We start from the raw sequence: 51,708 nt of genomic DNA on the forward strand, positions 1-51,708 counted from the left end.
TGTCAGCTGTGGGAGTAAAAGGTTTGATCCTGCAAACTCCAAATGGAAGCTCTTGTGTTGGCAGAATCAGTGCTGTGACTAGCATTGTATCATTGTAGAAACCATCTGTTTCATGAACTGTCAGTTTTTTCTTTATCTTTTAAAAAATGTCAAATTGAAAATGTTTAATAGACATATAAATACTGCAAACTGAAAACTGAACTAACAGTACCGTAAAGCAGCATTAATCTCATACAACATGTTTGGCATCTTTCCATACCACACTGCCATTTGGTGGCTACCACAATCTATTAAAATAATCCTAAAGAGCTCCTTGAAGACTGAACTAGCTCGTTTTACAAGTACATGAATTTACTCAAAAAAGAGAATATAACAAGCACACTAAGATAGCAAAGTACTTCTTAAAGAGGAGGATACAAAGCTTTCCTTATTAAACTTTTTATTAAAATGGAGCTATTTTTACATATTTAAAATACTTTATATCCAAATAATGCAATATTTATGAAAACAATTGTATGCAAAGACTTGCATAAAAATATGTAAAATCACAGCTAAGGAATATAAAGCAATATATAGCATGTTCCAAAATGTATTTCAGGACTAGAAAACCTGAGTTTTTAATAAGCTGGTTTCCTGCATTTCACTGATTTTCAACAGTTAAATTTAATAATGTATTTGATGTCATATAAAGCACTTCTTTGGTTGGGAAAAACTTCATGGAAAAGGCAGAGATTGAGCAGATATTACTCAAGGCCTATCTTCAGAATCTTCTTCCACATGAAGATCCAGTGTTTGAGATGCTAGGAAGGACTCCCATGTAGCAAGGCACTTAAAAAAAACACAGAACAGACACATATGAATATAGCAGATAGATTTCTGTAAAACTGGCAGCTAAGGAGAAAAAGAAGGAGAAAAAAACACAACACAACAAAAACCAGAACACATACCATTATCACAAGCTGCTTTTGTGGGAATATGGTATGAGCAAAATATGGTTTCCTAGGCAGCGCAGTGATATGCACAGTGTTGGCCAACATGCTGAGTGAGCTGTAAAGGTCACTTTTACATAATGACAAGCACACAGTGTGAGCATCCTAATTGTATGTGTTAGCATGGAAGATGCTAACATTAATTATGCTCTTCTTTAATCTCTCCCTTTAGTTACAGGGAACGATCTCTTCCAAATAGAAAGCACACTGTCAGGCACAGTGTGCCCTTGTAATCTCTGTGGATTCCTATTGAATACCCAATTTTCTTTCCAAGTTAAATTAAAACGGTTTTTTTCTAAACACACAGAGAATTTATTTTTCCCCAGAGTAACAAGGAAGAAATGGGACAAGAAAGGCAGGGGGTGGGGAAATTGTCATCCTTACAACAAGTGGCATTTCTCTTCTCATGGAAAAATGTATTTATAATGTACAAACTGTTGTTTTTTTATTTGAAGCACCAAGACGGTAGGCAGTAAAATGAAAAAATTCCCAAATGACTTTGGTTTCATTTGGCTTAAAAGAGTGCTGGCAGCTTGGAAAACCATTATAAATCATAGATGACTGTTGAGAGTCATGGCAAGGCAATAACTAGGTAACCCATGGTGTGGTTGTTATCCAAAGTACCAGGTTTCTACTGTTTTGAGTTTGTCATTAAAACAGGGTGGACAAATTAATGCAATAATGTTATTGTTTTGATGGTATTAAAAAAACACCTTTGAAATGAAAATTTTTACTTATACACTCATACCTATTGCTCTTGACAATGCAGCTTATTTACTACTTACTGTACAGGTTTTTTTCATCAAGAATCTGAAATATTCACAAGAAATAAAGTCTTCTGAAATTTCTCAGGAAATATCTTCTTTTCTACTAAAACCTGGACAGCATACTCAGCGTATCTGAACTTTGCATTAAATCAGTACCCTGAAAACAGCATCAGTTCTTAAGTGAAAAGTTTTGTCATAAGCTGTTGAAGCCACAGTAATTTGCTGTACCCAGCTACAGTGAAATATCTAACATCTGTCATTGCTTAGGAGACATGCAAAATACACTCACATTCATGCTGCTTGAACTTGCAGCTGTCTTACTGTCTTATGAATGACTTTGAAACTCTGCCTTTAAATATGTAGGTTCAATGATACTACATTAAGGAGCCTATGTGCTGGTATTAATTGCATATCTGTGCAAGCAGACAAGTGGGAGGATCTGAAAGTCACAAATTATGTTAAAGTATAAGCTCAACCAGCAAAATGCAGAAGACATGCAGGATAACCAAAGTTGGGAGAATTCATGATGACACAAGGACACAAAACCAGAGATACTCATAAATCTAGAGGTGACAAAAGTAACAAGAAAAAGCAAAAAAAGTCAGCAGAGATTGTGTCTCTGAAGACCTAAGGAGTAGAAGGCATGGTTCTGCAAGATAATGTGAGAAGTCAAAACAGCTGACTGATCTAAGAGATCCCAAAGAAGAAAGTATGCAGGAGCTTATTTCTGAATTGGCTTTGGTCGTTATGAGGCATGTTAGAAACTTTTCCTGTTATTCATACACTGTCCTTTACCCTATGGAAACCATGAATCTACTTCCCCAATGTTTCTTTTCTGATCTTGCTGACAAAATCTCCAACTATCTTCTGCTTTTGCACACAACAACAACATGCTGCTGTTCAGAGCACTTCTAAGGTTTGAAATACTGTGGAAAGAGAGGAATAACATGGTAAGATTCATGTGGAAATGTTGCTAAAATCAGGGAAAAACAGTGAAAACAGTGCTTCAAGTGTTGCAAACTGATTTCTGACTTAAAGGGTCTTTTTGACATTTTGTATAAAGCCTCTAAGATTTTATTATTAGATTCTCCCCCACTTCATGTGTCACTGTGGTGGCTGAGTCTATCTTAGATGCTTGAGCTGGAAGGTGGCATCTTGGTTTTAAAATGTCAGTGAGGCAGTTGCTATCAATTTGTCTTCACTGTGGCACTCAGACTCAGATTTCTGTTTGCTAGAGCAACAGTTTGCTTGGATCACAGTCCTAGAAAGCTGCAAGGCTTTTTCTAGGTGTGGGACAAAAAATGGTCACCTTTTCTTGAAGAGTCTTTTGTTGGCAATGACTGACTGTTTTTTTTTACTTTTTTTTTTTTTTTTTTGAACCACAGTGTAATTTATACCATGTAACTCCATGTTTTGTAATTCTGTAATTTCAGTAATTTGAATTAAAATACATACATCAGCACTGCCTGGAACGTAAAAATGGCTTGCTGTTATCTTTGCAACTCTGAGCCAAACTGCATGTTAAAATGCAATCACAAGATGTTGCTTAACCAGACAGATACAATCATAGAATCATAGAATGGTTTCAGTTGGAAGGGACCTTAAAGATCATCTAGTTCCAACTTCCCTGCTACAAATCGACTGAAGTCTTTCCAGACAAAGAGGCAAAACATTTTTTTCAGTTACACATGCTATTCAGTTTTTAATTTACCCTCATTTATATAACAAAAACACATTTTCCAAAATGTAAGAGCAATGGTGGCTCCTTTCACTGTCAGACATCACAGTGCTGCTACAGCTCACAGGTTTTATAATTAACCATACCAAAGCAAAACTAGGTCTCTGTGCCTTAGGCTCAAGCTTTTTGTATTGTGAAGCATGAACTGCATAAATGACATTTCGTTAGTGGTGTATACTTCAACATTATTACAGAATTATTTTACTTCATTCTCCTGGGATGTTGAAAATGGAGATCTAAATAGAGGATCAGCCAGCTTTCACAAAAGAGGCAGAAAGGAAAAAGAAGAAAAAACAAACCCAGGAAATTAAATGTGCATACACAGGATTGAAATTCATAATCCAATTTCTTGTAAAAGCCTGGCAGAAGGCATAAAAAAGCTTAAATACACAAAATGAAACGGCAAGAGCTTAAATAAGGCTACTTTACTTAAGATATTCTGATTACTACCACCTTGAAAGGCATTTTGTTTGGTCTTATGTGGGGGGAGAGAAGATGGACTGTTCCCTACAGTCACACATCTGTTGTTCAACATAATTAAACAAAACAAAACAAAACAGAAAAAAAAACCACAAAAGAGGTTTTCATGTAATACAATTGTACATCTAAATAAAAAGGAAATACAGAAATAGAACATGTAGTAGGGATTTTAACAGGAGTGTGTTACATGCTATGTGTGTTTTGGTTCTAGTTCTCCAGTTTCCATGGCTGATACATTAAAAATACCATTTATTATGGCATTTTCTAGAGCAAAACAGAAAATGAAGTCTTGTGTGTGTCTGTGAGAGGCGTAAAATAATTTCACAGTTTCTAGTTGCAAGGAAAAAAAACTAGACTGCACAGAACCAGTGATTCCCACCATTCTTCCTAAAAGTATTTAGAAGAAATTTTTATGGTTGAAGTGAATGAGGGTTCAAAGATGGATCCTGGCTTTGAAGCAATACACTGGCTCAGCCATGTGGGAGCATTTGAAAATCACATGAAGTTTGTTAGCTAAATTTCCAGGCATTGCTAAGGTAGAATGTGATCAACATGCATGAGCAGCTAACTTTTTGCTACATAACCAAATGACTAGTTAAATGCATCATTACAAAGGCCTCTAGGGCAAACAACAAATCTCATCTATTTTTCTACAGCTTTTACTACAGAGGGGTTTGGAGTTAGAAGGCAGTTGCTGAAATGGGGAAGGAGTAATATTTTGCCCTAATGAATCTTTTAGATAAATTTATGCCCGCAGAACAATGTAGGTCACAGAAATAAACTAAATTATGCTTGAAATAGTTGAGAAAATCAGGAAATTACTTATATTTTTGGAAAAGGGTAAGCTGTGGCAATACCAACAACGCTCTTACTATAATAAAGATAACTAGCTTTTTTATCTAATTAAGCTGCAAAGGTTTAACATGATTAGTTTGACATGAGACAAATAAAATTAGAGGCTGGGCTTTAAAACAAAGCATGCACAAGAAAAATCATGTTCTTCCAATGCCAAAGCTAATTACATATCATCCCAGACTCTGGAAAAGCCCAGTCTTCATGCACTTCCTAGAGTTCCTCATCATCAGTGGAAAACGAAACTCTTTTATATTTACTGGGTTTATAATGTCTAAATAGTCTTTGGAATGGGCTGCAAAATCTAGCCACTTATTCCAATGCTTTTTTCTGAATATAATAGTTTAACAAAGTTCTTTGCTGAGAAGATAAAAGTGTTTCTTTGATGCTGTAAATATTCTAGAGACTATAGAAAACATATGAGAAAAACAAAGGAGAAATTAGTAAATGTTTAATTGCTATTGCTGTTTGAAGCCAGAGCCAAGCCAACATTGCCTGGTTTGGTTTTGCTAATTTGTACTAGGAGCACTTCAGACATACTAGCTAAGTAGTAATACCACAACTTTCTCCACTAACGTTGTATCTTGATTTGGTTTTAGTAATGCTGCATCTTCAAGGCTCTGCAGAGTATCTATACCTAACCTAATGAAAATCCTGGTAAAATCAGCTTTCTCAGCTGTAAGCTCCACCCTGTGGACAGTTTGTGATTTCAGCTGTTTGGCAGATGCCTCTTCTGGACTAAGACGTGCTATTTCAGACAGCAGTGTCATACCTAAGGCATGCAGAAAAGGAATGAAATAAATGGTGTGGTGTTAAATCAGGCTTCATTGAAGCACTCTTCTCTACAAGGCAAACAAATCAATGCTATTTACTTCAGAAATAGGAGTAAAGGTCTGAATTTTTAAAAATTAAAGCCTTCTCATATTGTTTCAGAAAATTCTCCCTATTTTAGCAATGCAATTACAGTCATTATTAATTCAGTATATTACTGGCTTTAAGCCTTTGTGGAACACAGAGTGACTTAAGCATATCTTCAACTCTTTTCCAGAAGCAAAGAAAAGGAAGTAGAGAACTCTATGAACTCTTGAGACCATCTACAGGAATACCAAATGATTGGTCAGTGATGGTAATTCTTGGCTACTAAATGACAGTATATTTCAATGTATTATAACATAGCTTGTCCCTTATCACAATTAAGATTCATTCTCATAGGCTTGAACAGCAGCACCCTGTAAATCTGCAACACTGAGCTTTAATTAGTGTCTTTGTTACCAAAGGCATTGACAGACACAAAGAGACTGGCGATTTCACAGCTGTAGAAACAAAGGAACACTTCGTACTCAAGTATATTAAATTAAGATAGTCAATAAATTGGAAAGCTACTTGTTTTGAATTAGTAAATCTGGGAAAATATAATTACAGGTAACACTTTAAAGTAGCACTTCATGTAACATAAACATTAATTCAGCTTAAGGGAGACATACTCTTTATGGTAGCTAATTGATGCTTGACAAGTTGACAGCAGAATCCTTAGGCAACTGCAATTAAGGAAGAATCCAAACAAATGTAAGGTCATTCTCTTCCCTCATATTGTGACAAAGAGGAAATAACTTTTGCACATTCTAGTGTACTTTGACACTCTGCTATGTGGTACTTGATCACACTGGCTTCAGTTTTGTACAGTCTTGAAGAACTGGATTGTCTACTGCAAAATCCACCAGACAATATGAGACGTCTGTCTCTTGATATTCTGTAGTTCTCAGAAATTTAAGGGATGCACAGAATGGCCACTAAGAGAAATGACTCCTGTTTAGGTTGTGCACCTGGGAAATGAAGTCGGCAAGACTGGGAATATTGAGGAGCACAGTGAAATGCTTCTGGAGAGAAAGGAATGGGACACTGCTTGTGTCCCATGGTCCCATGGGAGTTGAACTAGGGTGAGGGGGCAAGCTGTGGAAAGGAGGAGAAGCAGATAGTAACTTAAGTTAGAAAGCAGGAAATGATTCCTCATCGGAGATGGACAGAAGAACTGGGCAACTGAATCATATCCATGGCACACGGTGACACAAGCCTAAAGTGATGCACAGAGCATGCTTTAGGAAAAATAATAAAAGACAAGAAGTATGATGAGGAATGCTACAGAAAGGAAAGGCCTCCTAAACATCAACCGGTGCATCAAAAGTATGAACAAGCAACTTAACTTTGGGCATGTGAGAGAATGTCAGTGATGCAAGTAATGACTGAATAAGTGAAAAACATGGTCATGGGCACTGTGTTTGTGCATGAGTTTAATGAGTGAGACTCTGTTTAGGTAGGATTTTGTTTTCAACTGAAAGCATAAAAATCATATTCTAATTCTCACGTTTCTGAGATCTCTTTGTCCCTTCCTGAGGTTTCACTTCTGAACAGTGAAAGCAGATGCCAAGGCTTTATTTTCTGCTGTTTTCAGGAGTACGTTACACACCTGTAATTTGTAACATAAGGGCTTCTGACAGTAACCACTTCTCCAGTAATTAACCATCAGTATTAATCACAGGTCTCAAATAAACGTGTATTTTAGATCAAAACTCCCAATCTAATATTAATTTTAGCAAATTCTCTTGAATGTCAGGATTAAGGTAATGATTTTCTGATGAAACATAAAAAATTGGTTAAGCCCTCACTTTGCAAACAAGGAGTGACACAGTTAGCACAATGTTTTCTATTGCAATCGCTGCAATAAGAGAAGGCATTGTTCTCTAAAATCTAGATCTACTGAGATGTAACAGTAAAAAACATTTTAAGCAGATTTCAATATTCAGGAAAAGCACCAACAAAGAATAATGTTTTAGTACAAACCAATTTGTCCAGTATTTCAGAGGCTATTTAAGAAAAACTACTGGCAGTTAGAGATAGCTGAACCATTTTCTGCAGTTTGTGACTTAATGATAGTAATTTCATGTACAGCACCAAGATCTGGCATTCTGAATTGAAATTCTAATTCAACAAAAAGCATTTATAGACAGGAAAGAGAAGAAGATAATTATTTTTGTTTTTTAGTTTAGCTAACCATTCATTAACAAAATATTCCAATATATTTAGCACCATTTTAAAACACGTACTGCTGATACAGAAGTCAGACATCATCAATAACTGAAGAAAATGTAAGAGGATGCCAAAAGACTGCTGCCTGATTTCAGAAAATATTTTGATCTTAATATGTAACAACAGATTGTCAATGTCCGTTCATCTCACAGACCATATGCTAATTAATTAGACTTGATGATCAAGAGCTCTGTCTTTTCAATAACGTTTTAACAAGATGATTTGTAAAATCAGGACACTGTCATTGGCTAATGGGCAATCCATAAAAAGTTCAAAATGCAGGATTGGAAGCTTCAGATGTCAAGATAGATCTGTGAAAATTACTAACTTATGATCAATAGATGGCTTAGTGTATTGCAGTTTTTTCCCAAATTAAGGGGAAATTCTTTTTAAAAATTCAAGACATCTGGGACATTTTCAAAATGCACACTTCAACCAACAACGTGTTCCCCATGAAGAACCTTCACAGAATGCTTCACATTTTTTGTTACATGTTTTCACATTCTCTTTCTTCATATATATTTTTGTAAAAGGGAATTCTTACCGAGAATATTAGCCATGGCATTTGAGTTGAAAATAAAGATCTAATTTCAAACACTTTTCTTTATTTCTGATGTAGTAATTTCAATTATAAAAATATTTAATTTATTAATTGTGGACACTTGCAGCATTTGTATTTAAAAAAGAAAAAAAAGTGCAATAAGCTTTCATATTGATGTCTCAAAATTATATTGTTCTTCTTTATCCTTGCAATGTCTGATTATTTCAAAGACAATTCCTTAGAGGAATAACAATGAGAACATCTGAATGTGGTGTCTGAAATGGTATCACATTTAAAGGTTTTCCTCATACAAGATCATTTACACAAGTTGAAGCTTTCCAGAGGGCTTCTTCATGCAGTTAAAAGCAAAAGGTTTCCAAAGTGGAATATAGCAGCTGACATTGAACCAAAAAATACGTGCATATTGTTGTGGTTAGTAAAACAAGACTGCCCTCTGTCGATGAGGAACTCAGGATTAACCGCTTGGGCACAAATAAAATATGTTTTGCTTTAAACATGTCAAATTAAGGATAACTGTCTCCCTCTTCCCACAAAAACTGATTCTGAAGTTAATGCAGGTTTGAGCTAAAATGCAAAAAATTTCTCTTTACAGACAAGCCATGGCCTTCTCCACTAAAATAATACATTAAAAAATAATATTGCTATGAGAAAGTGTTTTACCTCTTCATAGTAACGGAGATTATTCTCAGCCACATTAGTGAATGTTGATCTCATATCACACTGCATGTTTTGCTTCCACCTGTCCCAATCTGCTTTCAAAGCATTATTGGCACATTCAACTTTGTCTTCAAGTTTCCCAATTTCTTCTGAGAACTAAACACAAATTGTAAACATAAAAAATATTAGTAAAATCATAATTTCAAAAGTGATTGAAATCAAGTGATTGTAGTGCAGACAAACAGAACTGCTGAACCAAGGCTGTTATTTAGCTTAGCACAGAAAGTCATTCTCCAGGGATAAATTTAATGTTCTTGTTCATTAATAACTTGGTACCATTTATGAAATATTAATAACAACAATTCTAGACCAGAATTAAATTGCTGCTGAGGATATTTTTATCGACTGAGAAGTTACAGACTCCAGTACCTCGTCACTAGCACTTGACTATAAAGCATCTGAAAAAGAAAATACAGAGGGCTTTCCTGAAGCAGAATCAACTATGCAAATTAGATTTGGCCTGAAAAACTGAGAAAACCCTGAGAGAACCTTTAATAACCTCAGGAGAAACCAGACTCAGGAGGAGACAGCAGAAATCAAAAGCACAAACATTCTGATTTGTCGCCTGTCACCTTGCCATCTTTTCTTGTGAAACTAACATCTATGTGATCATGTGAGGCAGAGAGAAATACAGAAGCAGAGAAAGAAAATTAACCAAAGGACTTCTGCAGAGAATAAACTTTTTCACAGCGATCCAGGACCAAAACCTTATACTGATACTATTTTCTTCTAATTACTGTAGATGCACAAAGTAACTTCCGCTAATGGGAATGAGTAAGTGGACAGAGGCCCTCTCTTTAATGAGTCTTCTAGTCTTCTTGATAATTTCATTACCTATTGTAATTTGCTAATCAGCTGTGTCAGTTTGGGCTGGCACCCAGTCAGAGAAGGAGGTACAGCTGCTGCTGCTACAGTGCAAATTCATCTGCTGGGACCATACACAGTGACTATTTGCAGCAGGAAGGAGGTCAGGCAGAAACACCACCAGTGAGGAACATCAAGCAGGAAAAATTTATCTCCTTGTGTTGCTTCCATTGCAACTCAGGTCCCATACACCCTTCTCTTCTTCCTTGTATTCTGCTGTCAGGCAAATTCTTTTTTCCTCATACAATGCCCCTGTAAAGTTGGATAGCCTCTTGTGCTCTCTGCAGGGCTGGTGCTTTCATTGATACAAATTTCAGGATTCCAGGATTAACTTCCAGGATTTTCAAGGAATGCTTACGCTGTTGGTAGAATGCAGAAACGTCAAAATTCAGAGGGGGACTGGCAAGTCTCGGTGTGCAGCCTCCAGCCTGGGCCACATCAGGAGGAAGCAGTGCTGGCAGCATCAGACACAAACTCAAGAGCACTGCCTGAAATGGTCCCACAACCTGAGCTCAGTGCTTAAGTCACACCTCGGATCTCCATGCAGTTTGATACACAAGAATCCTTCATCTCTTAAAGCAGCCAATAACTACTTGACTGGTAAAACGGAAGATTTCATCTGAATGGATTTTCTCCATATTCCATGATACGTAGATGAATAAACATTTTTCATAAGACTTGTTTTCTACACAGATTTTCCTTCTAGGTTAATCAAATACCAGTTATTAATCAAGAACAAAATGCAAAATATTATTTATACTTTACTGAAACCCTAAGTTCAATTATTTAGCCAGACCAGTAATCAAACTATGGACAGGGGTAATTTCAACTATGAACACTGTAGCTGATCTAAAGTTTATATGTGGGGAAATTACCTTTAAAAGAATTACAGGCAGCTGGATTTGGTATCTTGGCCATGTCCCAAGTTAATTGCCATTCCTTCAAATACCAAAAATGAATGCACACAAAACAGAGAAAACAGTATTTTTAGATTACTTAGAGTAGAAAAGGCAGTAGAATCCATTTTCTATTTTTGCAAGAAAAATCCCCTATATGGGAATGAGCTGCACATGTAAAGAAGTTCTCTGACTTAGAAGTCCTGGCTGCAGCAGCTTCCCCTTATCTCTTTCTTCATATCTTTAAGACTTTTATTTTACAGTTTATTTTTGTCTTGCATTTTCTAGGAAGTATTAATTCCTTCCAGGCTGTAGTCACAACATGATGGGGACAGGCAGACTGTTCTAACACCCCTACCTGGATGTGCGGTCTGATCATCCTCTAGAGCCCAAAAGAAACTGTGTTGTTGCAAGGCAAGGGTTGGACTCAAGGCCTAAAGACAACATGATGCCACACTTAGTCATCTCAGGTAGAGAGATTTACGATCTACTTTTTCAGAACTGAAAAAGAAATATGAATGCCACCCTCTTCTGCTGCCATGACAGCAGAAATCAAAGAATGGCTTGGTATCAACAAAACCCTCTACCTAGTGTGTTATTCATTTACAAGATGTAAATTGTTACAATTTATCTGGCAAATTAAATATGATTCTGAATCAATTTTCTTAATTGATCTCACTGAGGCAGCTAGTGTGATAAATTAAATCTTACATCATTGATCGCCTAAGAAGGACAGCACAAGTGCTAATCAGACACCGGACCACAGGACAGGAAGGTGGGAACTAGGGCAGAGCTCAACCAGATGTGAACTGTGGGACCTGTAGCCGAAGAGACTTCACCCAACAGCCAAATCACCTGGTAAGTGACACAGCATTTTATATTATCTAACTATGCAAAATATCTTGAATTTCTATCTGCTACATGAATTAATCCTGCAGCCTGGTGATACTAACCCATTTTAGCCTGGAGTTAAGATATATTCACAATGTGGCAGATTAAGCATTTAATCTCTTCACTACTCAGTTTCAAGCCTGAACACTAGAATTCTTAAGTTAGCATTTAATACTTAATCTGGTTCTGTCAGAGCACATTATGCCAACTTTTTGTCAGAATTACTATTAGCACTAGTGGCAGTATCAAAACTGTTAAAAATTCCCAAACCACAGAGGGATGCACTAGCATTGCTGGATATGCCTTCAGAATGGAGCATGGGAGCAACAGAGCCACAGACTTCAACATCTTTAAAGCCAGAACTCTGGAGGTAAGAAAGGCCTACATAAGCAGGGGGACACCAAAGTCCTCCCAAACATCTGTCAGAGCATGCATACAAAATCACAATCCTCAAACCTTCCATACCCTGAACAATTGCTTTCTTTGTGAACTAAACTTTGGAGTGGGAGACAAGTGTTGGGTTTTTAGAGGAACCACAAGTAGTTTTCCAAAATCCCAGTGGCAGAAGCACAGCTGAAGAAAACGTTTGTTTTTTTTCCCAGCCAATGAGCCTGGCACCTCTTAAGGTTTGATTTGTGATTACAGCCTTTTCAGCTGCACTGACCTTGGGGATGCTGTGTATTCTCCTGCTGCATAATGTTAAATCATTTAATGTTTGTCATGACCAATGCTAAAGATCTCACAGCCTTTTATCAGCTCTAATGATACTGAGATTCCTTATCTATGGTGGAAATGTACTTCAAATGAGATTAGAGTTCATGCCACTCATTGTCAGCAGAATTTCTGGCTACTAGATTGCACTGACAAGTTCAATCTGACATCTATGAGATCATAGAAGTTACATGAGTTCTGTTTAGGAATAGAAACTTGCAAATAGAGCCAAACTCAGTGTTTGACACTAGTTCCAGTAACAGTACCTGTGTTATGACCACCTTTTATTCTGAAATCAGTCTATTTAGAAATGTCAGCAAAATATTTCAACACATAATAACAATTAAAACATAGTAAACAGGTTAAGAAAACATTTAAAAGTTACCCAAATGGTTAAAAATAGCAATTCACCGTTCTCTGTGGCCAAACTATCAATAGAAAAAGCCTTCAACTTCTAATTAAGAAAAAAATTCTTCAGGATACAGCTGCCACTCAATTAGAGAACACAGGATTTTGTTACCAGATTAGACTAACAGACATCTATTTAACTGCTCTCGTAATACTGCTAGGAGAATCAGGCTCTCAGAAACAGCATTTTTTGCAATAAGTAAGAAATGGAGGGGTTGGAAAGATAAAGCAAAGATCTGAACACCTGGGTAATCACACTGTCCAAAAGCTTTCACCAAAACAGTAAACACAGGTTTGGAAACACAGAAACAGTGAAAAAGACCAGATTGCACAAAACTGATCTCAATGTTGTACTCAAAGCAAGTACAGACATCTTGCTATGGAGTAAACCACTGTCAATATCAAATCAACATGGTATGATCAATGCTATGCTAAAGGAAGAATACTCCTTTTTATCTGTAGCAGTTGAGGAAAAGAGAGTGCATGAACCTTGTACGAGGACTCCCTCAGATAATAACAGAAATACATTCTGAAATATGTTCTGCCAGGCAATGCTCCCTTTCCTATGGTGAGCAGCAGTAAGACGTGCTGCTAAACAAGCTACACGGCAATGCAATTCATTGCTGAATTGCTCTGTGCAAATGCAAGTGTTTTTAGCAGGTTGCCAACAAACCATATAAATGAGAAGTACTCATGAAAATGGATGCCAGTGTTAAAACGTTAATATAATTAGCTGCATACAATAACTTACATAATAACATATAACACTCCTTTCTGCCAGAATAAATTCTTGAAATAATAGAATATCTCAGGTAGGAAGGGACTCATAAGGATCATTCTTAATATATATGCTGTGTTTTTACATGCACTGCAACTAACACATGCTAGCAGCAGGTGGGGCAGCCCTGGTGTGGGGTGCTGGGGACAGAGGCAGGCTATGAGAGGAGCCCACAGCAGCTCTGCCAGTGCCTTCACATGGGAATACAGTGGCCTGCAGCCAGCAGAAGATGAGGACCTGCCATTGCTACCCCAACTCCCGGCCTAGAGGTGTTCTCCAACTTACCATTCTCTGCATTTTACAAGAGCTTAAAACTCTATGCATGAAGTAAGGACAAACAACAGGAAAAGCAGCAGACAAAGTAGAGAAACAAAAACAGATCAGAGAACACAAAGGCAATAAAATGAGATGACAATATAAGATATAAGTAAACAGAATTTCTACTTCAGGAAAAACCAAAACCATAGGTATTTACTTAGTGTACCACTGCAGTACGCAGAGGCAAATGGTTACAAAATACACTACAGCCATCACAGATACCAGACAGTGGTAATACACTCCTACTCAGCTCAGTGACAAGAAATCAAAATATGCATTTAAAGTGCCAAAAACGATTCAAACAGCTCATCTTTATATGAAAGCTAATTATGACAACCCTAATAAAGAGTATCTGAAATGTCAAGGATGTTCTCCTTTGATGTACTAAAAAGTTATTATTTAGTTATTTTTATACATTATTTACTCTGCATAACACTTTGTCATAACATTGTGCTAAAGGGACATTATTTAGTCTGGAGAGTTAAACAATCAACAATTTAAAAAATACCAATTCCCATCCCAGAAGTTCCTTTTAATTGGCCTGCTGAGCCTTGCTGGTGCTTTTGGGGATACCTGCCCTCATGGGCTACCAGTTACAGTCTGACTTCACTAGAATGAATGACGGTGTCCTACTGGAAGTAAAAAAATAGCCCTGGGCCCAAGCAGGTAAGACAGAAACCTGAAAGAACAGAATCCAGAACTTTTTTTCTGAGGTGCATTTAATGAACAGCTTTGCTCATTCTAACCACCTCCTTTCTCTCTCCTACATCAATGAAGCAGCAGCTACAAGAGCACTGCAGCAAGTCTTACTTAAACTCCCAGTGTGGAAGTAAACAGAAATGCTAAAAATAAGCTGTGGTACAGTCTGTGTTGACAAAACACAGTGGTCGCCCACTATTACCAGTCCTTTGCTCCAGCAGCCTGTCTACTGAAGCTTTGCATCTTTCTCATGGGTTGCCTTTGCCTGGCAAACACAGCTACAGAGACCAAACATTTTCAGAGTTGAGTATGAGAATTACAGAGACACCATCCAGTTACAGAGCATGGCATCAGGGGATGCACTTTCTTCAGGGGATTGTCTTTTGCAGTTAGAATAAGGAAGGCCCAGAAGATTTCAGCTTTCTGTACATACTCACCAGATCCTTTTCTGTCTTTTTATTGGCTAAAGCATCAACTTTGGAGTCAAGCTCGCCTTGAATTTGGTCTCTCCTTTTCAAAACACCCTTAAGATAGAAGAAAAAAAAAAAAAGTAAACAGCACCCAATTTTTGCCATCTACTTAGAAAATCATCAAACAATAAGGCAATTTAACTAATTTATCAAGATCACAGAATGATGCCATTTAATAATTTTGACATGATAGATGGACTTTCCTCAAAAAAATCCTAAAATCATAAAGACTTATTTTTCAATACCTGTATTTTATCTTACATGTCTTTCAAGAATCTTAATAAATCTAAAATCAGTGCCACAGGAATGTGACATACACAGCATCATTGCTAGTTGTATGAGAAAAACTGCAACAGCAGTTTACTTGGTATCAGCTCAACTTACTCTATATTGACGTTTTAAAACAGTAACATGAGATTGCCAAATCTCATGAACAAAAGTATCTTATTGGAATAAAAACTACAATATAAAGTAGAATAAATTACCAAAACCAGTAAACCAGGCATTATTGAAATTGTGACTTTAAGCATCAATATTATTTTGTAAGTGCCAAATGTCATTCAGTAAAACCAGATGAACTCATAATAAAAATGACAGATGTTCTGATGTTGATACATGTGCTTATTTACAGCATATGTAATTATTACCTCCTTTAAAACTGTCTTATCATGTATGGGATTTTTAGCATTATGTCAAAAAATAATTAGGAAGGAGAAGGAAAATTACTTGTTAGACTACATGACAGGAATGGTATCAGATTAAATTTCCTTTTCCAACGCTTATTTGCTCTGTGACCTCACTGCAGCCTTATAAATTTCTCTCTGCATTAGTTGCCTCATCTGTAAAAGCACACTTAGGTGTTCTTATCTGGCAGAAACCTTGCAAGGCTTTAGTCCTTTTAAATAAATATCAGAAGCAGGACATATATAATTACAAATCTCAAAACCTTCTTTGACATTACCTTGCCACAACTGGTTTTACTGCTTCTTCTGCATATACTAAAGAGGTTTTCAGTATTCACCTCTAGCATAGGGCATGTTGAAACAGCACTGGGCACAAGCAGCTCTACCTTCTCTAGCTGTCTTATTTGATTGAGTTCTCTTTGAAATCTTGTAACAAACACAATAGAATAATTTAGGAGGTTAATTTTAAAATAATGTTAATTGTTTCTTTTTGAACAGGTATTCACTAGAAAATATTGGTAAACCTGACTTAGGACAATTCTGAGTAATAGATTAGCAATACATACTAATGCTCAGAAATCTTTTGATTACATAAATACAGAAAGTGTTTTGTGCACACATAAAGCAAAACAAATATGTCTGGAGCAGTTCTCCTTTGTATCACAAATGCTTTCTCTTTTTTACTATTTCTGTTGCCTCTTTTAAAACGGAGTTAATGAGTGTTTGGCAACTTTTATCACAAATGCTCCTTAAATTACAAGATAAACCAAATTATTTTAATATTAATGTGTTACAGCTATATACAAGTGCTGACTTCTAATGGCAAACTAAGGGACTGTGTTTTTAAAACACATTATTATACTTCTGTGATTGTTTTGTGCAATGTTTGGTGGCACCCTGCCACTAAACCCTCAAATTATTGTATGTGGACCCATAACAAATTTATGGCTGCAGTTTTTACCATGGGGCACAGCAGTTCTCTGCAAACCCCAGATCTGTACTGTGAGTCAGTTAGGAAGGAGCCAGTCCATATGTAAATATTTTAGCTGTGAACTAATCTCTTCCTCCAGTTTAAGGCTGAACTCCCAAGACTGGAAAATACAAGGATTGGATTGTATTGACCACACCTTCTTCTGCACATTTGTGCCTGATCTTGACAGCAGCGCACAAAGGTCTCTCTGATGAGGGGTTCAAAACACCTCTGAAAGCAGGTTTTACTAGTGTGTGCCTTCCCCTTTTGTATTTTTGTCATGACTAGTAGTTCCCTCTCCAAACTGAGAAGTGAAAGTAAGCTGTAGGAAAAATAAAAATCCATGGCAAATGAAAAGAACAGTTGTAGAACAAGAATGAGCTAGTGGAGGAAGAATTTCCTCTGGCTAGGACCTCATGGCAGCCTAATCCTGTGTTGCAAGTGCTGAATCAAGAACACTGCAAGCAAAAAAACCCCAAACATACGCAATGGGCAACAGCTAGTTGTAACGTGTGCGTGGAGAGCCAGGTAGTCACTCTGGGATTTGTCAGTGGTTTGTTTGTCTCTGTGCTCTGGACAAAAGCCAACACCTGAGAAAGGGTGAGCCAGGCTGCAGACTAGTGCAACGTGCAGGTGGCATCACTTCAATAGCAGAAAGGCTGGGATGGCTCATGGGTAACAGACTTAGACATTCTGAAAAATAAGTTTAGAAGTGGGGGAGAGGAAGACCTGCAATTGCTAGGATGGTAATCTCAAATCTTCCTCAGATCTTTAAGCAAAGCAGTACCTACCCCCATCTACCTGCATGTATATGTAAATAATGAGACCTGTGACATTCTGTATGGCCACTCTTTCAGTGAAGCCTGTTTTAAAGTCAGCAGTCATTGCAGCAGTAATTCTGAACCTCTCGGTAGCTAAGCCTTACTGAAAAACTGGCAATGCTCTGCATAGTGCCAGCAAAGGCTGAGTTAACTTGAGTCTTGCTCTACTCATGGCCTCTAACAGTGTGTTAGAGAAATCATTGCAGTAGGAGCTGTGTTCCCAGCAGCAAGGCAAGAACGGAGACTGCAGCTTGCATTGCTCAAAACCTAGACAGAGAGGTTTGTACCTATTTTCTGCTTTCTGGAGGCAGCAGAGTGGGAATTATGACTTGCTGGATTCAGTTACTTATTTATGTTGATTATCCATTAGGACTGAGTTTAACAACTCCATAGTCAGATATTTTTACATTCTCTCCAAGTGCAAGAAAAATATGTACATAAAGGGAACTGAGAGCATCAGCTAATGGCAGACTAACACGTGCTTATATAATGGTACAGGGACTGGAAGTTCCCTGCTGTTCTGCAGAGAGAAAACATAGTTTAGAAACATCTCCTAGGAAGGGAAAAACCTCTCCACTCCTTTTCCCCCACACAATCTGCTACTCGATGAGTTCACGTTTCAGCAGTGCCAAAGGAGGCCTTTCTCAGCTGCTGTTCCCCAGACCTTTCCATGTTCCCGCCTCTCTGCTACAATGCAGAGCTCTCTGAAGGTGGCAAAACCAGGCACTTCAGCACAGCTACCAAGAGCTGCCTGCCATGCAAAACTACCAAGCTCTTCTCATTAGGAAGGGGTGCTTCATGCCCGATTAGCAAGAGAAACAGGACTGACCAGATTCCCTGCTAAGGGACAGCTATCCTATGCCGCATGTTTAGTAACAACAGTAAACAGAGGGACTGCAAAGTAATTTTCATCAGTTACAAATTCTCTTCTAGAGTTCATTGCGGGACTAAACCGACCTTGATATACAACCGTAAGCAATCCTTAAGGAAACCTTACCATCAGAATTTCACTGTAGAGAACATACTCATGTAAAATGGGCAGCAGGTTTTCCGAGAGCCCTGCCATTCGCTTCTCCGTAGCCTTGCAACACTTGTCGATGCAGGTGGCAACACCCTTGAGGGAGTCTGCTATATCTTCTTCTGATGCTGACCACAGTGTATGGATGGGGCCATATTCCTTCATTTCATTAAAATACTCTTAACAGGAACATACACACATATTACTCTTTTGTTCATTAATAGACGTCTAAGTGATACTAGTTACAACCCATATTTATTGTGAACAAAGCAAGAGATTGAGGCTAATGTTTAAATTTGTTAAAATGGCCAAGATAAGTACACTGCAGTTCATTGCTTCTGAAAAACCTGATCAATTATTGTATTGTAATGAAGTAGTTCCTATAAATCTATCAGCAAAAATGCCCCAGTCATTTTGAAAGGACACACATACTCAAACAGATCTGAAGAGCTGTATTCAGATCACCCAGTGACCTCAGTTACTTCATGTGGCCTTCATACAGAGGGACAGGAGCCATAGCAGCCCACAAGAGCCATCGATCCGACTTGCTTCTACTGCCCTGAATTCCTCAGTATGGTAATATTCCAAAACCCTTCTCAGTTATTAGAAACTAGTAGCCTTGGTATGTCCCAAAAGCTTCAGAAGACACACTCCAGTTCTGCAGGTTTTCTCTCCTTTAGTAGTCTTTATTAAGCTAAATATAAGGATATCCTACAAATTATTTCTCTTATGTCTCTAGGCCAACTGTTAATCTGTAAGCAGAAAGAAAGTCCAGAATTCACTGTGCTATTTGGTAGGGCTAAACTTGGGCAAGGCTGGATATGACCTGGAAGCTCCTGTTCACAGGAGTATACTGTGAATGCATTGGTCATGTATTGAAAACACAATTTTCACCACAATTGAATTTAAAATGGAGAAATGGCCAAGAAAAGACACAAAGCAGATGTTTGCCATGAAGAGTATAATTTTTTTTTATGTTAATTGGAAAAAAAAATGTAATTACATGTAAGATGTAATTCATAATGCTACGGTAAACTACTGTAAGAAGGAATGTTCTCTGAAGAACAGGTTATCAACAGTTCATATCCACAGTAGTGCAACTTGCACATGCATGTTCTGCCAAGTGCTATTTGGAAAATCTAAAAAGAAGATATAACCTACAGCATTTGGGAGCATGTCAAAAATGATAAGGTTTTCCAATAAATATTTTGGCACTGTTGCCTTGAACCTATGGACCTCAGCCAGCTATTTTCACCCAAATGTACAATATCAAAAAGAACTCTTTTCACCAAGATGTATTTTCCTTTATAAGACCCCTCCAATTTAGTGAGGACGTGCTGAGATTTGGTACTTCACAATAAAGCACAAGGGCTCATATTAAAGAACACAGTGCAGGTCTTCAAATTATATTACATTGACAATAAAATCCCTCAAGTGCTGACCAGTAGAAATTCCACTGAACAGGCCTGACATCAGCATCAATCTCAGAAAATCAGTAATTTAGTGTTCCAAGAAGGTGTGCAAACTGCTGTTACTTAAGGAAAAAAATGAGATTAAGGCAACCTTCTTAAGAAAACTCTTAACAGGCACAGTTTGCCATGACAGAAATTATGGTCAACAGGAAAGCTATTAAAAATAAATCCGCTTGATTAGCACTGAAAAAAGGTGTGGAATGAAAAAAAAAAAAAAAAAAGAGATCTGGCATCTAGACAGTGTTTTGGCAGGAGACAGCACAGAAAACTTTTACGATTTACATACATTCCACTGAAAGTACAAAACAAAAGGTCATGCAGCTTTCCAAGAAGCACAAGTAACAAGATAGCCATACTTGCTACATTTTCTTCTTTCTAATTTCCTGATCAAGTAGTTCAAACACATGTTAAAACTCTTCCTATTAACAAGCTATTCAAATTAACTTGAAGGTCTCCTAAAACAATGACCATTACAAAAAGCACAGTATAAACACAAACCTTCCTTTCCTCTGCTTGCTGGAAAGAGTATTTTGCCTAGCACAATGAAAAGTTTTTCCAATACATTAATTTCTTAAATCAATAACAGTGATACTTTTTTCTACTTACCCTTTTCTTCCTTGTAAATTCTATGAGCTATTTTGTCTAGTACATTTATTTTCTGACTAAATGTTTCCATGTAATCATTCATGTCTGTAAACATTTCAGGACGGTTTTTAACTCCTCCCCTTACTGAGGATGCTACAGCTCTGACAGTCTGTCCCATCCTGCTCAGCAAACCCGGACCCTGCTTCTTGTGTGAGGAGAGTTCCTATGAAAAGAACAAGCCATGTTTACTTCCATGTACTTTTTGGTTTTGTTTCATTTTTTTATACAAAACTACATACATAAGCCTCTGTATGTATTTTTGTGCATATATCTTACTTTAAAATTACTAGGCCAGTGTCAGAACTGTACATGTCGTGCATGTATTAGTGCAGCCTTTCTGGGCAAACACAAGGATGCTGTGTATCACGCCCTCACAAGAATGATTAAAGATGGTCAAGAACCTTTGCCCTTTCAATCCTTTGGGGGAATTAGCTAGTTGGCAGTTTAGGCTTTGGAACAGGAAAGCAGAAGCAATGATTGCAGAAATAAGTCATTGAGAAAAGCAAACAATGTTCCAACTGGAAGAAGTAATCCATCTATTTTTTTGCAACTCTTTTTATATGTTGCTAGAATAATCTTTGCTGAAGTTCAGAGGCAAGCTTTTCTGAGTACAAACTCCAATTTTCAACTTGCAAAAATACAACAGGAAATTCAAAAGCTGCATTTTTCTTTTATGAGAATAGCATAACTTTTTTTTTTTTTTTTTTTTTTAAGCAGATGAAAAAGACAGTACCATGTCAAAACAGATGACATTCATATAATCTTAGAAGCTTATATGGATACTGAAAAGCATGCAGAGTTGAAATACTGTGAATTTGCCACCAAAATTAAAAATGCAGCAACAGAAACTGCTTTGGAAGGTAGAGCAATATTTATGGCCCCATGCATGATTACCAAAAGCACATAAGACAATGTTATCTCAGGGGGTGAATATCCCATAACCCCCCTGCCTTCTTCTGACACTGCTGTACAAACCATGGAATGACACTACTCAGTACTGAACTTGGGAGACTCCTGATATACTGTACTAATCAAAGACATGGGTTCACAGAACTGTAAATAAAAATAAAGTCATTTTACCCAGGCCTGTGCTGTAAGAAAAATTTTGAAGTCTTCATTAAAAGTTAAAGTTGGATGATCAGCAATACGGTTCAAAAATTTATGCAAAGCTCTCCTTCGAGTCTCAATGAATTCATCGCTAAATCGTTCCACCATTCCTTTCATTATGAATTTTTCAGGCAATGGCTAAAGGAAAAAGAAAAAAAATGTTCTATAATTTACATAATCTTAAAGGTATTATAATACTTCTACTTAATAAAACCACAGGTATACCCTGTAGAACCCACCATGCAAATACCAAATTGTTACAAAGTTACCACATTCAACAGGGGCATTAACAGAAGAATGCCAGTACAACCAAGGAGGAAGGACAAATTAATGCACATGGCACAATTACAAATGTAAGAAATACCTGTATGGGATTTTTAATTATCACATACGTATAAAGCTAATCAAACTAGGTTGGTTTAATGTTTGTGAGATTTCACAAACTGAAGAAGGACCTCAAACATCTGTTTAAAACTGTAGCCATCATATAAACAAATAAAAATAACTTAAGTTTTAGCAAACGAACAGGAATTATCAGTGTTGGATGTGCTTCTTCAAGTTTGCTCTTCAACCAAAGGAAATCCTGGTATCTTCTTCGAACTTCATATTCACTGGAGTCAAATGCACCACGGGTTGTCTAAAAACCAGAGGCAAGAAAAACAGGCCCAGGTCAGAATAGCAGAAAAAAAAGAACACAATAGTTTTTACATTTTGGAAAAAAACTGAGTACTTGAAGGGAGTGCACAGATTCTATTTTGCCCTTGTTATTTGCTTGCTGTTTAATTTTAAATTGCAACGATCAACTACTCAAAGAGACACATCCCCTTTTAGCAAGAAATCAAAGTTCTATTGTAAAAAAAAAAAAAAGAAAAAGCAAGCACTAAACTGGACACAGAATGACTAATAAGGCTTATCATTGTGGACAAGCTCAGAAAGTGTGAATTAGAAGAGCAGACAGTGACATGGATCGAGAACTGGCTAAACAATAGAGCCCAGAGGGTTGTGATCCATGGTGCAGTGTCCGGTTGGAGACTTGTGAAAAGTGGTATTCCTCAGGAGTCAACACTGGACCCAGTCTTATTCAACATCTTCATCAATGACCTGAATGAGGGGACAGAGTGTATTCTCAGCAAGTCTGCTGATGACACAAAGCTGGGAGGATTGGCTGATACACCTGAAGGCTGTGTTGACACATTCAGAGCCTGAAAACTTAAGCATATCATAGCAGTAACACTTCCTGTGCTGCTTAATGGATTCTGTGTCCCATCATCAATTCCAGTTCCGTAGCTCTTCGTTAGAACTTGCCAACAAACCTTTAATGCCTAGAAAAATGCTTATTACAGTGTTGCAAAATTGTCAGACCAGAAGATTTCGTTTATCACTGCTCTATCTTCTAGAATCAAGCACAAAGAGCTGTGTTTTCATTAAAGTAATGCATGCTGTTTAGCATTCATTGTTGCACAGAGATTTATAGTGCAATGCAAGTAAATTCTAAAAACCTCTAAACAAGCTTTTGCAATCTAAACATTTTTGATGGTTGAATAAACATTTTTCAAGGTACATGGAAGGAATGCTATTACTTTATCATCAACCAGCACTCTACATTCAATATGATAAGAAAGGATAGAATAGATAAAAAAGCAAAACCAATCCACTTTACAGCCCTTCTATACTTGCCAGAAGAAAAAATGTTCTTTTGTCTACAAAAACATGCATAAAGTGAAAATTATTGCTTGCAGCCTAACAAAGATAGCTCTCTTCCTACTCCTTAAATATTTTATTAATAACTGATATCTCCTTTTATTTAAGGGTGAATAATTCCCATTTGAAAATTTGGTTTTAAATTAATCTTTTAAAAAGAACTCAAAGTAAAATAAATTAACGGTGCAATTCTCAAAATGCAGTCTGCAGAGTACTTACTGGTAATCCCAGAAGACCTGACTAGTCTCACAAGCCTGACTTCTTTATTTCCAGTAAATATTTTTTATTCAGGACAGCCAAAAATACATTTAGTTGTTTCCTAATATTACTTTTTCATGGGAGAATTGTGGCAGTTTCCGCAGAAATCATAGGCAACTGTAAATGGGAAACCAATGCACATGTGATAAGGGACACTGTCATGACAAAAAAAATGGAATTGAAAGACTTCGTAGCAGGTAACATTTATGCAAGACAGAAGACTGCTAGCTTGCAAGTGATCCAGAAGTCATCAATAATTGTGCTAATACAGTGTCTTAGAACTGAATCAGCCTTTCTGCTGTTTTGTATTCCTGCTGAGGTTCACAACAGAAAATTTTATTCTCAAACAGGACTCATTTGGCTGCTGAATGTATAAGCTGCTTTCTCAGCATAAAAACCCTGAAGTACCTATGTATGTAGACTTACACTCCATTTTTTTTTCAGAATGTACTGCACAGTTTCATACGCTTTTAGTGGTCCATAACTCATGGCAAAATCAGTAAATTTAGTAATATCCCAGAGACTGGTAAGCAAGAAGAGTGAAAATACTACTACAGTTATCAATGTAATGGTAAGATATAACATGTAATATTATAGGCATGAGGCTTACCTTTGTTACTACTCTGTAGGTAATAAATGTTTCAATGGCTGTAATGTGGCTTTCAGGATCATCAACTGTAATGAACAGATCTCTTAATTCTGGTTCATCTTCAAATTTATACTGGTTTATCATTGATAAGGGAGATATTGGCATTGAAGGGCTGAATGAGTTTACCTCAGTCAGTGATGTATCCTACAGATAAAACATGAGAATATATCTTTATATACAAACACACATGCAAACACATAAGTCTCAGATGCTAAAATGGCAATCTTTTAAATACTCTGGTAAAACAGATAAAACATAGAGCAAATGAAAGAATTATACAGTATGTGGGAAATCTGTTATGCTTTTCAGTATTTGCTTCAGTTAGAATGTAAGAAACAAGAATGGGACGTGTTCTAAGACTCATGAAAGAGCAAAATGCTACTGTGTGACAGTAATGATATGCATAGAATCATAGAATACCAGCTAGAAAGGGAACCTGCCAAAGACTGTTAAAGTTAGGTATGAATCCAAGCATCCACTAATTGTGTAGGATAATTTACCAGGTTTATTAAAATTATTGGAAGCCAGTTACTCCAGAATTATGAAGTTTGAGTTATCTCTAATAACCTGAACAGACTGGATAAAAACCAATGAGTTTTAAAGAAAAAATCCAAATGAGATTTTTTTTTTTTTTTAATTTGATATTTCAGTTTCGATACATTTTAAAATAGAGATTGAAATAGAAAACAATTACAGAGACATAACTTTAAACTTTGAAAAAAAGAAAACCAGTAAGTAAGGATGCTTTACAAATTCGTTGCTTAATCTTTCTAAAAAAAAAAAAAAAAAGGAAAAAAAAAAAAAGAAGAGTCAAACCACTGTTTTGCTGAAGTGGAAAACCACTTTTTGATACCATCAACCACTTTCACCACAGCTCTCTATGAATATGCTCCTACAACAGCTGCTTGTGCTCACTACATTCAATGGTGATCACTCAAATGCTCAGAAACTGAGTGGAAATTAGAAATGGATTAAAAAAAAAAAAACACACCTCATTTTCTTTCTTAGATTCAAGTCTGGATGAGATCTACTAATCTAAAGTCTTGAAGGATATAGTGACTAGGAAACAAAAGTCAATTCACTAACACCATAAAAGAGCAAAATAAATGAATTATCACCAAAAAAATTAAATTTGGCTAGTTAAAACAATCACTATGTTTTAAATTGTATAGATTTATAGATTGTATAGATTTTTTTCTAATAAATCCAATGTAGTGAAGTATTTCTGTAAGAAACTTTAAAGTTAATCTGTTTTCTAGAAGTTTTCTGAAAGTGTAGTTAAGCCACACTAACTACCAAGTGGCAAAGCATTGCCCTTTCTGGTGCCTCACCAACTATGGAGCAAGGAGAATAGGGATATTGCTGAAGAGAAAACGGCTCAAGTGGCAGGAGTGGAAATGTAGGAGGCCACAGAAACTACAGACACAGCATCATCCCAAGGCTGACCTCACAGGGATGAGGAGCACACCATGGCAGTGCTGCTGAGCTCAGCAAGACCTGTTTTTTTTCCTTCAAATTCAACTGGATCTAAACTTTTTCTGGAACACATTCTCCTCTCCTGTTCTCCTACCTTAAACCTCACTGCCTACTGCCATCCCTCTCCTCTGGATTTATCAATGTACACTGACATATATGGAGTAGAAATTTATATTGAGAATTATGCACAGAAAGAACTGATGTACCAGTTGTCTTCCCTTATTTTGATACAGTTCTTTGAAGAGAGAGACAAAAGTAGAACAGAGGACTAAAGGCAATGCTTTGAAGATTATATAGCTGCTCACCTGTACACCTGTAAGTAATTTTATTTTCACTCAGTCTGTTCCTATACATAGTTTCTATCCAGGCAGCACTCTCCTGAGTGGTGGAGGATAAATAGAGAAGCTGTTTTCACTGCCACTAGCACTAGCTGGCCATGCACTACGTGAAGAATGAGGACTGCTAGTTCAGAGCAGCCCATGCGCTTCAAAGCGCTGAGACAAAGGAAAATTTCCAGGGAATGAAAAATGCATGTGAGCATGTAAAGGACTTAAACAGCCATGCAACTTGAGGAATAATGACTCTGGAAGGCTCAAATTGGATCAAGGCAAATGTGTTTCATATTTTCTCATTTTCCATGGGTCATTAATACCTTAACATTTTGTTCCTCCTTCTAGGTTGCTACTAAAAATTGCTCTATACAGGCAGGCTTCTGAAGGTGTATTTTTATATGGAAGGGCTTAGGAATATGTGAAACACAACATGGGTAATAAAAATCCATACAATATGCAGGTCTTCAGTTCTGTTGTAATACAGCTCTAGTGGTCACCCACATATGAATGAATGCCTGTGAGTTTTAAACAAGCATCTGTTTCTCTTTCTTTATCCTCATGATACTTCAGGTTTAGTTCCAGCAGTTCTTGAAGTCTGTGTGACATAAGTCTGATGTCATCCCAAAGAAAAAAGGTAAAAAAAAATATAATTTTCTATTTTATATACAGCTGTAATTTTGTGGTTGGAACTCTGCTTTTGTGTGCATACAGTTGGGGGCAGAAGGAGTTTTGTGGCACAGGAAAAACAATTATGTTTCTTGGGTTGTATAACTTAAAAAAAAAAAAAAAAGCAGCTTTTTTCCTCTTCATCCATGCAAAGAGAATGAAGATCCTGTCCCAGATACTCATGTCCTTTCCCACACCTCCCCCAGCTCCACCTACCTGCTGTACCCCTTCTCCCTTCCAAGTCCTTTCCCTGCTGACAGCAGTCAGCAGACTGTGTGTACCCATCAACAAATAATTTAATGCATTTTGATTTACTGGCCAGAAGACCAAATACATAGAAAATCTACAAGCTCTTGGCAGCATGAGGGCCTTGTTCTGGGTCTCCTTCCTCTAATAATTGCAGTCACCCCATCTTACTCTCATATTTGGCTACAATGGGTCAGTAAGACTGTAAAAGAAGTAAGGGAAGGAAAACACTCATACAGCAGGAGTGGCTCAAAGAACGCTGAGCACACAACTGAGCCTGCAGCTCTCTAGAGGAGACATTAAGCCCTGGGGTTTGCCTCAACACCACTCCTGTCCAGAGGAGGATCCTTGGACTTGGTGTGGCCTCACCTATCCCTCCCTCCCAGCAAGAATCCAGAGCTTGCAATCTTTTGAGACCAGGGATCCAAAGTAGGTTTGGACATAAAGGACGTGGTGGCAAAGTTTGTCTTGTAAGAGAATAGCTTAATTGTTGGAGTGTTCTTCAAAGAAGCAAAAATATTTAGGAAGACCAAATAGTTCCTTGGCCAAAAAAAAAATCACATATAAATCAGTCTCAAATCCTTTATCAACCTGTTACAATAGAAAATTTAGCCTCTTAGCAAGTCTGAAGTGCCATATACATCTTTTCCAGAAATAACATTAATTAAGTTTTATGTAATTATGAAGTGTGACAAACACTGTAAAACAGTTTGAAACAGCTGCTAAAGATTTTAAGCATTAACTAAAGTGCTGACAGCTTTGTCAATGCTAGGTGACGTCCCAGGTCCCAGACCGTATCAGTTAACAAGGAAGGCAAAGATTAACTGAGTGGGTGTAGTGATACATGGGGTACTCCCTACTTCAAAACAAATGGAAGAAAGCAGGTTGAACACCCTGCATTTGTGTGACTCTTCAATCAGCCCCCAGAGGTTCCATCTCTTAAAAAGACCCCAGAACTTTTTCCATGGTAATGGAAACTAGGATAAAGTGAAATGCGCGTCACATCATTAAATGCTTTATCAGAGTTGCCAAAGAAGATGCTAGTCTGTAACATTTGAGATATGTCACGGGATACCAGGTCAATCGTTTATGACACTATCAGTTTAAATGTCTATGAATTTTCATAAAAGAAAAGCCCTGTATTTACATCTTGAGTAATAACTTAGGGTATTGATGTTGACAATTTTTAAGAATCTCATTTTTCACCATTTTGGTAGCTGGTACATTTCATTGACTAAACTGAGACAAATGAAGTGGATGTCAGCGTCAGGCACTGAACACTACACTGTCTCTGCAGTCCTGCCTGGCCTGCAAATGCTGCACCACTGCCCTAAAGACACTGGCCTCTGAAACTCCATTGAGATACAGTGTAAAACAAAGTGGTCCTGAAACAGTACATTATGGAAAAATCATTTTTACAAAACTTAGTCCGAAGCAACATGTAGCTTGTCAGTTTCTCTTGAATATATGGAACATGAAAAAATGGGATGTAATCCCCAGTCGGCCTCAGAACTGCATCTGAAAGCGAACTGTGAATTTCTGGTCTATGTATAACCGCTAAACGCAGATGTACAGGCTTTGGAAACAATGCTGTATTTTCACATAATATGACAAATGTTCTTGTTTGCAGAAATAAGTTATCATGTGGCATGCATTAATAGTAGTTAAGATTTAAATAAGAAATATTTGGTATTAATCCAAGTAGCAGAAATCTAAAGATACAGACATTTGCTATATAGCAGCATTAATTCCTATCAGCTGCACTGGTTTGGGTATTTTTTATTCCCAAGGAGCACGGCTTTCGGCAAGCAAGCAGCATAACTGTTGATATGCTGTGTTGACAGGCAGATACCTCATGCAGAACTGCCTGAGCTTACCTAGTAAAAGCAAAAGGATTAAAAATCTGAAACAAACAACTACAATTATATTTTAGCACTGCTTTTGCATGCAAGTTCAGTGAATCATCTTGCTGTGTCAGACCTAGACCTGTACTCTTCGAGAAAATAAAATTTCGCTAGACCCTAGTTACGATTCAGACAAACTCAGATAACTTGGTAAAATTTATCCTGACCTTTTGCATATTACAGACCATTACATGACTAAATATCCCCTTTCTGGTTTTAAAATCCATGAATTGCAAGAATTTCACTACATTCAAAGTTTAAATACATAGCTCCTAAGAATGAAGCTCTTATTCAAATGCTTTTTTTCATGCATACCAAAAAACATATAGTATACAGAAAATTAAGAAATGTCAATGTAAATTCATATGACAATCAGTCCTACTGCAAATACATTCAGTGTCACATTTTCAAAAAGGAAACATATCTACTTTTTCTCTCCAGTGCCACACATCCTATCATACCGCAGTTTAGAAGTCTCAGAAGGTGAGAATGGCCTTAGCCCCCTAGATACATTTTTTCTCCACTGTAGCAATCTGTATGTCCTTATGTTATATTTTAGATGCTACCTTGGTAATGTCAATAGATCCATGACATGCTCTCTTCTTTAATGGCTAAGAAGGCAAGAGGTAAGTCTTGTCTTATCCAAATCAATAAAAAATGAGAAACAATAAATGCGGTAGCCATACTGCCCTTCATTGCTTTAACTAAAATCTGCAACACTGTAAAGACTGTACCTAGATTAGCACCGAGCTAACTGTGTGCTTTGAGAACATGGACCCTACCATATCGTCAGTTACATTCAGTTTCTTCCCTTCATCAAATGACAGATGTTACCTCCCTAACCTCCTATGTGAAGGTCTAGACTTTATCTTTTAAAAGAAAATTCAAACTGAAACTTGAAAATATTTATTTATATTTAAGTCCAACTGAAATTACTAAATACAACTGTTTATTTAATTTACAGATACATATATGGTACATGACCAATGCGATAAGGTTACAGCGAGTCCAGATTACTTTGCAGATTTAAGGTAGGAGCAGTTATGACTTGCACAGCTCGTCTGAAGTAGCAACCCCCCCTTTTCCTGCGCTGCAGCTGCCTGGGGCCGCCTGGGGCCCCCGGCCCCGGGTGACTTCTGCGCAGGGAGCGGAGCCCGCCCGCCCGAGCGCGGGGCTGCCGGGCAGAGGCCGCGATCCCCACCCGGGGCGGGGCCGTCCCGTCCCGTCCCGTCCCGTTCCCCCGGGCGCACGGCGGGGCAAAGTGCCGCCGAGCGAGCGGGAGGCCGGTCAGCAGCCCGCCCGGCCCCGGCGCAGCGCGGCCCGGCCGCTGCCGTACCTTGCTGAACACCTCCAGGTCGTCCTCCTCATCGTCCAACGCCAGCACCTCGGCGGCGGCAAGCAGCGGCCCGCGGGCCGCGCCGGGGGCATCCGCGGGGCAGTCGGCCTCGGCCACGGCGCTGGCCCCTCCCCCGCCGGCGGGGGAAGGTAGGGGGAGCGGCGGCCCCGGCACCCGGCCCTCTGCCTCCATCCTTCCTTCCTTCCAGCGCGGGCGCTGGCACCGCCGGAGCCTCTCCCCGGGGGCCGCAATTGGCCGCCCGCCGCTCCCCCGCCCCCGGCCCGGCCCGCCCCGGGGGCGCGCCCAGTGCGCAGGAGTAAAAGCAGCGGCGGGAGGGCGGCCCTGCCAGGCTGGGAGGAAGCGGGAAGCGGAGCCGGGCCGGGCCGGGTCGGGTGGTGCCTCCCGGCTGCGGGCCGGCCCCTCAGGGCGGCGGGGCTTCGGCTGTGGGGGCCGGTCGCGAGGCGAGGCGGCAGCTGCTCCGCACGGTGCCCACGGGTGGTTTTGTGGGGGCGTCGGGGCGTTCATGTGTCACTGGCTTCAGCCCGGGCCGCCTCCGGAGTTCCTGAGGGGCTGGGCGTGCCGGGGGCTGGGGTCAGCCGCCCGTGGTTTGCCCCCCGCGGGGGATGGCTCGGGGGGTGCTGCTGGAAGCAGTGTGTGCCGTGCCTCGGGACGGAGGGTTTGGCAGAGCCCAAGAGCCGTCATGTTGTGTCCTCGGGAGTGCCGGGCGGTGACCAGCGTACCCAGGCTTTCCTTCTGACTCTGGGTCGGTCTCTTTCTTGCTGGGCCAGCAGGGCAGCAGCCGGGCTGTCTGCCTTGGAGGTGGAGGCTTAGCCCTCCCTTCTTCGTGGGGCCTCGTGTGCCTTCTGATGCGAAGCCAGAGGTTACTGTGGGTTCAGAGTAGCTTGTGAGAACAAATCTACACAGTTACATCTGAAAAGGACTGAGGAACCAAACATTTCAGCTTCTGGGCTGGACACCGGAGCTCCTCTGGTGCTGGGCAAGGCACCTGAGTCTATGTGTGCACAGTGTAGGCTGAGGCACTTGGTTTTAACAGGCTGCATCTGAAGTGTCTGGAGTCAAGGGGAATTTTGTTGTTAATCTGAGCTTCAGGAGTCCTGGGTGGGTACTGAAAAAGGCAGATAACACCATAATCTCTATGACCCTTGACTCCTTTGCTGTCAAATTAGAAAAGGCAAACCCTGTAATCAAACAAAAGTATTTTGAAAAGTCTTCATTCTCTAAGCACGTCTGGCAGTGGATGAGGAAATTAATTTGATGTTTCATGCTTTTTAGTGAATCTTGAGCCACAACTTGACAGGAGAAAAACCTTGAAAAGCAAACAAAAAAAACCCCAACCCAAAACCCATTCTAAAAGTGAGAGGGAGCTGTATGGGCTGGGGAACAGCAGACCTTTGCACAGCAGTGATTGCAGATTTTAGCTGACAAGGATTGCTGTAGTAGGTCGGTCTCTTCCAGGGACCAGCCACCAGAGGGAGATGGGATGCGCCTTTCTGGCTGCTCGGATGGTCGCTGACGGCGAGAGTGTGTTTCAGTAAGTTAGAACAGGCACTTTGTAGTTTTAAAATAACGACTGGCCCCGCACGAGATCCTCAGATGTCTTTTCCTTCTGACTCTGTGTAAACTGTCTCTGCCCTGCTGCTGTTTGCTGTGGCCCAGCTCTGTTCCTCTGAGGAGGCTTGGATTTCTCTGGTGTGCTGCCTTCCGTGCTGGCTGCCTCAGGCCTCTGGCTGGGTCTGCTCACTTCCAGGCTCTGCAAGATACAGGCTGGAGTTGTATGTGGTGCAGGTGCTTCTCATCCAGTGTCAAATTAAAGCTCTTTCCACCTCTGCATCTTTTACAGTTCCTTTCCAATGTTCTCACTGCTTCTGTATCCTCTCTTTACCTTTGGGTACCAGCTACTGATGAAAAGTGAGTATCAGAATATAAATTTTCTACTGTTTCTACTCTGTTCTTTGTACATCAATGATAAGAAAAGTGTAGCTAGTTTGTTTTCTGACTTTATATAGGTAATGGATTATTTTTTTCCTTTGATTTTTGCCTTTATTTATTCCTAAGTCCCACACATTGTGCCAGAGGCCTATAGCTTTTCTGGACAGAGTAAGCACCTACAACCTGCCTGAGTTTATAATGTGTCTGTGTTTAAATTCAGATGGTATGTTCAGATGGTATGTGAGGCAATAACAAAATAAAAGAAAGCTCATTGACGATCAGAATTCCAAACAGCACACATCAGAGATGATAAATAAGGGCCAGCAGTCAAAGAAGGTGTACTGTAGGCTTGAATACTAAGGCTGTCATCTGGATCATGCTGATTTTTCAAAGTTTTACCATTCTCTTGGGTTCTTTATTTCTGTTTGAGAGAAATCTCACTACATGCTTTAATTAGATTTTTCTCATAGCTTTTTATTAGATCATTAATCAAGCTTAACAAGACATATTTTTAGATTCCTTAGTGGCAGTGCTTATCTTTTTGTTCTTCATATTTGAACTACCAATATGTGATGAAAAGGTATTAATTGTCCTTAGCACTAGGAAAATATGCATTGCATTTAACAATTTATTTGAATTTCTATTCGTTGCCAACAGGCCCCATGTTTTCTGAGCTCCTTGGATTTATGCATTTAACCACTGATATCCTTCCCTGAACCTGTAACTCTTGGCAAGAATTAAGGGTCAGTATACTGGATGTTGTTATGCCATGAATGTTATTGCCACACTTTTTTTTTTAAATCTATTTCACTGAGATGATACTGGACAATATTTTGCTAAATACATTTTAACATTTTGTAAAATATGGTGTTTTCAAAATACCTGTGCAATCTGCATTAAATATTCAACCTTCCCATCCTCTCCTACTTGGGAACACTGGGTGGAGTGTTCACATATGCCAGGACTGAGCTGCAATGGTCTCCAACTTTTATTTATTCACTTAAGCCCAAAAAGCTATTTTGTGTTACAAAAAATGTCAATATTATTCCTACTTGCATTTTCCTTTTTTCTTTGGTAAAAGTGTTGATCGTAGCTAGTAATCCCTTCCAGAACTGCTTTTTCTTGAACAAATTAAATTTACAAACACTGAAGCAGAACCAAGCTATTCCATCGCTCTCATGTGCAGGCTGCATGTGATCCCTTTATGCCATGATGCCACTTTGAATACTTAATGTTGACTTGTTGAGTTTCACCAACTGCACAGTGATATGGACAGGATTAAATCTTGTTTTATTTGATCAGCTCTCTAGTCAGGCAGTAGTGTGGTATGAAAGGCTCATGGTGTTTTACTCTGTTCCACCACTGCAGTGCAAATAATAAGCATATTAGTGAATCTGCTGACATTCGGCACCTTGACACAAATGAGAACGTTTTTCTAGGTCTGAAATGCATTTCAAGTAGCATTCTTGTCAGGGTTGTCTAGTGTATGAGCAGAAGTCGTGATGTTTACACCCAGAAAATATTTTGATGGTGAATGAAGGACTGGCCTTCATATAATACCATTTATTAGAGCAAGCTTTATAGTAAGCTCCATATAATGGCACAAAATAAGGTTAACTATTTGTGTTCCATGCCTAAACTGGCAATGGATTCTGAGCATTAAAAATCTAAGGTAAATTGTGAGCTGCTAGGCTTTTCAGCTGCCTGTTGTGTTTTGGTTGAAAGGTAACTGTTATCTCTTCTGTTATTTTTGTTATTATATTAAGTTTGGAAGGTGCTTTAATTGGAATATTGCAAAATTTATCTCTCAGACAGTGGATATCCTCCAAGCTTATTTTTTTTCAGAGACTGTTGGACTGTCTTTGCTTTCTGACTGGCCAAAGGAAATTGCAATGTAGTGTACTCATAATCATGTTATCTCTTTCATGGCTGCAGATCATTTTTATGACATTGTAGATGTACAAAGCCCTGATGAATATCTAGAGGCTTGCTATCCTTTTAAGTTATGTGACTCTGCCAAGTTTTAGATGTGAAAGTATTCCAGGTGAAGTGTTACTGGTTTTCATAATCTTCATAATATCTAAAAATAGTTGCCAAGCTTCATTGGATATGAAACCATTGATTTTTTTTTTTTTAAATACTTTGCACTGTTGTTAGAGTCCATCTCTTCTAATCTAGCATTTTGTCTTCTGCTGAAGGAATGTTTTCATGTTTCCAAATAATTGCTGCTGTACTTCATGGCATGAAATATTAGAGTATCTCCTGGTCCAGAGTTATGCTGTGAATGCCTTAATATTTTTCATACCTTTAAAGGTTTATTGAATTAATTTTATAGATGAATCTAAGTTTTTTTTCTATTTTTATTTTTCTTATGTCTAGTTTGGGAACTTTGAACTTCAGGTAAAAGGAAACAGATTGATGCTGTGCCTCAGTTAACCTGTTTATCAGTGACCATGTGTAGTTCTGTTTGCTAAATAACAAAAGAAATTGCAGTGACTGATATGAATGTTACTAATTTACAGATCTCTGCTTATAGCCTATTTATGTTGAAGAATTCTTTATTTCAGCTGTTGCAGTGTAATGCACAGGCTCTGAAAATACTGTGCACGCCTGTGATCATTGTTTGACCTCTTAGGCACAGGGCTTGCCATTGTTTTGAGGATTATTCGCCTTTCCAGGATTTCTTTAAAAGGATTTAGCAATCTTTAATTGTTCATTTTCAATGACTCTAAAAAAAACTTTACCAAAGAGAGCTGGCAGGTAGGTGAGCCTAGTCAAATCAATCCAGGAGGCACAGTGTCATTGAATTAACTCTCCATATTAATGATGTTTTAATTATTATTATTTTTTTTAGATGAAAATTTTGTGCCCCTTTTGTCTTAGTATATTACTACCAGGATAACTATTAAGAAAGTTTTTATGTGAAAGGTTTTTTTTGGTCCTCAAATTCACATCTGAACTGTTGACATAAAACCAGGATCAACGTGCAACCAAATTAACACTTTAATAATTATTGATATAAAATATGTACATAGTAATTCATAAAACATGTGGAAGATTCATTCTATAGCCACACTACCACAGAATCTTTCACTTTTATCTTGTATCACTGACCTCTTCCATAAAACTCTGTACAATATTAACTGTAAATGATAGTGGTTCAAGGTCGTTCTTGCTAAAAACTACCCCTTTTGTTCTACAGAGATCAGAAAATGTAAAAATACCCCAACAGCCCATTATCATAGTGCAGAAACAAAAGTGTGGTCATGGACAGTAGATTATGACCCAGAGGAAAGAATGTGAACATGGCTGCAGAGGGAAATATCAAGTGATGTATGTGAAACTGCCAAAGTGAGAACTGCAGCTGAAGGAAGCAAGCCAGCAGTCTAACTACGATCAATATCCAGGTTAAGCAAACAATTACAGTCTGCTGGACTTGGAAGGAAATCCACACTGCCTGACAGGGTAACTACAGCATCTTCATGTTTAAATTCTGAATTTACTTCATAGATACCTTTATTGATATTTACACAGAGTGTAACTGATCTAGTTGGGGTTTTTTGCAACCTGTCAGGCAAAGGCTGCTCACAGTTTTTGAGGAGCTGGTGTTAAGTGCTTGCAAACAAATTATGCATATCAATTAATAGTGGAGGTTGTTTTAAAAATCTGGAAACTGGTGAGACTTGGAAGTCACAAAAAGAGCAATGTATATGATCAGACAATAAGACTAGACAGGAAAGCAGGCTTATGAAAAAATAAAAAATACAAAGGATTAGGGTACTTTGTCAGCACTGAGCTTGCCCAACATAGAAGGCATCAACCCTAGAATGGGAACAGCTGTGTTTACAACATTTTAGGATATTTCCCTTATTAAATATTAATATGTGGAAAAGCTCTTGTGTGAAAACTTGGCAATTGGTCCAACACAATATCCTTTTTTTCTTTGCAATATTTGCTATAAAATTGCTAATAGCTCAGGATAGTTTCAACACCATTTAAAAAAAAAAAAAAGCCTAAGCCCAAAAAAAGAGCTGAGATAGATCTATAGATAAAATAATATTTTTTTACATTTTGGCTTGATCTTATACTCCCTACTGGGGCAAAACTTCTTGGGAAGCCTCAGAGTTTTCCTAGCAACTTGCATGCATATGAAACTATTAGTATACTAGACAGCTGATCTACTATTATTCCATTACTTTATATTTAACCCCAAATAATATCTTTATATGTTAAAAATAGCAGTTGAAGAATATTAGTTGCCCTTTACTCAGGGCAAATGAAATACAATGCACCAGCTACTGCATGTTCTCTTACTGTTACATGTCTGGTTTAGGATTAGCTAAGGCAGGTAATGTATCTGGTGGGAATGCTACACAGTGAGCATGTGAGTGGGGTGTGACTTTATTAATTTTGTAGCCCAAAGAAGCAGTTCTGGGTTTTTTCATTCTATTTCCTCTTAGCCTTGGTGTGTTTGCACTGTGTACAATTTTGGAACCTCTGTCTTCAAAATTGGTATTTGTCTCCAAATATTGGGAAGAACCATTGCCAAATTCTAGAAAACAACAGGAAACAATTCAAATGTCAAGACTTTATGCCAAGACCTAGTCCAAGACAGAGTGACTTTGCACAGGGTGGTCAGACTGCATCTGCAAGAGCTCTGGATCAGTCTGTGAAGCAAGTATTCCAACAGATGTGACTTACAGTAGCTGCACAAGTTAAAACATGAGAAAGACCAGATTGGTCTGTATCTTAGAGGGGAAACAATGGATAAATTGTGTCCCTATTTTATTCAGCTGATTTTGCACTTAGGAGTGATGTGATAGCAGAGCACTTAAGACATTGATCCAATGTAGTTGCAAGAGAACTTGTGTGTGAAATTAATTTTGTGGATGGTCAGTGGCATTGAAAGACTGTATTCTGGTGACTTACGGTGAATTATGTAGTTAGACAGCACTGGCACTTGTTTTCCACTGAGAAAGAGGAAAGTTGTTAGGTAAGATGAAATTGCAGGGGAAAATAGGTTTACCCCCCCCCCCTGCTCCCAGGAATTAAATCCCTATCACATTAGATGGAAGCTTAAATACATAAAACTTCTTTATTCATCTTTCTGATAAACGATTGCTAGAAGGATGCTATAGACTTAAAAAAAATGGAAATTAGTATAGGAGAACTTGAGATGTGTGTAGTACAATATTTACACTTAACCTGATCCATAGTGTGAAAAAGTCTGGAAATTGGAAAGGTCAGTTGCTTCTGCTTTAGGTGTATAACTGTACTTTTCTTATCTGCAAAGCAAAGCTGCATACTATTTTTTACTTTACTGAACTTCTGAAGCCTTAACAGAATAATATGTTGGGTTTTTTTTCCGTGGCATTATCACTTAAGACAGGAAGTGACTATATGCAAGATTCCTTTTTGCCACCTGTGACCAGGTATGCTGCAGTAGTTGATGTTCTGTAAGAATTTCTCTTTAAATTTTCTTAATTATTTATTCTACCGAATTGTTCATATTTCTAAACTGTTTATGAAACAGTCGAGCATTTTAGACTGGTGTCCGCTGGCCAGAGAGGTTGTGGAGTCTCCTTTGCTGGAGACATTCAAAATCCACCTGGACACGTTCCTGTGTGATGTGCTCTAGGTGATCCTGCTCTGGCAGGGGGTTTGGACTAGATGATCTTTTGAGGTCCCTTCCAACCCCTCAGATTCTGTGATTCTCTGTAACTTTATCCTTAATTTTACATGCATACCTAAATGTAAATAATGTGCCTGATACGGAGTGAGGAAAGGAGGCTAAGGGAAACAGTGAAAGGAATCATGATAGCTATGGACTTAAACCCAGAAGGAAAGATTTAAATAATCCTCTGGTTACATAACATATTTAGAAGTATGAGCTAGTTAATTAAGCATTTTTTCTCATTATTATTTTTTTAGTACAAAAAAGCAAATAACCTACAAATCTATACAGGAGCTAAAGGACTGAGTCTCCAGTAAAAGTATGGCCTGGAATACTGATGGCTTTAGAACAAAATTATACCTATTTACACATGAATAAGTCAATTTTTAGGTAACCAAAATGCAGAGTGAAATGGATACAAATGGTCAAAAAGTAAATGACATGTACTCCTGCATGGTGAGGAAGCTGAAAATAAGGAAATAGCATTGGTACTCTGCCTCTGCAAACTGAGATTGGCATAATTGGTAAAATGAGTCTGAAACTAAGAAGCTGAGGGGTAAGGCTGAGAGATTTTGGGATTGTCCAGCCTATCTCCTGTAAACATAGGCACTGAGTTCAGGTATCTTCCAATGATGATGGAGTTAGCAGCAAGCAGAAACACGGGCAGCAAGGAGGGAAAATAATAATCTGCGTAACAACAGTCAGACCAGTCTGGTCCAGCTTCTTCTGCAGTGTGAGGGATGGATTCCTTCTTTGGACTTGTTCTGTCAGCCCTGTGCTGATGGGTGCACCCCTGAAAGTGACACATGGTGCCACTGCCACCTGCCTGTCCTCTGTGGCTGTGCGGGGGCGGCTGCTGGTGCGGCTGGGGGGAAAGAGTTGGACATTTGGCAAGGAAAGTGAAGCTGACCCTGCTGGAGGGAAAAGCAATAGGCCAGAGCAGTTCTTCAGTTAGATGCTATAATCAGCAGAAGGATTTTGATTAATCTGGATGAAAATTAATGGTCAGAGTAATTAAAGTGTTTGTATGCAAATACATATACATACAATTAAGGATGTTGGAAGGATTACAAGAATGTAGTGGATAAATGGGTGTGGAATGGGATATGGTAATCAAAACCAATATAATCACACATTAATTTGTAAGGTAGATTAAAGAAAGAAGTAGCAATAGTGTAGCTTTATCATTTGAATCAAAAAAGCACTTCAAAATCAGGGAATGATAGAAAAAATCCTTTAATTTTGTGAGACTGTAGGATTGAATTTGGTTACTAAAAGAGATCTTGTTAAAGCATTTTATGTTTTAACATTTTGTGCATGGTTAAAGCTGTAAGTACTACCAGGAGTTGTGACCATATGGATGGGCAGCCCTACATATGGAAGTACTTAACTTCTTCAGTATAGCTTGGAGAACAAATGCTAATAATACTGTTTATTCCTGCTGGTAATAGCTGGCACTTTTTTCACTTCATTGGTAAGAGGCCAACTTTAAGGTTTCATTTAAGTAATGAGGATATAGATGAGCTGACTGAAGAATGTATGGTGTATGATTCAGATAAAATTAAATGACAAGAATAGAACAAATAGGTATGTAACTGAGGAGTTTAAAGCTTGATACTCTACAGATATGAGTAATTAAATCAATCTACCAAAGCTCAGGAACTAAAATGTGGAGGAGGTCTGGAACTTTCTTACTCAAAAGTTTGAAAACTATCTGGAATTAATAACCAGAACAAAGGAAACATTGTAGAAAGAGTCTAAGTGGATCAATAGCCATATAATTAAAAATAACTTACAAGAATGAAAAAAAGATTGCAGAAAGGACTGACAGGCAAAGAAATCTATGCAAAAGTAAAGAAGCATAAGGTGAATTGAACAAAAGTCAAGCAGAGCTAGACCTTGCACTGGATATTAAACATGCAATTACCTCAGCCTTAGCAAGCAGTTTCAGAAACAAACCACTAAGAAAAACATGGGGTCACTGTTCAGGTTAAATGTATGACCCTAAAAATAAGAAAATCCATTATTGTCTCTGTGATGCTGCTGATGGTGGTGGGAAATTGAGATTGTTTAGTAGGAATGAGTCCACAGGCTTTCAAATAAAAAATATTGCAACTGTGACACAAGCAGAGCAGCAGTTTGACTTAGTGAAGGATGGTGATCAACAGACCACGAGACCAGCTTATAAACTCTCATACCTGTTACTGTATGATAGCAAATATGTCGTGACTAGGGAGAAGTAAAAATGATACAGATGGTTAGAGATGCATTAGTCCAACCTGGAGGCTTTAGAAGAGAAGTTGAAAGGAATCCTTCCTGCACCTGCCAGTGCTTGACTGATACCACCTTTAGTTCTAAGCACTGGGCCATCTCAGGATCGCTGCAGTCAGCAGCATGCTTAACTCTCATCAATGACCAGGGCTTATTAGGGGCCAGTTTACCTCACCTGCAGGCTGAACACAACTTCTGAACAAACTGTACCTTTAGGTAACATGACATTTTTTTGTGTGTTTGAGCATGGGTCAGTCTAGCATTTTTTCTTAATTCTGTACCTGTAACTTAATTTTGGCACAATGTGCACATCAAGATTTGCACAAACATGGACTTCAGTTGTAGGCTGCAACTTTCTAATGCAAAGTACCAAAACTTAATAAAGGTGCAGAACACAGATTGTGGAATTTCTGTAAGACTGTCCTTCAACTGACTTACAAATGCAGCTAACTTTGTGAAGTAATCTTAACTTTATTCTTGAGGAGGAGAGAGATTGTCAAGAACACACTTGAGTCTGCAGAGGTTTTTCCCATAAGAATGAAGTCCACTAGATGAATTTCAAGTTTTGTCCTGGAAAGTAAGTGCTTTAGACCTCTTACTAGTACTAAGTATAAAATTAAGTTTAAATTACAAACCATTTAGAAAAGATTAAATTGTATTTAAGTACTGATATTGTGAATGAGGTGAAAAACCACAACAGGCTTTACCAATAGGTTCCCTAATAAAGGAATTTTCTTCCTGACCACCAGAACCAGTCAAGAAGTGTCCTAAATACCGCATTTTCTGTACTATATCTATGGCGACTGCAAGAAAAATAGGCTCAACCCAAATATCAGAGGGCAAGTCACATTTGGTGATCTGTGCCCTTCCCCACCCTTTGGGATTGTCTATTGGACTGGGGTTTGAGCAGTTCTTCCCAGAACTGAGATGAAGAGGTGACAGGCATTTTTACAACACAGGTCATTTTAGTATGAAAATTAGTGCTTAGAGTACTTATACTGTTAAAAATAGTACTGGAAAATATCAAATTATTGGTAATGCCTGGCATCATTGTAGGAATGTAGTTCAGAAATGCTCATCAAAAGAGCTCATATGATTAGAGGGGTGCTTGTGTCATCTCCAGTAGAATTATTTCACACCATTGGTATTTCTTGGCAGACTGACATGTTTTCACTTGACATTGCTTTAACCCCTGGGAAGAAAGCGAGTCCTACCTTTCTGTGAATAATTCATTAGTGAGCCATCACACTGAAGTATTCTGAAGAAGTATTCCCTTCTTTTGGGGGAGGAGGGAAGGGTTATCGCAGCTACTTTTTTTATATTATTTATTTATTTTAATGGTACCCTGCAGTCTTACCATTTCCTAAGCATTCTTCCGTAGCAAGCTTCTCTCCCAGCAAAGAACTAACTCTGAGCTATGATTTTTTGGTCTGTAAATTAACTCATGTTATTTTTCCAAAGGGTTCTGGCACAGAGAAGTGGAAAGCTGCTCACACAGGGTGGCCTGAATTGTGTTGAACTGGACAAGCATTCTGGGAAGTCAAGGTCTCTCTCAGAAATTAGCCAAGAAGCATGGCTGCCTGTTTAGTAAAATGTGCTAAAATAAGCTTTCAAATGACTGGGTAGACTGACATTGTTAGCAGTGGACATGGAGACCACATACTAAACATGTGGCTGTTCTAGGATTTTTCAAGCCCCTCTTTCTGGGAAAATGTCTTTCATGTTTGGTTAGAGAATGAAGGACTCAGCATTCACAGGCATATTTATAAAGCAGTGGTGAAAATGTTCACACTTAGTCTCTTTGTCTTATTTTTTTGAAGTGTAAAAAAACCTGGATTTTCCATTTACCTGAATAAACATTCTTATTACTAGTAATGAGTTTAAAGAACTTAAGTTGAAACAGAAAACCCTGTATGGCACATTTTTCTTATTTTAGGCAAGCATTTCTTAGGTGTCCTGGCTGAAGGCTCTACAACTGATGTGGGATTTTTTTCTAAAGTAGTATCAATAGCAGATGTTCACTTTATTCTCCACTTCTTCACTTCTAACATGTATTTTTTTTCATGTCTGCTGGAAAGGCTTGGCTATCAGTTTAAAGCATGTTCTTGAAAACAGGGAGGCAAGGGCTGGATGAGCAGTTCTTTTATTCTTATGTGCAATACCTTAGGTATTCGAAGGGCTCTTTAGTGATCCCTTCCTCTAAGAAGCTCAAATAATTCCTGGTATTTTATTAATCTGTCAGAGCAGGGGTTGCTTCTGAATTTATCTTGGTATTTCTGTCTGAAACAGCTGTGCAGCCTATGCTTCAAATTGCCAGCATTAAATCAACATAGTTTTCCTCCTCATTCTTTGTCAATTTGTCATATAGATAAGCCTACTACCTGCACTAGCAATCTTCCATTATCCACTGTACTTGCTGGTTTCTTCCATATACTTCCATCAACACCCGCAAAGGCTTTTTACCCTCAAATACATTCTGTCTTTTCTCTCGGTTTTTTAACTCCACTGCTTAAGACAATGTCTGCAGATAGATAACTAATGACTCTAAAAATTGAGCATGTCATATGAGTTCCTTTGCCAGAGATACAGCTAGGTGGTTTGGACTTTAATCTCTTGATCTCATAAAGGAAATTAAAAAATTATAAGTCAGATAAAAAGAAAAAGAAACACACAAGAAGGGCATCTTGATGATTTTTATTTATGGGAGCTCTATCAACCAATTTTTTCTAATTAATTAAACTGTACACACTGAAAATGTACACATTTGAGGAATGTAAATGAATACACCATACCCTCCATTATGCATTATGCAGCAAGTGTCTTTCATGATCAGATTTTTACCCTATGAAATTAAATCATTACTCAGATTCTTCTGTTATTTTCATATATTTGCTTGTCCTTAAATGTGCTTCTGTGACATCTGTATGTATAACTAAAATGTTCTTATTTGAATTGTAAAAGAGTAAAGCATTTCCAATGCCAGTATTATAATGGATATGTATTTAAAAGATCGTGCCTTATTTTTTTATGTGCAGTATCAGCAGCAGTGTGTTATATTCTGTCCTGATATTTCACTGTATAAATTAGACAGCTAAGAAAGGAGGAAAGAAGAAAAACGGCAGTAATAGATTAAGTGACCTGTTTCAGAACACAATACACAACTTTGCGGCATGAGAAGCAGATTCCCAGCCCCACCTATTAAATTCAGAGTCATCAGAAATGTAATCCTTATTTTTAGGCAAAGGTGAGGTGTTTGGAACTGGCTTGAATTTTATTTTTATCCCTTTTTGTGCTTCTCTTCAGAAATAATTCTGTTTTCAGTGACTGTTGTAAATCTCATTGAAATAGTTTAAAGAAACTACTGTTTCCAATTGTCATTTCAGTAATGTTTTCCTAAAATTGAAAAAATGAAACAAACAATTTTGCATAGGAACAAACACATTTCAGAGACTTTCTGCTTTTCCTCTATTAGAGCACAAGCACAAGTTGAAAAGGGACATGTTTTTCCAGTGTGTAAACTCCATGTTTGGGCATCTTGGATATTATAAAAAGAACTGCTAGACTTTTTTACAAGGAATAGATTTATTTGCAAAGGAAAAGATTAGAATAATCATCCAAACACCTGAAGAAAAATTAATTCAGAAATAAACCAAGAGGGAGAATCCTCTAGAAATGTCTGTAACTGTGCAAGGTGTTTGCAAATACATACTTTAAAAGAGATGTTTCCTGTTTCAAATCAGACAGAAGCTGCTGATTCCCTCTGCTTCCCTGTTGCTGCTGCGGGTGCCCCAGGCTTTTTCCTCTAGTGCAGCTGTGCTCCACTGAAATAAATGGCACTTCCTGGGGACTACATCTTTAGTTACTGGTACAAGAGTCGTTGTAATGTGCAGTGAGATATTTCAATAATGCTTTCAAATGGCTATTAAAACACAACTCTGCATAACAAAATAACAACTGCATGGTTGTAGATAGAGCTACCAGCGACACAGCTACCTACATATTATTCCCCTCAAATGGGAGCTCTTAGAAAAATTGTAGGGCAGCAAGGAAAGCTGTAAAAAACCCCAGACACTCAGTGGTGTAGTCTTACTGCTGTCTGTCTTCCCAGCTTCCTCCCAATTTTCTGTTTTGGTTTACAGTCTTCAAAGAACTGAGTTTTCATAGCTCAACTCATTTACTGCTTCACATCATGGGGAATAATAATTCATGCCTGACAGTGTGAAATCTGTAAAAGAGGATTCAAAAAATGGCTGTCTTCAAGGAGATTCCAGTTATTTCCCATACAAAGTAAGCATCTTGCTTGGGAAAGTGGAAGATGATGTGCTTTTTCAGAATCATAGAATTATTAAGGTTGGAAAAGACCCTTGGGATCACTAAGTCCATCCATCATCCCTACTCTGCAAAGTTCTCCCCTAAACCATACCCACCAACACCACATCCAAATGACCCTTAAACACATCTAGGGATGGTGACTCAAAAGTGGTTAAGCACTCCTTACCTAACTAAGTACTTGTGTGTCTTGGGTAGGACACCAGTGTATCAAGGTATTTTGATTATCAGTGAAGAGTAGTTGTACGTCTCTTGGGGCAAGTAAATAGGGACTTTCTGCTGGGTGCTTGGAAACTGAGCATCACAACTACTAACAGCACCTGGCCATGGGCTTTTTTCTTTTTCTTTTTTTTTTTTTACTTTTGGTCACTAGCTTGTTCTGCCCTTACAGTTTGCAGCTTGCCACTTTTTTTTTTTTTTTTTCTTATTTGAAGTGCTAAGCTTGTCATCCTGGACCCATGAAGTATCTATAATATGACCAGGAAAATAGAAGTGCTTAAAACACCAGCATATGTTTCAAGCAGACCCTGTATACTCATAAAATTTTATAATTTAGGATCTTTCCAGTAACAGCCATGTCTGCCTTGTTTAATGTCATGCTTCTGGAAGAATGTTTCCCAGCCAATACTCTTTATCCAACTGTTCTTTAAAGAGAAATGAGACACAGGTCTTGTGTTTAAGTTATTTTCTTTTCAGTGGAAATTTTGCCTATTATATTCTAAATTGTATTTATTGCAGAGTATTTGGTGCCTACTTGAGTACACAGAGACCAGATATTTGTATCGCTTTGTTTCATGTTTGGTTCATGACATTTACCCTATCTTTCTGAAATCTCTTAATTTTGCAACCGAATTTCAGTCTCATCTTGCAATCTGTGCTATTTATTTTGTTATCAGAACTGCTGAAATTCATAGTAAGTACTTTGGCACTCTATGTATTTGTGAGCCAGTTTATTTGGGAACGATCATGATTTTTTTAGATATTTCCAGCATGTTGTTTTTTTTTAAAACAAAGCCTTTGTCTCTACACTATTTGAGAAAATCAATAATTGAGATCTGAAATTTATGTTGCTTTGGTAGAAACTATATTCTGGTTTTGTTTTCTGCTTGGGGAGGAACTGGGTTTCAGCTCAAATGGTCATGTATTCTCCCTCCCTCCTTATTTTGTTTCTGGCAGGTTGTTCTACAAGCCTACAGAGTAGTGTTACAGGATAAAAATCTCCTGAATTTTAACGCATCCTAAATATGTTTACACGTGTATGTGCTCTGTAGATATGTACATTTGCCAGGTAGGATATTTGTAATTTTAAGGGATGTGACTTCCTTATAGCTTGGAAAAGATTTTGAAATGTTAGAGAAGAAATGTCTGTGTTTACCTTCAACTGATTCTTTGCATTAGTGTAAGGAAATTATTCTCGTAAAGATGTCTGGGGAAAATAGTCTCTTTTGATTCCTTAGTAGCTTAAAGCCATCACTTAGTTCCATCTGTTTCTTTATATATTTATGTGTATGTGTGAATACAGAGAATAAAGAGTAACATGTTTGAGACAGATAAAATTCTGCTGGAAGGGGACAGTGAATAGTTACTAAAAATCAGCATAATTGAGACTAGATATGCAAACAACTGCTCAGAATATTGATAGCCATGCCTAATTTTCTTTCAATGATTTGTGTCATTTCAAACATATGTGATTTTAAGGATGAAGCTTTCTGTGGAGCTGTTAAAATCTTGTAGTTCACATTTCTGAAATAATCAAATTACACCTTCTTCTGCTTAACTAGAGGGACCAAAGTGCTTTTCACAGGCAGCATTGCACTCAGCACAAAAACAAATGCTAATGTGAGTATCGGTACAGGACCAAACTTTATCTGAGATCTGGGGTGTTGCCATGGCAATTCCAATTGTTGGAGAAAAATTCCCTTTTGTGCTTCATTCTGACATTATATTGCAAAATGATGATTATGAAGAAACATACAACCCAAAAAAAGGAAAAAAATCTTCTTTTTAAGACATAAAACATACTTTCTATCCCATTTGCTTTTTGTGAAACACCAAGTGTGTGCCCAGATTGTTATGAGCTGGGTTTTTTTTTCAGATTTAGATAAATTTTTATTTCTAAAAGTGCCATAATAATACTGAATATTATTTCTTCCAAATATAATTATCAACATAATAAGAAAATCAGACATATATCCCATTTCCTATACAAAATATAAATTTATAGTATAATATACTGCTGACGTGGACCTCTCTCTTAACAATACAATCTGTTAGTTAAAGCATATCTAAAATGCTAAACTTGGCTATGTTATTCATATATATCAGTTATCTGGTCTATGTTTGATATAATCAGAATAACTCATAATAGCCAATAGATCAGTCATTTATGTTTCTAGTTGTAAAATTGTTTTTCTATCATTACATCTCACTGTGAGAAAATTGATATGGCTATTGCCTATTTCTTGCTAAATCAATATACAATGAGCTTTAAAAAAAAAACAACACACAACACTTCCAAAGACAAAAGAAAGATACGAAGGAATAAAGTTAAAATGTTGTTTGTGCTGCAATTCACGCTGAAGTTTACGGTGCATTTTTTTATGTAGGAAATGCATAAAATGGGAAACATTTCCAGAAGAGAACTAATTCTTGCAGTGCTGCATTGCCGCTTCATAAATAAATTACTGGCCTTTCTATATTGATCACTGGAACAATCCAGTCGAAGAATGCTGACTTAGTGCAGCCCTTCTCAGAAGTACTGGACTGAGAGAAAAAGCTGGGTAAGTGGGACGAAGCAGCAGGGAATAGGGAAAGCTCCAGACTGGTTGAGATCAGGCTTGGTACATAAATCCAGCCCTTGATTCATTTCTTACCTCCAAAATAACTTGATGAAGAAGCTGATTCTTTTTCTTTTTCCTTTTTTTTTTTTTTTTTCCCTCGATCAGGGGAAATATTAAATATGACAATACTAGTTGTAATTGCTGGAGATCTGGGTATAATATATTGTGAATTTTTTATAGAACATACACAAAAAGGCCTTCTGTATTTAATCCAGTCTTTTAATGATCCCAATTTTGAGATTTGTTTGTCAAGAAATAAGGGCTCAAGTCTTCCAGGAATATTTGGAATTAGTACTGCATTCCTGTGAATTGAAGTGGAATCTGAATTTTATTTCGTTATCTCAAAGATCACAGCTTGCAAATTTGACAGTTCTGTGATGTCTGATTTGTCAAGATTGCTGATAGCAGGCCCCAGTGCTTTTCTGGGAAAAGGAGTAGCCTGTTACAGCAAGGAGCTGACAAATACTATCTGGGTTTGCATGTCTGACTGTTATGAACAGTATTGGATCTCAGAGGCATATACCTTATAAAAAATGGCTTCCACGAAGCCTGCATTACGTGTCCCATCAACAATGTCATGGTCTAGAACTTCTGGCTAGTTCTAGAATATAAAGTTTTTCTTTTTCAGAAAACAAGATTTACTGGTAGATACAGGGTTTGGCTGATGCCAGGTTATTCAGGGCCATGGTGATGCATTGTTTTTAGGGCATGTTGTCATCACATCATCTTTTTTCTGTTTCCCTTTAATTACAATTACTTCCAGGATGCAGGTCTGTAAAATGTAATTATTCATTCCCCTGGGTGTTTTGCCTCTGGTGTTGCAGTGGGAGGCAGCCCGGGCTGCCGTCTTCTCCCCCGGAGCACAGTTTGCTGGCCGGTGGGAAGGGAGGTGTTTGCAGCTTTCCTGAGCAGAGCAGGGCGAGGGGCTGCGGACTGGAGTGCAGGACCTGAGCTGAAGTGCTTCAGTCCTGCAGGGGTGGCCGGGGGCTTCTGTTCCCCGTTTGCTGTTAGCAAGGTGAGGCTGTGGGGCAGCGTGGACCTGCCGGGATCGGCTCCCAGCCGAGTGTGCACAGTCACAGCGAAACTTCCCGCAACTTGAACTATAGTCTGGACCAAAAGGACTACAGGGAGCAAATCTGGAGGCAGAGAACGAGACTAAACGCGTCGTTGTTGCTCCCACGGCAGCGAGCACCTGGCACGACCGTGGTTTCTGTTGGGCTGGCAGCGGAGGGGCCTTCCCTGCCTTCCCCAGTGTCTGAGTGTCAGTCCCTTCATGCTTCCTGCTAGTACGCTGAGAGGCTTGTCATTACCGCGAACGTACTAAGCACGAAGTATTTTGTTATGTGAAATAATGCAGTCTGTTACACAAAGGTCGGTGATGGTATTCTCTTTTTGACCATTTCCCTCTTCCAGCTGAAGCTGAAGCTGAGCCTGACCGCTGACCACTAGATGACACTGTTGTATAAAGACACCTTTGGCATCATGTCTTAGACAATAATTAATTTACTCAGGGAACATGTATGTGTATAATTAGGAGTCATCAATGTCTTTCTTTTAAAATAAAATAAGTTTACCATATCTAATTACGTATTTTTTATAAGATGAATCTCATTTTAATTGGGTAAAGCTATGCTTTAGTGGTTTAAAATATTGTAAAGGATGCATTTGTATTCACTTTCACATTTTCCATATTTTTGTAGTCCTTGTAATAATAAAGGGATCTGATTACACCTTTTAAATCGATGTTCTCACAAACTAGTATGACATAAATGATTGTTCTGTCATTGTGATTTTACTGCCATTGTTTTCGGCGGGTGAGGTTTGTTAGTGATATCTCTCTTAATCTCATTCTGTCTTTCCCACCCTCCTGATTGTGATCTTGAATCTGCATGTTCTTTCCATCCAAACTGAAGTAATCTATTTAAAAAGCCAACAACTGCCACCACACACGACTCCAGCTTGACCATGACACTGCAGGCTTTCTGGCAGCAGCAAGATCAGAAATCCCCAGCTAATGAATGAGAGCTCCAAAACGTCCATGGTGTTGGGGGGGGAGTTTCCTTTAAAAACTCAGATTTCCTGTAACTGAGTGTTGCCAATGGAAAAATCCAGTTTTTGCAGATGCCAGACTAAATTCAGCCTAGGTAAAATTAAAATTTGGTCATTTTCTGTGGGAAAAAATAGTGCCTTTAAGTTTCTGTGCATTCAGAGGCACTGGCTAGTCAGCACCTCACTAGGTGTGCACCAGGCTTACCTCCCTTCCCAAAGAAATGTCATTAATGCTTGAATTCTCTGCACCAAGTGAGTTCTGGATATTCCCACTAAAACTCTGTGTCATGTGCCAATGTAAGGACTACAGTCAACTTGCTGTTTTTTTCAGATCTAAGAGAGTTTTGATACAAGGTGGTCTCCCTCAGGTCAGCACTGGTGACGCCAGGCTGTGACACCCACCACTTTCACTGTGTCAGTGTTGCCATTGGTTTGTTCCTGCAGCTGTCTGACATGTGACTGTTTCCCAAATTTGTCTAGAACTTGTCTACTACACCTTGATGGCATCTTTAAATTCATTTAAATTCTCTTCTGAAAAAAAGCTACTCCTGCAACAAAACAATAGCAAATAGATTTTTTATTATGATTTTCAAAATGTGGTTTATAACTACATTGTACCTTAGAAATAGCTTGTCTACCCTGGTGGTACCTGGCTTTCTCTGCTGTCCCTGTATTTCATATACAAAATTATGGGCTATTTTACAGAAGTCAGATCTCTGTCCTATTTATTGAAGTGCTGGTTCACTAAATAAAGAATCTCAACAATTATTTGAGCTGGCTGAAAACCTGATTGAAAATTATATATTTCAGCAAAAGGTTTTCAACAAGCTCTATTTTTGAAGTTAAAGTAGTCCAATTCCCAATGACCAAATTCATTAAAATATAAATTAGCCTAAAAAACCAGATGAATTACAATGATGTTTTTGCAAATCACGTATCTGGTGTGAATATAACAGTTTCTTCATGCAGACTAACAGCTACTGCAATCTTCACAACCCCAGAGTTGAGTAAATTACTGTAGGGCAAATGAGAAAGCAAAGATGACAAGAAGGAAAATTATTTTTACTGAATGGGATAGGACACAGCAGAATTTTGCAATCTGAATTAAAACCTGTGTTACACCAGTTTCTTCAACTAAGGCGTATCTTAGCTAATAATTTAGCTTAGGAAGTATGTGCATGTCTCAGTATTCTAATAGAAAAGGAACTGAGGAAATGTCACATTTCAATTGCATTTTCAGAACTGTAGATAATTAGTGGTTATTGCAACAAGAGTGAATGTGGTCTAAGAAATAAAGGTGTAGAGTGGTCATCCTGAGTGGAATTATCTCAGGGGAGTTAAATGATTCACCTGAAGTGAAGACCTTTGCATCCACAACAGGCAGCAAAAGAATTTCTCATGAAGTTTGACCTGTTTTTTTGTCAGTAATATAGCAGAGACTCCAATACAGAGTAGCTTGTCAATTCTTTTTAATAAATGAAGCCGAACTGGTACAGCGGCTTGTGCAGTTTCTCTGATCTGTACCAATTCTCTGCTCTGTGCCTTCATGTGTATTTTCGTGAATTGCTGATACACTTGGCCAGTGAGTTTTCTGTGACTTCAAAGTCAAGCCTTTCACTTTGCCTTGTATAAAACATGCCCGGAAGTGCCTGAGTACCTATGAAAATAAATAGGGAGAAAAATATTGATTTTAGATGTTAGGGTAATCTAAAAGAAGTGGTGGTTGTGTTGGTTTGTTTTGTTGTTTGGTTGTTTGTTGTTGGTTTTTTTTTAAAAAGGGGGGAAAACAAAAAAGGGAAAACAACACTACTCTTCTTCATTTTGGATTTTTTAGGTTTCTCATTTTGTTGCCCTCATTTCCAGAAAATTCTTCTATAGAGAAGCAACTAGCTCCCCATATAAATGCAAACAATAACTGCAGATACTGTGATTGTAACTTCTAGAAGGTAATGTGATATATGCTGTTCTGCATTGCTTCAGCTTTCCAGGGGAAAGGATGAAGAACGGATTGGTTACTCTTCAAGAATTATGGGCATCAGGTTTATCAGTGGCTTTTTGCAAAGGCTTGTGGTTTGGCATCACAGTGC

At 38.1% G+C, this 51,708-nt stretch overlaps 1 protein-coding gene and 1 long non-coding RNA gene across 2 annotated transcripts; one reads left to right on the top strand and one right to left on the bottom strand.

Annotated features, from left to right (window-relative positions):
• Positions 1–422: 422 nt before the first annotated feature.
• On the bottom strand, positions 423–30,753 carry SNX7 (sorting nexin 7). Its single transcript, XM_051624542.1, has 9 exons — positions 30,509–30,753; positions 24,510–24,692; positions 22,467–22,577; positions 21,914–22,078; positions 20,795–20,996; positions 18,696–18,895; positions 15,192–15,278; positions 9,133–9,285; positions 423–828 (listed from the first exon to the last, which is right to left on the bottom strand). The coding sequence occupies exons 1-9, from the start codon at positions 30,698–30,700 to the stop codon at positions 748–750; spliced, it is 1,374 nt and encodes a 457-aa protein (XP_051480502.1). The 5' UTR covers positions 30,701–30,753; the 3' UTR covers positions 423–747.
• Positions 30,754–32,308: 1,555 nt separating this feature from the next.
• LOC127386880 (uncharacterized) lies at positions 32,309–35,918 on the top strand. The gene is made up of 3 exons (XR_007890002.1): positions 32,309–32,437; positions 33,116–33,201; positions 35,661–35,918. It is a non-coding gene; the product is annotated as an uncharacterized LOC127386880 (long non-coding RNA).
• The last annotated feature ends 15,790 nt before the right edge of the window (positions 35,919–51,708 follow it).

The sequence above is a fragment of the Apus apus genome, chromosome 7, assembly GCF_020740795.1.
Source record: "Apus apus isolate bApuApu2 chromosome 7, bApuApu2.pri.cur, whole genome shotgun sequence".
Classification (NCBI taxonomy): Eukaryota; Metazoa; Chordata; class Aves; order Apodiformes; family Apodidae; genus Apus; species Apus apus.

What these genes read in the sequence shown, in the direction of transcription:
- SNX7 (XM_051624542.1), bottom strand. Translation starts at nt 30,700, where the DNA reads ATGGAGGCAGAGGGCCGGGTGCCGGGGCCGCCGCTCCCCCTACCTTCC. An exon ending in ATCCAACACTGATAATTCCT is followed by an intron (nt 22,079 to 22,466) that starts GTTCGTTTGCTA and finishes TTTTTCCTTTAG; the next exon opens with CCATTGCCTGAAAAATTCAT. An exon ending in AAAAGACAGAAAAGGATCTG is followed by an intron (nt 9,286 to 15,191) that starts GTGAGTATGTAC and finishes ATTTGTGTTTAG; the next exon opens with TTCTCAGAAGAAATTGGGAA.